At 40.2% G+C, this 72,089-nt stretch overlaps 2 protein-coding genes and 1 pseudogene across 3 annotated transcripts; 2 read left to right on the top strand and 1 right to left on the bottom strand.

The window, feature by feature from the left end:
* The first annotated feature begins 20,981 nt into the window (after nt 1-20,981).
* On the top strand, nt 20,982-23,048 carry LOC121809563 (lysM domain-containing GPI-anchored protein 2). Its single transcript, XM_042210268.1, has 4 exons — nt 20,982-21,788; nt 22,388-22,511; nt 22,572-22,750; nt 22,822-23,048. Exons 1-4 carry the CDS (start codon nt 21,131-21,133, stop codon nt 22,914-22,916), a joined length of 1,056 nt encoding a protein of 351 aa, XP_042066202.1. The 5' UTR covers nt 20,982-21,130; the 3' UTR covers nt 22,917-23,048.
* Nucleotides 23,049-31,781: 8,733 nt separating this feature from the next.
* Nucleotides 31,782-36,609, top strand: LOC121809658 (ubiquitin domain-containing protein DSK2b-like). 2 transcript variants are annotated; one of them, XR_006052287.1, is made up of 8 exons: nt 31,782-32,153; nt 32,758-33,516; nt 33,915-34,120; nt 34,198-34,311; nt 35,603-35,649; nt 35,922-35,950; nt 36,042-36,160; nt 36,242-36,384. XR_006052287.1 is itself a non-coding variant. In XM_042210407.1 (8 exons), the coding sequence occupies exons 1-8, from the start codon at nt 31,928-31,930 to the stop codon at nt 36,388-36,390; spliced, it is 1,620 nt and encodes a 539-aa protein (XP_042066341.1). In that variant the 5' UTR covers nt 31,783-31,927; the 3' UTR covers nt 36,391-36,609. The 2 variants fall into 2 exon arrangements, 1 of the variants encoding a protein (XP_042066341.1); XM_042210407.1 differs by having other exon boundaries at nt 31,783-32,153; nt 36,071-36,160; nt 36,242-36,609.
* A 1,798-nt stretch (nt 36,610-38,407) lies between these two features.
* LOC121809013 lies at nt 38,408-42,662 on the bottom strand (annotated as a pseudogene).
* Between the last annotated feature and the right edge of the window lie 29,427 nt (nt 42,663-72,089).

Below are 72,089 nucleotides of genomic sequence, written 5' to 3'. Positions count from 1 at the left end.
CTGGAGATCCCAAGAACTTGGTTCAATGGGAAAACTAAGCTATGAGAGTTCGTGTGAAACACTCATCTATATCTATTCCCTAGAGTGCAATAGAGTGTTGAAAAACTTGCCTAGTGGTGAGGTTAAGTCTATGACTTTTAATGATCCCTAAAGGATCTCGTTGAGATAAGGTTCTCAAGGAGACCAAGTATGGCAAGATACTTGACGAGGAATCACCTATGTAAGTGTGAAGTGGGGCCGCTTCAAACAATACACTTATGAATCCAAAGTGGTGTCCATGGCCTGAAATGGACACAAAACGTGAGAACGGATGAGGTTGAGGTGTTTAAGTGTTAACATCATTGTCTCGGTGCACGCCGTGGAGGAATAGTTCAAAGCATCGCGCTACTAGTCCGCCTGTGTATCCGATGGTGTTGACTATGGATGGTTCAAAGCCAAAAACTACCAATCCTTATGCTTACATACCTCTTGAGGGTTGAGCTTGTGTCTGCATACATATGCATTTGGCAATTTCCACTCATGTGGGGGATTGTTGGAATCGTGCTTGGTCAAATGATTTTTGACTAAGAATAAACGTTACAAGACATTTAATTTTGTGAAATTAAATACAATAACGTCGATCTACGTTCTGAGTAGATGACCGTAGTATATTCATTTTCTCAAATCCAATTCCCGGTGAGTGAGAAATAATATATTAAAGTTGGTCACAATAAAGCTAAAAATGAGCTATGTGAAGAGACTAAGGGATTAATTAACTAAGTGTTAATTATCCCACATCGGGTCCGATAAACTTCTTTGATGAAGTATTTAATCAGATGAATTATTATGTGTAATAATTATCATGGAATAAGACGGGTGAAAGAGCCCACACGCGCGCACACGCGCGCTCCGCCGAGAACCATGACCCGTGTCCCGTGTCCCGTGCCCCATGCACCGTGACCCGTGACCCGTGTCCCGTGCCCCATGCACCGGGTGCCTGGTGCCTTGGATCTTGGATCTTGGCAATTGGTCTTTGGGTGGTCTTTGGGCTGCTCTTTGGAGCTGGTCGTTGAGCGTGATTCGTTTCCCGCTTGTTCTTTTTAGACCACCCCAAACTCCACGATATCCCCGACGGGTCCTGGTTCACGTCATGGTCCAGTTGGACCCCGACGCACAACGGGAGACGAAAGTTCCCCGTTGGACCCCGACACACAACGGGAGTCAAAAAGGTCCACGCTGGACCCCGACTCACAACGGGAGTCAAAAGGTCCCCGCTGGACCCCGACTCACAACGGGAGTCAAAAGGTCCCCGATGGACCCCGACGGTCCATGGTGTATCCCGTCGTGTAGCATGTCCAGGTGCGTTGTGTCTCTTCAGCTCCCACTGGCTAGTGCACCACTCAGTAACCCCCGGCGGTTACAGTCAAGCCATCATGACACACATAATGGCTGTTGACTCCATCAATGCTCTCGTGGGTGGACTTGGCCTATAAATAGGCAGTCACTCCATGCATTTCATACAATGATATAGAACACAACACAAGCATGTCATAGCTCTCTCCCTCTCTCTGCATAGTCTTCCCGTCGAAGCTCTGCCCTCGCCATCATCTAGTTCGCCGGAGCTTGTTCCGTCTGCGGTGCTGCAACGAACAAGACGAAGCCGTTTTATCTTTGGGGACGACACGCCAAACCGAGAGCACTACCGGGGCGTATCTCGTCTTGCGGAAAGAGGACTCCTCGACTCGGCTTATATCTTTACGGTTTATTGTTTCGAATTCTTCATTGTAATTTCAATTCAATTTATTTTCCGTTTAATCTCTATTCTTCATTGGGTTGTATTGCCCGGTTAGTGTATCTTTGTATCACAGTTAATCATCTTCAAACCAACACTCTAAACCTAAATTTCTTGAGAATCATGTGGTTGGGGCTAACCCATTTGCTATTCAAGATAAGATTGGTAGTCGTTATCGACAATAGCTTCAAAATTATCTTCCATTTATGAATCATAATGTGGCTTGACATTCTCCTCTAGATTGATGTAGTGCATGAAAAAGGTCGGGACTAAGAGCATCTCTATCAAGAAAAGGTAGATGAAAGAGGCATATCATCTATTTATCTTTTCAAAAAGTGAAATATATTCTTCCAAAAAATAACACGTTCTAAAGGAAAAAAGATATACATAAAGGTAAATCATTTTTTCAAATAAAATAATAATACAAAATGCATAAAAAAATATAAAGTGCAATATCTTCTCAAATACCTTACCATTCGGGTTTTCATGAAAATAAGGCAGATATGGTAGTTATAAAATATTACCTCTTCTTTGATGGAGAGGTAGGGATACCTCTTCAAAATGAGAAAATGTATCATCTCAAATACTTCTTCCTTTGGACATGAGCTTAGACATTATTGTAAGAGGTGCCGAGTTCGAGCCATCTTGACATCAATTGTAATTTCCTCATTTCTATAGGAGTTTATTTGTAATTTCCTCCTTAATATAGGAGTTTCTTTTAAAAAAAATACTTCTTCCCTTGGAGAATGATTTTTCATGAAAAAAAGGTAAATATGGTAATTATATGACATTACCTCTTTATTTACCTTTCCCCTTGGAGATGCTCTAAGCCATGATTAAGGTCCACCTTATTTCCTTCTCATGTTTTTTCAAAACTTTAATTAACTCATCTTCTTTACACTTTTCCAATGCATTATTGATGATTACTGGAAGGGTCTCATTCTCTCCAAGATAGGCATAAATCAGATTAGTGAGGACAGTTTCAACTCCAACACAGGTGGATGAATCTCCGATGGTTGCAATTTCTCGTCTCATATCAGGTTTGGAAGTGCATCTGGAATGGGGAATTCTTCTGAATTGGTTAGTTTGCAATCCACAGTAGACAATTGACCTTGTGTGCTCCATCTGCTTTACCAAGTCATTATTCCAACTTCTATCTATTCATCACTTAGCCATTGAGTGGTAAATAACTCATTCGTGTCACTTGGCTCAAGCTTAGATGATTTAACATTAAGCGATTGAAAAAGTTTAGTGAAAATATCATATCTAGCACCTAGATAAGAAAGTCCATTTACATAGTTCACTCATTTTTATACCCTATTAGTTTTTTTATAATAGAAAATGAATGAAGTGGGTTAATGGAATGTCAGACATATTTACCAGTTATAGTCAAAGTAAAATGTGACTCTTTTTATGAGACACACCAAAATGACAAAATACAACTCATATTGTTGTAAGAAGTGAGTCCTATTTTGAAAATGATTATTTTAAAACGCAATTATTCTCAATTAATTTTGTAATATCGTTGACCATAAAATGAAAGTATACCGGAGAAGTTTCGCTCACATTTTCGGCAGCTCCACCTCCCCACTCCCATCCCTATCAAATTTCCCCCCTTTCCCACCTCTTCCGCCGTCGACTCCCATCTTCCATGGCATCTCCCCATTTCGAACCCTCCATCAAAATCAATCAATCGATCCCAAAAACCATGGCGAAGCTTACACAAACACGAATAGATGTTGATATGCACGTTTTGCATGTATCGCGTAGGAAACCATGGGGCATATAGGAGACATACTCTAACTCAAAAATCTTAAGTCTTAAACCTTAAACCTATATTTCATGAGAACCATGTGGATGGGGCTAACCCATTTTATATCGAAGATAAGATGGATAGTCGATATTGACAATAGCTTCAACATTATTTTCAAGACGACTTCCCTCATGTTTGGGTTCAACTTCCTTTTCTGAATCACAATGCACGTGCCATTCTCCTCTAGATTGATGTAGTGCATGAAAATGATTGGGACTAACCCATGGGTATCACTTAAGGTCACCCCATTGCCTTCTTAGATTTTTTCAAACCTTAGATCAACTTCTCTTCTTGACTCTCCTCCAATGCACTATTGATGATTATTGAAAGGTTCTCGTGGTCTCCAAGAGAGACATGATTGAGATTAGTGGGCTATGGTTTGAATTCGAACACAGGTGGATGAATCTCTGATGGTAGCAATTTCTCATCTCGTGTCAGGTTTGGAAGTGCATCTGGAACGGGAAATTCTTCAGGGTTTAAAATCCACTATCGACAGTGTACCTTGCGTTCTCCATCTTCTCGTACCAATTCATTCCTCGAGCTTGGCTCGATGTTCAATTGAAGAAGTGGGGTACCAACCCATCTCTTCATGAAACTCACGCAACTCGTGCCGATGCAATTCTATCATCTCGGAATTGATTCGTTGATGATGCTCTTAGTATGGAGCTGAGCTTCAAATCTTCATTATTGAAAACTTTGAGACTTAAAAATAAATTAACCTGCATTGTACACATTTTATTATAAAATTCATATTCTTTTATGAGTGAACTGCACCAAAGGGCCCTAACTTTTCGTTGTGTAACAGCAGAGGCCCCTAACTTTTAAAAAACCCATCAGAGGGATCTAACAAAATATGTAATCACAAATCGTATTTTTTCGGACCATAATACCCTCAGGGCTTGGAAGGGAAAAATCGCCCTTTTGTATGGCCGTCACTGCATCCCACCTGCTGCATCCCACCTGATGTGACAGAAAATAATGTCATTTTGTTTGAATATATACTTAAACACTAAATTCTTTAATTCCTTATTAGGTTTTCTTAGTTATACAGTAGTTTAGGTATAAAAGTTTGTTTTTCTAATTTTTTAAGTTATAATTCTTTTTAATATTTAAATTATACTTTATTATTAAAAATATAAAAGGTGTTCCATAAAAAAATATTAAAAGAAAAAAGTGTATGTTATGGTTTAACATAAATTTACTTCTTTTACTTAATATTTTTATTCTTTTTTTATGGTATACTTTTATTTATTTATTTAGTAAAAAACACCTTAAATTTAATTATCAAAATGAGAAAATTAAAATGACTAGCCAAAAAGTTATTTACTTGTAAATCAAATGCATGTTATCGAAACTCAATCATACTATACTCAATTTACAAAAATAATTAATGAATACGAAATATTAAGAAAATGAGTGTAACAAAAAATTATATTAATGTGAATGAATTCAATAAGAAATATAACTAAAAATACTAGTATAATTATGAAAAGAATTCAATAGAATTTGTTAAAAAAAAGTAAATAAATTAAAGAAATAGTTCATGCCAAGTTTCCTACCAATGATTAAAAAAATAAAGTTAAGTGGAGATTAAATGAATCGTTTATCAACTTATTGTGGGAGATGAAATGAATATATCAAATGTTTGCTGCATCCAAACAAAATACTATTAGATTAATAGAGAACGCGGGGTAGTGGGTATCGGTAGGGTTAGGGGTAGGGGTAGGGGGTGGTGGGATGAATTGAATTATTTGAATATTAAATGTTTGCTGCCGTTTCATTAGAAAACTTCTGCGTTTTACATAGTACTCCCTCCGTTCCTTGTTAACAGAGGCGTTTCTTTTCGGCACGGAGTTTAAGAATAATGTGTTAAGTGGTTGGTGAATAAAGTAAGAGAGATGTAGAGAGAATAAAGTAAGAGAGGGGGTTACTTTTTACCAAATATAGAAATGACTCAATTAACTTGGAACTTCCAAAAATGGTAAAATGACTCTATTAACATGGAACGGAGGGAGTATGTGATTTCAGTCATAGTTGGGTAATTTCATTCGTGATTTCAGGCATAGACAAGACAGCCCCTGCACATGCAGACTATGTGCAGGCATAGGGAGCAGGTGTAGTACGTAAAAGATCTAAACTGCCCTTCAGCCCATTTGGGCATTTTCGTCCGAAATATGGAAAAATATACATGTTTTGTGATTACATATTTTGTTAGATCCCTCTGGTGGGATTTTTAAAAGTTAGGGGCCTTTGCTGTTACACAGAGAAAAGTTAGGGCCCTTTGGTGCAGTTCACTCTTCTTTTAATATTTCTATACCTTCTTTTCATTAGCGAAGCGCACTCTACCGCTAGACTATTCTCATTTGTATTATATCTTTTTGATAGATTTTAGTTAAAATTAAAGTTATAATTAATGGGGAACGTTATTCTTCTATTCATCCCTTAGATCCTTTATTCTTCTTAATATGAGCTGTTAGATCTCATTCATCAACGGTCCAGATGATATACATTATTACACTATAATGGTGCATTATTAGTCGGTGTGCATTATTCAACTGAAAATCTGCATTATTACACTATAATGGTGCATTATTAGTCGGTGTGCATTATTCAACGGAAAATCTGCATTATTAAATGACACGTGACACTAATCTAACCGTCGGATGACAAAATCGTGGGGCTGAGATTAAGAAGGAAAAATGAGAAAATATGCAAAAAGGAAATGAATAAATCCCTATAATTATAATTTTAATTAACATTTAATTATAAAATACAAAAATGAAATTAGAATTGAATTGAATTTTTCTTCTTGGGTAGAACCGATCACAAATGAATCAATAATGCAGAAATTGAACGAACCGAAAACCACTGAATCGATTATCACAAAAAGAATTGATTCAGTTGTCGATTACCCAAGAAATAATTAACTGAATTATTAGCCCTTAAATATTTTCACGACACTTTTTTCCTCTTCTCTCCGTCCCAAATAGATGTCACAGTTTCCTTTTTAACTTATCCAACAAAAAAGGTCTTTTTTGCAAAAGTTTTCTCTCTCCAGTTAACATTCGAAACAATACTTCATCCATTTGTCGAGTTATATAAAATGTAATGGAAAATGATTTGAAAAGTTATTGGAATGTGAATCTCATTATCAAAAGTAATAAAGTATTAGCGGACGGACTGAAAAAAGAATGATTGAAAATGGCAAATCCAATTGACTGAGAAAAACTCCATTGAAGGAGAAAGAAGCAAAATGATGCATCAAACTACAAAACTAATTCACCCAAATTCCACGCATGGTTGAGGACCTGAGGTGGAGAAGCTTGTGATTGATCATCTTTCAAAAATTGATCTCAACTCCTCTTCGGCAGAAACTCCATCTTGAGCATTCGGCTATAATGCATACTTCTCAATGAATTCTATACTAACTCCCCCTTAATAGTAGTCTCTTTCCAGAAATTCACACTACCAGCATATAACCAACACATTATTTCTCTAAAGCTTCACAGATACATGACCTTCAATCCTTGAGTAGGCTCATCGCCTCTCTCCAAACAACCAGATCAATCTCTACACAAGAAACCAATTCCCAATATGCTACACCATGACTCTTGCAAAATTCACCTTGAACACAAACAAATGTCCTTCCAAAACACCAATCAAGAGGCATTAAACAGCCAAGGCTATGAGTATCACTCCTTACAAGCACATCAACCCTACCACCCTCACATCTCAATCTCATAGACAAACGGTGACTCGATACCGAAGGCGGCAACGGCACCGTGAAATGATGACATTGCCGCCTATGAAAGTTCAATCGACTGATATCTGCTGCACAAATGCAATGTCGCCGCGATGCCTAATTAAAATATCTCCTGAGACGAGTTATATACGACGAGGGGGCAAACAAAACTAAAACAAAAAAAATCATCGGATACAATCGGAAAACAGAACATTCAACCGATTAATCGGTGACTAAAACGAGAGAAACAAACTTGGATCATACAAATCTAATGAACAAAGGAACAAACTTGGATCATACAAATCCAGAAAAAAAATGATACAAACTTGGATCATACAAATCCAATGAGCAAAGGAATATGAGAGAGTAATCAAATTCGACATTTCAGATCAGCGAAATTAACACCGAAGAGAGATTAGAAAACCTGACAGACTTTGCGGAAGAACTACGGCAGGAAACAACAACATATCGGCCTGAAGAACTCTCCCGGAACAATCATCAGAAAATTCTCACGAATCAAAATCACAAACCCTAGCTCTATAAAAAAACCAAAAAATCCAAGAAAGGATAGAGGATATAAAGGTAATCAGAGGTGCGCAGCGGATTTGCGCTCTGATACCATGTTGAAAATGGCAAATCCAATTGACTGAGAAAAACTCCATTGAAGGAGGAAGAAGAAAAATGGAGAAATCGTAGATTAGAGAGTGAGAGAAAAGAGGTGAAATTTCTTTATTGACTACATTTTGCCAAAAGTTACAGCAAATTACAATTAAGAGCCTTATATATAAGCAAAGTAAAAGGCTAGCTAACTAATAAAATGCCTAACTAATTACATTTGATTTTTCTAATTTCACCAAGAATTAATACTCCATCCCTCCCAAGGTATTTGAGTCGTATTCATTTTTGGGTTGTCTCAAAATAGTTGTGAATGAGATAATACATTTTAAAAAGACTGAACTACAAAAATGGTCCCTGGACTATGGGTATATCTCGCCCATAATCCCTGGACGAATGGTTATCTCGAAATTGGTCATTTTGTCATTTCTTGATACGAAAATACCATTTTGAGGGTTTGGAAAATTTGGTCTTTTTACACTTTTAACATTTTAAATATGATATTATTTAAGTGATATACTAAATCTAATATTATTTCAAAATTATCATTCTTCTTCCCTTTTGTCATCCTCCACTTTGTTTCTTTATTTCAATATTAGATTTAATTTTATAAAATTGAATTTTAACTTTAGATTTTTAAATATCAATAAATTTTTATTAATTAATATTATTAATTTGGACACTATAAATATTAATTAAAACTATTAATTTTTGTTATTTAATACTCCCTCCATTCCATATTAATGGAGGCGTTTCTTTTCGGCATTGAGATTAAGAAAAACTGTGTTAGGTGACTTAAGTAAAGGGAGAATAAAGTGGAAAATGAAAAAGGTGGAGAGATGAAGAGAGAAAAATGTAAGAGAGTGTAAAGAAGGTGTGGAAAAATGTGTTAACTTTTACTAAAAAGAGAAATGACTCTATTACTATGGAACGTACCAAATGGCAAAATGTCTCTATTACTTTGGAACAGATGGAGTAGTATAATATTTAGTTGAATCAAAGAAGTACAGAAAAATAATATTAATCATGATGAAAAAATAATAGCTATTCTACATAACCTTCGTTCGGTTGTTATAATTGCTTGTGATTATATATTCTGAAGTTGACAAAAAAAATTGATAATACTAAGGGGCTTCTTGGTATGTGATGAGGCACGTTTCATGCATTTGTTCTATAGTAAAACTTTAAAAAATTATAACTAACGTCTAATTTTGAGCTAAGTGTGTATATAAGTCCGTCGTTTTCAGAAACTGAGAATCAACTAGGCAGACGAATGGATCAGGAGAAGGAGCTAAATTGTTGCACAAACGGATCAAGTTGAAATAAAATGACACGCAGCGGAGCACCCAATGAGAATAGTAATGGTCGCACAAGAAAAATCCACAAGGGCAAAGGGTAAAGATGAACTTTCAAAGAACAAATGCCATAAGTATCAAGACCTCACGCCTTCCTATAAACAGAGATAGAGAAGGAGGAAGGAGACAGCTTCCGTCGATGTCACTCATTAGTTTTTAGCTCACTTCATCTTCCTGTTTTCGCACACACACTTGGTCCTATTCTAGTTTAGTTTAGTTTAGTTGGCGTTTTGGTATTCGTTTCCGCACTTTTAATCTTTTGGTTCTGTTATTCCGTTTTGAGAAGAAGAGATGAAACAATTTCATGCTTTCCTTGTTAGTTTTTCGGTTCACTTATGGATGATATCGACTTTTGATGCTTTGATTTAGTAGATTTGAAGTTATGTTTTCATTTTCGGTTGATATGTTATGTTTCATGCATGATACTTCCGATCTATTTTGATTTCTGTTTTATGTCGCACATCTTAGCTTAGAATGTTTCGTGATGTTTCGATTTAGTCAGATATGATGTTTTACGCTTGAAAGTTTTTAGGGTATTTAGATCTAGCAGTTTCTGTTTCGCTCCTGCACGAGTATGGGTTAGTTTTGTGTTTACATAGCTGCAACTTAGATTTTAAGAGCAGATTTAATTTTAGGAGTTGCTTGATGTTCCTCTTCTGTAGTTTTTCTCGGATCTATTCTTTGCTCTGTTTTCCATGATGATTTTGTGAAGAAGATGAAGTCGTTAAAATGTTTTTGCTTTATCGTACACTTTGCAGGGACTGACAGTCTCCTGTTTATCCTTTTTGTCCATTTATGGAAAGTTCAGTTGAGTTGATCAAGTAGACTAGTTAAGCTTTTATGAGTTGATCAGTTTGGTAGATTTAATCTCTCCAGTCCAGTAGCTAACTTAACCCACCCCTAGAAGCGTGGCAGCAGTCATTCCTATTTCGTGTTCAGCATGCAAATCTCTAACGCCTCATCCTTGTGGGATCGATCCTTACTTCCCTATACTAGTTAATAGTATTAGTGGGTTAAGTTTTTGAAAACACGCTTCTGAACTCTTCTTTTCATCTGGCTCGAGTAGGAGTCGGTCGAGTTGATTAGGCCAAATCTTAGCTGGGTCCACTAACCTGTTCTCACAGGTAGAAGGGCGTACAATTGGCTAACCGGATCAGTTTGACAATCCAACTTGAGCGAGCCACAACGATAATAGGATGAAGAGAGAAGTCAGAGCGAAACCAGTCTTTTCAAATGGCGCCGTTGCCGATGATGATGACGTTTACCCTACATATGCTGTAAGACACTTTGGGTGTAAATATTTTTAATATTTTCAATTTCGTGTTTTGATTTTAGTTAAGAGACATCTCAGAGCAACATAGAGAAGAATCAACATCCTGATCTATGTCTATCAAGTGTTTTCCCTGCTGGTGTGAACCAAGGGGACGGTTGAAGCAAGGGAGAACATAGTTGGGCGGAGCGTCTCAAGTTTTTTCTTAAGAATCTTAGTTTTAATTTTGTAAATAAGCTTTTTGTTGTATTCTGTTTAACCCAGTTTGAAGGCACCTAGTCTAAGAGGCTAACAGAGGAAGAAGAAGGAGTGGAGCCAACCACTGTCCAAGACGAATCACTTCCCACTTCACTAATCGACTCAGGTGCTAACTGTGAGGAAAGTGAGGACATCACCTTCGTGGGTCCACTTGAATCGATAGCAACTCAAGACAATGAGGAGACCACCATGGTCTACAATCAAGCAGAACATCTGAAGATAGGCTCACTTTATGCCCACTCAGTGGACGAACGAACATTTGTCATATCTACCACTCGGGGGTAGGAAGCAGTGTATGTGAACCCAGACATGCTTGCCATCTTACCTAACTTTTTGGGCACTGATGCGGAGAGCCAGATTAAATTCCTCCGTGAGTTTGATAAGAATTGCAGAGTGCAGAGAAGACCAGAGGGGTCAAGTGAGAAGGATTTCAAGCTAAGGGTTGTTCCACTCTCTCTGAAGAGCGAAGCAGATGCCTGGTTTAGAGGATTGGAACCCAACAGCATACAGACATGGTCAGTTTTCAAAGTAGAGTTCCCGAATCAATTCTTCCCAGCAGCAAAAGTAAATGCACTCCGAAGGGAAATCGGGGAGGCTATCCAAGAGTAAGGAGAAAGCTTGAGAAAGTACTGACATAGATACAGAGGTCTTTAGATGCATGTACGAATCATAATGTGGAGGTCTACTCAAAGTTATATGATGGAATGGATGCAAGGAGTAAGGACTTGGTAAACTCGTCCAGTGGAGAGAGTTTCTACAGACTCAAGCTGAGTAAGGCCAAGATTGTCCTGGAAAAGCTTTTAAATGCAAGAAGAGAGTACGGTGATAGAGCGATGACCCTATTGCAAGAAAAGGTGAAGGTACCACAGAGGACAAGGACAATCTACTAAAGGAAATCCTCCAGTCGATGGTCAAGTCAAGACAACATCCAATCATTCCAATCCAAACCCACTTCCACACTGATCAAGTGAGTCGTCACCAGAATATAAGGGAGATCTGGAGTTCAATGAGTAGTTGGAACCCTAGAGGTCAAGCAGGGGTGTGCCAACAGGAATACCCACACTATGGAGAACGGAGCTGGTCGGAAGAGCACCTATCTTCCCAATACCATATAGAAATCTATCCGATTTCCACTCAAACTCCCACTTGGAAAATAGGATATCCACACTACCAACCTCACCCTGAATTTCCAAGCCATGAGTACAGCCCACTAACATACTAACCTGATGATTCCATTAATTACCCTTCATTCACAAGTCATCCTTATCAGACCTACCCACCCGATACGGATGCTCAACATCCGACATGGTCAACTGAGGATTGGCAAGCTCAAGAGCCTCACTATTACCAAGACCAAACTTGTCTTGATCATTATCTATATCAACCTCAACCCCAGCAGAGTTCTGAACCCCTCTTGAACGAGAATCGTTATGCAAACTCTACAGCATGGAAGATCGAGGAATTGACTGTATCCCAACAGAACGTACAGCACTGTTTGAAACCAGATGAAGAGCTGGTGTTGGAAATGCAACGCACTTGTGATGACCAGCAATCCAACATGGATGAAATGATCAGGCAGGTAGCTGTACTAACTGAGATGATCAAAAGGATACAAGAGAATAGAGCAAAGTCTGAGGTTAATGAGAATAGGGAAGAAGCACAGGATGTAAGCGAAACCGAGGAAAAGGAAACATCTAGTGCTAAGAACAATTCAGAATCATCACTGGGAAAGCGAGAAGAAGTAGAAACTGTCGAGGTAGAATCATCTGAAAAAGGGGCTCTAGCCGAAGATGAGTCAATTAACACACCTCCTGATGATGATGCACTACAGGAAAGTCTAGAGGAGGCAAATGATGAACCTCAAGAGAAAGAAGATGGGGTCATCAAGCGTAGTGTGGAAGTCGATGATGCCCTATTCTATCTCCAATCAAGAAAAGCGCATATGCCCGACGAAAAGGTGGGGGAATTCACGATTGCGGTGGAAGGAGAAAATGTGCCGGCAGAAAAACCACCTCCAGTAATCGACAAGTCTGAAGGTGTTGCTATGAAGAGGAAGAAGCGGAATGGCAGGAAGAAAGATGGAGAAGAAAAGCTGCAAGATCTATCTACTAGGTGCAGCTACAATCATGGCCGGAACCGCTCGAGGCGAAGAAACCTCCTGACCTGGATTGCGTCCTAATGAGAATAAGAAGATTCAAGGGACGTGCAAGAATCATACGAAAAAGCGGGATGCCATAGTGATGATCCCTCGGAAAATCGATGGATAGCAGGGAGAAAAGTTAATTCAGGAGCTCCAATCAAAGATTATTCCCATAATGATTTCCCGAGTTTTGAGCTGATCAAATTGGGAAGTAACTCAAAACCACTTGATCAAGTTGCTTGCAAGAGTGATGACGGGAACCAGAGGATGGATGACTATGAGGAGAAAAAGCACAGAGATGCGAAGATGGCTAACTGGGCAGAAAGTACCACTTCTCGAATCTTGGTGGAAATCGAAACAAGTCAAGCTTAGAAAAGCAAATGCAAGCTCGTAACTCAAGCGATCTACCACATCCTTAGAGCTACAAAGTGTCAGGGAGTATCCTGTCTTATAACTTTTCCTTTGTCAGTCCTTCTTAAAAGTCAAAAAAAAAAAAAAAAAATATATATATATATATATATATATATATATATATATATATTTGAAAAAGAATTTTCGGAAACCTATCTGGGAGGAGTTTTAAATTTAAATGATAAATCTTAAATTCACGGGAGAGAATCTCCGACTAGTAATCCACAAAAAATCTCTTGTTTTGTTTCCTTGCAGCTTTCTAATTAATATTTAACTGAATAAGTGAGAGGGAGAATATCAAGTGTAAATTGTTTTTAATTTGAAAAGGTGAAAAGGGGGGGGGGGAATTGGATGTGTAAATTGTTTTTAACCGAGAATAGTAAAAAGCGGAATTATTTAAGATTTGAAAATTGGCGCATGAAGGAGAACATGTGTTGATGTCATGGCGACTGTTTCCACTTTCCCCTATACTCCTATATCCGCGTTTATCTCTCCCTTTTCCCCACTTCCAGTTAACCTCTTCAATCCATCAAGTAAAGAATTTCCAAACATATTTCTCTCAGATTTCAAGCAAAACCTCACTCATTCACCAACTGTGGTGAAACCTTCTGCCTCCCACCTTCACCATAAACTTGTTTCCGGCACACGGGTTTGCCTGATTCCGGAAACCTCTCGCCAGGAACCTCCAACACCCTCCTCCTCGTCTTCGTCGACTACCGACTCCACTCAATCTCCAGACACCTCTTCAAGCGATTTGCGAGCATGAAATCCCAGGGGGAAAATGCAAAGAGTCGAACCTACGGTGGAAATGCCCTATTCGTCCTCCTACCAAGCAGTCGGCATCAAAAGCAAAGAATTTTCCCCATCTACACCTACCAGCCCGACATCATCGTCCTCACTCGGGTTCAGCGACGGTCAGACGTTTGAGGAAATCGCTTCCGAGGTGATTCAGGAGATGCGCGAAGCTGAAGAGAGGGAGAAAGAAAAATCAGAAGAAGGACAAGGAGCTGGGCAGCCGTTACAGATTTTCCAAAGCGGCTACCAGGGGTCCCCAAGAAAACCCCTTTAGGGAGGTTCGTGACCTGACAGGGACAGATGAAGAGGGGGAAGCTGCGTCTGATGAATGGAAGAGTCAAATGGAGAACACGGTGAACTTACTGATAGTGGAGAATGCAGAGCAAAATACTATGTTTAAGGCTCAAGGGGAGCAATTGACCAAGGTGGTCAACCTGGTGGACAGCGTGATCTCATGGATGGACAGGGAGACTCAATCATCTAACCAACCTTCAGCAGAATGTCCTTGGCGCCAACCTCACGGGAACCTCAGGGAAGAGGAAATTAGCCGCCACCTCCAGCCAACCACCAGCTACCCTACCGACTTCTTCCACAGCCAAAAGGAACAAGCGGGAGGAGCAGCCTGGCTCCTCAAGGAGCTAAGAAGAAAAACTGAGCTAGCAAAAACCAAGTAAACTTTACATTCGGTTTTAGTCTTATGTTTTTCTCTACAGCATTCTATTGTCTTTCTTATATATATGTGTGTTTCTCTGTTTTATGTGATCTTCTCTCACTTAGCCCATAGCTTGATTTAAGTGTGAGGAGTTTGTTTGTAAATATGTTGTTCTTCTCTTTTTTCTGTTTACCTTCTCCCACTTAGCCCGTTGCATAGTCTAAGTGTGAGAAGTTTGTCTGAAGCTTGATAAACATGATTTGTATTGATTATATGTTTTTGTTGCCTTCTCCCACTTAGCCCACTTTCCGGGCTACTAAGTATGAGAAGTTTGGTTTTCCTTGTTCAAACACTGCCTACCCTGTTTTCCACTTCATTTAGTTCGCTTGAGGGAAAGCTGAGATGAAGTGGGAGGGGGAAGTCAGTGTAGTCAGTGTAGTGTACTTTATGTGTTTTTTTAGATAAGAACTGGTTTAAAAATAAAGATAAGATTCCCTTCGTAAAAGTAATTGAAGAAAGGATGCATGTTGATTTGGGAGTTTCCCTTTTTTTAATAAACCAAAATCTGTTTGGAAGATGTAAGGAAGATGGAAATGGTTTTAATCTAAACCTTCTGTGAAGCCTTCTACAATGTGAGTCATAAGCCAGAGTAGAGCACTTTCTACTGAAATGAAAAAATTTGAGAGACTGTCATTGATGCTTAGAGGGAAATGACACAAGCTAGTGAGGACTAAAGGCAATATGAATAACCAGTTGAGTTGAATTCTTTCGAAGCATATGGACCTGCCTCATTGTAAAGGCACCCCCTAGTCACACCTTTTGAGCCTGAATTGCAGTGACCCTTCCCTTTGTAAATCCTTAGCTTTCATGTCATATGAACAAGGGGATAGGCCGGGGTAATTCTCCATCAGGGGTAAGAGATAGGCTGTGAAACAGGGGAGTAAAAAAATATATAGAAAGAAAAGGGCAGGAAACTTTGTAAACTGACCCAGAAAAATAAGAAAATAGAAAAGAACGATAGAAAGAAAAACGAAATTAGAAAATGGGCAGGAGGAATGTATAACCTAACCCCCAAAAAAATAGAAAATAGAAGGGCAGGAAATTATGTAACATGACCCTAAGAAACAGCTAGATAAGGCCAAAATATCCAAGGGTAAAAGTTTCAGATTGTATGAAAGGAGGTTGTCTCAGTTTTGTCCCTAAGTTCACATGTCCTTCATATTTCTACACACATTATGAACTTAGTACCCATAGAACTCTCCCATTTATACACTACAAACCCTGTCCCGTTACAACCTAAATAAAGACCTTAAGGAGTTAGCTTCTGACAATAGAACTCTAGCACCAATGGTATGGCAAAATGAATGAGTAAATAGTCCTAACAATTTTTGTGAGGATTGAGTGACTGAGTGAATCCAAATAGTTGGAAGATAGAAGCTATCTTAACAAACGGACAAACATGATTAGGTAGAAGAGGGGAGGGAAAGGAATCTGAGACTGTAGATGATTGGATTGATCTTAAGCTTGTGTGGACAATTGCCAAACAACATAAACCAGTTCTGTCTTTTTTGTCTTGTTACTTGTTTACGTGTTTAGTTTACTTTTATGTTTTTCTTTCTAAACCATGTACATAGTACGTTTTTTCTATATTCTTTTGAATAAGAACCATGCTTTGAAACTAGCCTCTTTTTCTTTTCTTTTCTTTTCTTTTCTTTCATACTTGAGGACAAGTATGGGTTAAGTGTAAGCAGTTTGATGAGACTCGTTTCATGTATGTGTTCTATAGTAAAACTTCATCAAATTCGGTTAACTAACGTCTAATTTTGAGCCAGCTGTGTGTATAAGTCCACCGTTTTCAGAAACTGAGTTGATCAACTGGGCGGACCAATGGATCAGGAGAAGGAGCCAAATTGCTGCACAAACGGATCAAGTTAAAATAAATGACACGCAGCGGAGCACCCAATAAGAAGGGTAATGGTCGCACAAGAAAAATCCTCAAGGGCAAAGGGTAAAGATGACCTTTCAAAGAACAAATGCCATAAGTATCAAGACCTCACGCCTTCCTATAAACAGAGATAGAGAAGGAGGAAGGAGGCAGCGTCCGTTGGTGTCACTCATTAGTTTTCAGCTCTCTTCTAGAGCTGGAATTGGGAGCTCCAAAGACTTCATCTTCCTATTTTCGCACACACAATTGGTCTTATTCTAGTTTAGTTTAGTTGGCGTTTTGGTGTTGGTTTCCACACTTTTAATCTTTTAGTTCTGTTATTCCGTTTTGAGAAGAAGCGATGAAACAATTTCATGCTTTCCTTGTTAGTTTTTCAGTTCACTTTTGGATGATATCGACTTTTGATGCTTTGATTTAGTAGATTTGAAGTTATGTTTTCATTTTCGACTGATATGTTCTGTTTCATGCATGATACTTCCGATCTATTTTGATTTCTGTTTTATGTCGCACATATTAGCTCATAATGTTTTGTGATGTTTCGATTTAGTCAGATCTGATGTTTTACGCTTGAAAGTTCTTAGGGTCTTTAGATCTAGCAGTTTTTGTTTCGCTCATGCATGGGTATGGGTTAGTTTTGTGTTTACGTAGCAGCAGCTTAGATTTTAGGAGTGGATTTAATTTTAGGCGTTGTTTGATGTTCCTCTTCTGTAGTTTTTCTTAGATCTGTTCTTTGCTATGTTTTCCATGATGATTTTTTGAAGAAGATGAAGTCGTTAAATTGTTTTTGCTTTATCGTACACTTTGCAGGGGACTAACAGTCTCCCGTTTATCCTGTATGTCCATTTATGGAAAGTTCAGTTGAGTTGATCAAGTAGACTAGTTAAGCTTTTATGAGTTGATCAGTTTGGTAGCTTTAATCTCTCCAGTCCAGTAGCTAACTTAACCCACCCCTAGAAGCGTAGCAGCAGCCATTCCCATTTCGTCTCCAGCATGCAAATCTCTAACGCCTCATCTCTGTGGGATCGATCCTTACTTCCCTATACTAGTTAATAGTATTAGCGGGTTAAGGTTTTGAAAACACGCTTCTGAACTCTTCTTTTCGTCTGGCTCGAGTAGGAGTCGGTCGAGTTGATCAGGCCAAATCTTTGCTGGGTCCACTAACCTGTTCTCACAGGTAGAAGGGCATACAATTGGCTAACCGGATCAGTTTGAAAATCCAACTTGAGCAAGCCACAATGATAATAGGATGAAGAGAGAAGTCAGAGCGAGAGTAGTCTTTTCGGTATGGTGGAATGGAATGGGGAGAGAATGGAATGGAGATGGGAATGGAATGAGGATGGGAATGGAATGGGGATTTTCTTTGTGCTTGGTGAATGTAAGGTTTATAAATGGAATGGAATTATTATTCCTTGATTGGTTTCATTCCTATACTTGGGGTAACTACAAATAATTTAAGAATATAATGGAATTAAATAAAATATGAATAATTAATATGTTGATTCTATAAAAAAATAATTATTCTAAAATACTTTTGTTAAATATTTTGGATCGTATTAATTTGTACTATGTAAATGAGTATGCATATGTGATGTATGTATTGTTGAGTGTGTGTATATATGTGCTGGTGCGTGTGTGTGTGTTCATATGTGCATGTCTTACTGTGTGTATGTGTATGTTTCTGTGTGTTTCTGTGTGTGTTACTGTGTGCGTCTGTGTTTGTGTGTTGTAGTGCGTGTGTGTGTTACTGTGTGTTGCAGTGTGCATGTGTGTTTGTGTGTTGCAGTGTATTTGTGTGTGTTGCTGTTGCTGTGGGTGTGGGTGGGGATGGGGGGTTGGGTGTGAAATGGAATGGAATGGTCATTTTTTAGCTAAATGGAACGAATGCATATTCCTATGTGGAATGAAATGTTGATTCCAAATAGAGTTGTCAACTGGGTCAGGCTGGCCCAGCCCAACTCGGCCCAGCCCCGGCTTGTCAGATAAATAGAACGGGTTTGGGCTGGGCTTGTTGAGTGTAACGGGCTCCATTTGGGCCTATTTGTAAACCCAAGACCGGCCCGTAATCAGGCACGCTAGAAGCCCAGCCCAGGCTCGGACCAAGCCCAGCCCAGCGTCAACCCACTTAGTTAAACATGTTTAGGTTTAGGATTTAATTAGAACTATTATTATTAGAGCATCATAGTGGCGCGAAGCTCCCCGCGGAATTCCCAAAAACACCTCCTGCCACGTCATACGGACTTCCCACTGCACTGCCACGCCATACGGACTTCCCACTGCACTGTCACGCCATACGGACTTCCCACTACACAGTGGCGGAATTCCCCGCGAAATTCCCGACAGACTTCCCACAATAAAAAAAATCACAAATTAAACAATTCCCGAAATTAAAATTTCGACACAAATAGGGGGAAAAATTCCATTAAAAAAAGAAAAGTACATTTCACCAAATTAAAAAAAAAATACATTCCATGAAATGAAGTTCAACGGGATGTATTTATAGAAATTAAAAAAAAAACATTTAATTCAATAAACGGAAATTCCGTGCGAACGTCCGCGGAACTGCAAATTCCTCGACGGAATTCCGTATCCGTGCATGCCACTCATAATGGCGGACGTCCGCAACGCAATTCCCGCACGCAGGTGGGAATTCCGCGGTGACGTCCACCACTGCTGATGCCCTTAAATGGCAATACACTATTAATGAATAAATTAGTTTCCGAGTTTTAAAAGTCGCATGTCAGCCGCTCCATTCTCAATTTTCATTCCAATCGGTCTTTTTCTCTCTTTCTGCTTTAATATCATACCTCTCTGCACCCAGTAACAATCTAGGAACAATTATATCTCCATCAATCTTCTTCCCAAAAATCTCATATAATCGGTTATGGAGGAGAGAGGAGTTAACTTTCACTATTTCCAATTCTCTAATTCCAAGTTTCCAACAGGGTATAATCTTAATTGTTTTATCTAATTCTCCTATAAATACTTGTAATTATATTTTGCATTTCATCTTCGTCCCTACTCCAATCCTCTTACTCTTATTCTCTGCCTCCTCACTCATTGTTGTCGAGAATCCAATTTCTTCCAGCCAACTGTTCATTTCGTGGATTTGTCGAGAATCATCGATCGAAGTTTCATTTGTCTGATTTGGTGTTGCTGAACTAGCCTAGCCAATTTACATTTAAGAATTTTTTGTTTTTTAATTATTATTATTAAATTGTCAAAGCCCGGCCCAGCTCGACCCACTGACCAAGTGGGTCTGGGCTGGGTTGGGTTGAGATATATGAAAATAAGCCCGGCCCGACACAGCTCGTTTCACACCCTGCGCTTGGGCTGAGCTGGGCCTCAACACCCTCGGGCCTCGTCGGACTTGGGTGGGGCTGGTCTAGCCCGACCCAGTTGACAACTCTAATTCCAAAGGGAATGGTGATTCCTAAGGAATAAAAATACCAAGCAAAGGAAGGGAATGGAGGTAGGAATCCATTCCATTCCACCATACCAAATAGCCCCTAAAATTTTTATATAGGAGTATCTTGTTTAAATTTTCTAGTTAATTTTGACTGTTTTCAAATAAATAAAAAAAAATTATATTAGTCTTATATTACATGCATATTTATTTTTGAATAATCGTGTTATATGATCTATTTATGATTATAACTATCAAATATTGATTAAAACTAAGTTGTCGTTCGGCCTACCTTATTGATTAAATATTAAACATATCAAATATTGATTAAAACTATTAATTTTAGTTATTTAATTATTTTAATAATTAATAAAAAAATTATTGTTATTATTTAAATTTATTATTGTTATTTAAAAATTTAAATTTAAAATTTAAATTTATAAAATTAAATCTAATATTGAAATAAAGAAACAAAGTGAAGAATGACAAAAGGGAGAAGAATGATAATTTTAAAATAATATTAGATTTAGTATATCATTGAAATAATATCAGATTTAAATGTCAAAAGTGTAAAAAAACTAAATTACTCAAACCCTCAAAAGGGTATTTTCGTATAAAAAATAACAAATGATCAATTTCGAGATAAATCCTTAGTGCAGAGATGTCTGACTATATTTTTAAAGTCATGGGTAATGGGCGAGATAAACCCATAGTCAGGACTAATTTTGTAGTTAACTCTTTTAAAAATCAAATTTAATATCGTTGACCATAGAATATAAATTATTCCGGAGAAGTTTCCCTGACAATTTCGGCGGCTCCACCTCCCCACTCCCATCTCTATCATTCCCCACTGTAAATTTCCTCCCTTTCCCACCTCTTCTGCCGTCAACTCCCGTCTTCCACGGCATCTCCCCATCTTAAAGCCCCCCTCTCAAAATCAATCAATCAATCCCACAAACCATGGCGAAGCCAACTCCCCTCTCAATCCCCCTCCTCTTCCTCATCACAATCACCATCGCCATCCCCTCCACCTCCGCAAAAACCTTCCGCTGCACCACCGCCGGCGCCACCTGCCAATCCATAGTCGACTACCTCCCCCCCAACCGCACCACCCTCCGCGCCATCCAATCCCTCTTCTCCGTCCCCCACCTCTACTCCATCCTCGGCGCCAACAACCTCCCCCTCAACACCACTGCCTCCACCCCCGTCCCACCCCAGCAGAGGCTCCGAATCCCCTTCCCCTGCCTCTGCAGCAACGGCACCGGCGCCTCCCGCGGCCGCCCCGTCTACACCGTGGTCCCCGACGACGGCCTCTGGCACATCGCCGCCCAGGTCTTCTCCAACATCGTCACCGTAGCCGAGATTCAGGCGGCCAACGGGATACCGAATCCCGATAAGATCGAGGTGGGCCAGAATCTGACCATCCCGCTGCCGTGCAGCTGCGACGAGGTGGGCGGGGCGGCGGTGGTCCACTACGGCCATGAGGTGGCGGCCGAGAGCTCAATTGAAGGGATTGCTCAGCAATATAATGTGTCTCAGGAGACGCTGATGCAGCTCAATAACTTAACCGGGCCTCAGGATCTTAAGGCGCAAGATATTATTGATGTTCCTTTGAGAGGTAACTAATCCAATTCAGGCTTTCCTTTTTTTCCCCAAATTCTGCACTTTTTTTTAATGAATTGAAAAATCTTTATGGGGTTTGATTTGATCTATTACAAGTCTAACCTTTCCGAGCACAGGATGTATCATGATTACTGGGAATGAGAAAAGATTTCATTTTTATTCACTTGTTGACTTGGTGTCATGTTTTTCGAGAAGGGATTGCTGGGAAAGTGGGAATGGGATATTTTAATAAGTTTAGTAGTCGGGCCGGGCCGGTGCCCGAGCTATGATATATATCATGAGCGGTACGGAAATAAATTGAGTAATATGTTCCTTTATCCAAGAAAAAGTAAATACAAATGATTTAATTTTTATTTACTTGTTTATCTGTCTTTGGCCAATGATGTTTACCAGTTTTTCTCTTTTGTTTGTTCTTTCTTCTTCTCATTTTCGTGTATCCAGACACGCCCTTAGAAAAGACCAATGTTTCTGAAATTGATGATCATCTGCTCGAATTATTCTGGGATTTTGGTGGCATGATAGAAAGTGAATTTAAGAATTAGGACATGTGATGAGGATATTACTGATTTGATCTGTCTCCTCCCTATCCCACAGCTTGTTCTTCAATGGTAAGCAATAACTCGTTGGACTACCCTCTGCTCGTCCCGAGCAATGCCTACGTCGTCACTGCCAATGCTTGTGTGAAGTGCAAGTGTGACAACAACACTGCAAACTCGATGTAAGTGGAGAAGATTTGTATGCATAACTGATTGTTCCTAATTGGGGATAATTTGCTCAGGCTACAATGTGAACCTGCTGGGATGATAAATGCATCATGCCCCGTAATCCGATGTGATGCCTCACCAAATTTGTTTCTTGGAAACACAACGTCGTCCGGTTGCAATGCCACCACCTGCTCCTACGCCGGTTACAACACAACAATACAAACTATGCTGGATTCGGTCTCAACTTGCCCCGGTAGGTCTTCCGTTTTTTTTAGCAATTTCTATTATTGTTTTGCTAATAAGCAACGTCGTCTTTTGCTGCAGCTCCTCCCGGCCCCGGATCGTCTGCAACTACTTTGAATGGCTGGAGACTTGTGATTTTCATCAATGCTGTCATGCTTTGTTTGCTTTTTGTCTAAGTTGTTGCAAATTGCTAGGTTGCATATTGCTAAATTTATCCAAATTTTATTTGGGAAATTTGAATATGTAATTTTGTAATGTGAGGTTACTTCAATAATCATTTTGATATATGAATACCAATCTTTTATGCCTCTCTTTTCGTCATAAATGTGGAAGAAAAGATGATTCAGTCTTAAAATCAGCCAGCTTGGGTCAAGCCTAATATGGGCCGGTTCGGGCCCGCCACTAGTTAAAAGACATGGATTTAGACTAAACCTCCATTTAGACTTTTTTTTAATAAAACCTCCCTCTTTTTGTAGTAGAGACATTTCTTTTCGTCACGAGATTTAAGAAAAGTTGTGTAAAGTCAGTTAAGTAATGAATAATAAAGTAGAAAAGGAAAAAGTTAGAAAAATAACGAGAGAGTAAAGTAAGAAAGAAAATTTTTTTTTATTGTTTTTTGTTAAAAAAGGAAACGATTCGGCTACAGTGGTACGGAGGGGGAGTACATAGTCTAAGCCCAAAAAAATTAGAAATCCAGCCCAGACTGGCAAAGCACTAACTTTATATTGTGATTGTTTATATTCTAGTTTTTATTATACTTATCCCAATTATTTGTAACTATTATTATTTTTAAAATTCCCCCTAACAATTGGATTATCTAAAGAATAATTGCATAAATTTTAATATACACGTCTTTTTAAAAATAGAAAATTTTTGAAATATCACAAATTCGAATGCATAATTAGTAAAATAAGAGAGATAGAAAGAAAAAGTCATTATTGTTAGTGGAGAATACATCTCACTTTGTTAGAGAGAAAAAATTTCAAAAATAATAAGTTTTTAATTTTAAAGGACAAACTAAAATGAAAATAGTTTCTATTTTTAAATGATAGATGTCGTAATAATATTTTATATAATTCTAAAATCATTCAACCGTTTCAGTCGTGAATATGTGTCGAGCCAGGCCTCAACTGACTTGGCTGAGATATGCTTGTGCAAAATGGATACAAATATGACGAAGAGATTGTTGGATATTTGATCTAAGAACCCCCAACGTATGAGTTTGGCAGCGATCTCCGTGAGTTTGGAAACCCAACAATCAGTAGGAAAACTTGTGATTTTTTTATTTTTTAGGGATAAATGCTTAAGTGGGCTTACATGTCATAAATTCCTTGGAGTAAAACTATTACTTCTTCCGTTCTGAAAATTTATCACTTATTTCCATTTTTGTCCGGCTCTAAAAATTTATTACCTTTCACTTTTATCCATTTTCGTCCGGCTCTAAAAATTTATTACCTTTCACTTTTATCATTTTTTTGTAGTGAACCCAACTTCCACTAACTCATTCTCACTCACGTTATATTATAAAACTAATATATAAAAGTAGGACCCACATGTCACTAACTTTTTTAACCCACTTTTTATTACTTCCTCCGTCCCAAGGAAGATGACCCCGTGGCACGGGATTTTATTCACTGTAATTTTGTGTGTTAAGTGGAGCGAGTAAAGTAAGAGAGATGGAATAAAGTAGAGATAAATGTGTTTCCATTTTTAGTAATAGGTCATCTTGGTTGGGACAAACTAAAAGGGAAAGTGAGTCATCTTCAGTGGGACGGAGGGAGTACATTTCTTAAAACCCGTGCAGGGTTAAATGGTGGCGAATTTTAAGGGACGGAGGGAGTACTTACTACGCTCCTGTGAGAGTTTAGTTTGATAAGAAAGATGTTATGCATTATGTGTTCAACTAATTTAAGAGTTGCCGGTTTTGAGAATTTAAGTTTAGTTTGATAAGAAAGATGTTAGGCATTATGTGTTCAACTAATTTAAGAATTGCCGGTTTTGAGAAACTAGTCATGTTGGAAGATATGTGTGTATTATTCATTCAACTTGTTCATTGACATCTACAATGTACACGCCTATTAGAGAAGGATTTGTACATGGTAAGTTTTACCCTAATTACACAATAGGAAGATTATACTAATTCCCTAAATTATGTGATTTCAATCAATCTTCCTTAATATCCACCAATCTTCTTCCCATTTACTTAGATTTTTTCTAACACTCTTCCTCAAGTGAAGTAATGAGATCACTCACTCTTAACTTGCCCAATACCTCATGGAAGTTCCTAGCATCAACGGTTTTTGTAAGGATATGCGCCAACTGGTCTTCAGATCTCACAAAGGGGAGTTCTACAGTCTTGGATTCTATGTTGTCTTTGATGAAATGTCGATTCACCTCGACATGTTTGGTACGGTCATGCTGGACTGGATTCTCAAATATACTGATTGTCGTCTTATTATCACAGAACAGCTTACACGATTTCTGTGAGTTCAAATCCAGCTTTGTCATCAACTTCTTCAACCATAGAATATCGATCAGACCACTCTTGATTCCTCGGAATTCTGCTTCAGCATTTGATAGCTCTACCACCTTTTGTTTTTTGCTCCGCCATGTGAACAAGTTTCTCCCTACAAAGGTGAAATAACCAACAGTTGATTTTCTGTTATTTGGATTTCCCGCCCAGTCAGCATTTGTAAACCCGTGGATCTCCAAATGTCCATGATTTTTTAACAGAATTCCATGGCATGATGTCCCCTTTAGGTACCATACGATCCTTAGTGCTGCTTCCCAGTGAGCTGCTTGAGGTGCGTGCATGAACTGATTGACTACTCCAACTGCATAAGCTAAGTCGGGTCTCGTATGGGAAAGGTATATCAGTTTCCCAACAAAATGCTGATATCAAGTGCGGTGAGTAGCTTCAGGTCCTTATACTATCTGCAGGCCATGATTCTGAACCATATGAGTGTCAGCTGGCTTGCATTCCAGTAGTCCTGTTTCAGCTAACAGGTCATAATTCTTGGGACTGATAAAGATCTCTTTTTTTGACCTCAGCACTTCGATACCCAAAAAGTAGTTCAGCAGTCCTAAGTCCTTCATTTCAAATTCTGTAAATAAACTCTTTTTCAGTTGATCCATCTCCTTTTCGTCATCACTAGTGAGGATCATATCATCCACATAAATGATTAATTTTCATTCTCTCTTATTTAGAAACAATGTATGGTCAGAATTGCTCTGCTTGTACCCACACTTCTTCATTACTTTTGTAAACCTTCCTAACCAAGCTCTAGGCGACTGTTTTAGCCCATACAGTGTTTGCTTAAGGTTGCCCTCCTTCCCTCCTTCGAATTCCCCGGCAAATCCAAGAGGCACTTCCATGTAGATGGGCTTCTTTAGTTCCCCATGCAAGAACGCATTAGTCACGTCAAACTGATGGAGTGGCCACTCCTTGGTCGCTGCTATCGAGAACAACACTCGAATAGTACTCATCTTGGCTACAGGTGAGAATGTCTCCGCATAGTCCACTCCATAGGTCTGAGTGTATCCTTTGGCTACTAGTCTCGCCTTGTATCTTTCAATCGACCCATCTGGTCTCCGTTTGATGGTGAAGACCCATCTACACCCCACAGTCCGAACTCCATCAGGTTTTAGACAAACCTCCCATGTATTGTTCTTTAGTAGGGCTCACTTTCAAGGAAATTACAATTCATCATTGTTATAATTTTCCTAGACCCCGGGTGATAGCATTGATAGCCTTTCTGATTTATTTCATACCCCAAGAACACACATTTTAATGCACATGTAGAAAATTTTCCCCTTTCATGTTTTGGCACATGCACATAAACAGAACAACCAAAGATTTTAAGCGGAAGGGTGAGAGGTGTAGGGGTATCAGTTAAGGATGAACGAGTTTGTAAAGGATTTTCATACCCAAGATTATTGTAGGCAAACGATTAATCAGATAAACAGCAGTGGCGACAGCTTCGGGCCAGAGAAACTTAGGAACAGTGGAGTCAAAGAAAAGTGCTCTCGTGACTTCTAGTATTATCCTATTTTTTCGCTCAGCTACCCCATTTTGTTCAGGAGTGTAGGGACAAGTGGTTTGATGAACTAACCCTTTACCCTTAAAAAACTCTGTCATTTCCTTGTTAACAAATTCCTTGCCATTATCAGACCTAAGGATTTGAACAGTGGTTTGAAATTGTGTCTTAACCATTGTAAAAAAGTGAGTAAAATGTTCAAAAACTTCAGATTTATTTTTTTTAAAATATACCCAAGTCAATCTAGTGCAATCATCTACAATGATAACAAAATACTTAAAACCATGATCACCAATAATAGGAGCATGATCCCAAACATCAGCATGCACTAGAAAAAAAATAGTTTTAACACGAGTATCACTTGATCTAAAGGATTGTTTCTGGCTTTTAGCCAAAAACAAGATTCACAAGTATTATATTTAAAATGAGAGAACTTTGGAAAAAGTAATTTTAAATAACCCGAGGATGGACGCCCCAGTGTGCGGTACCAAAAGCAAGCTTCCTGATTAGCAGATCCGTGAGCAATCATCGCGGTGCCACCTTGTTGAGCAATCTCATCCACATAATAGAGGCCTTGACGCTCCGTGCCACGACCAATATCATCCTCGTCTTGATATCCTGTAATACACAGAAGTTTGGATGCATCGGTAACGTACAGTTTAATTCTCTTAACACATGGCTAATAGACATGAGCTTATGAGACAGTTTGGGGACATAAAGGCAATTTGTGAGCTTTAAGGTTGGAGAAATCTCAATGGTTCCACTCCCACTTACAACAGTCAATTCCCAATCAGCCATTTGTATGTGGCTTTTCTTTGCTCCATCAAATTCAGAAAAATTATTTTTATCATAAGACATAGTGTCGCCCCACAATAAAAAAATCCACCCTTTCTCTTTAGAATCAGTTGCATCAAGGGGCGCAAAACGATTGGGACTCAAAAAGGACTTTTCAGAAATTTTAGGGGCCCTATTTCGAATTTCCTTATTATGGGGACCTAATTGCATACAATTGGAACTCAGGGGACTAGGCTGAACACTATTCATGCAATGGGGTATATTTCTAGCGTCACAAATACTTGAGGGAGTAAATTGCAATTTAAATTTTCAACCACAATATGTTACCTCCACTTGAAGCGCCGCCTCCCTTCCGTTCTGCAAACGCGACTTCCGCGATTCCGGTTGCCACCTCCACCCTGCGACTGACCGCCGTCCCCTATTCTCCCACGGGTGACGGTGACCTCCCGGTTGCCCGCCCCTTGCGGGAACAGCCCTCCTCCATCCTCCACAATTGCAAGACGGGCTTTGGTCTCGTCCCACCACTCCAGAAATCCGACAAGGAGGAAACAGGTTTCTCTTGTATGCTTGTTCTTTCCGCAGTGTGAGCACCACATTTTTTATTTGTCGGGTTTGAATCCGCGGCGGTTGTTGGGTGGCTGTGTGGTGGTTCTTGGTGGCGGCGGTTGGTGGTTTGGGCGTTGCTGTGGTTTGTTCCTGGCTGCGAAGCCGAGCCTGATTCTGCCCGATGATGAGTCACCGGTAGTCGCACCGGTCGGGGAATCCAAGCTTGCTGCCGGCGGCATGATCTTGAGCTGATGTAGCCTCTCGCTTCACTCGTCCATACGCGACTTCGGTTGAGGGCAGTGGGTGTTCTTTTAGGATATCTCGCCGGATTCCTTCATATCGTTCACTCAATCCTGTGAGAAATTTGAACAGTCGCCTTGTCCCCATGAATGTTCGGAATTGTCCGACTCCTTTGTCGCAACAGTCGATTGGGAGATTTTTGCATCGATCTATTTCTATCCAGATTCCGTAAAGGCGTCGCCAGTAAGTTTCGATCCCTTGATCTCCTTACACTATCTTACTCGCTTTTTTCTCCAGATCGCATAACAGGTACAGATCGGAAGTGCTTGCGAAGGTAACGAACAGACTCTCCCATAGAGCCTTTGTAGTTAGGTGGTGCGCGAAGTCCACAACGATATCAGTCTCGATATTGTCGACTATCCATGAGAACACGATCATGTCGGTTTCTTCCCATTCGGTATAGCCCTTCGTTCCTGGTTCCGGTGGCACTGGTATGCCTGTGATGTGTCAATTGGCTCGCCTTCCTCCAATGGCTATTCCCATTGAGCTTGACTGCCAAGGTGACATGTTTACTCATTCTCAACCTTGAATCGTCTAGATTTGGTTTCTCCTCTTCACCGTCTGACCTGTTGTGTAGACTTTGATTTCTGCCCTGTTTGATGATTTCTACCTTGTTTTTTTGGTCGAAGGTTTGAGGAAGGTATCGAACAATGATGAATCAAATTATGAGTTAACCGATTGAAATCGAAAACCAAGCTTTTGATATCATGTTGAAAGATATGTGTGTATTATTCATTCAACTTGTTCACTGACATCTACAACGTAAACGCCTATTAATAGGCTAGAGAAGGATTTGTACATGGTAAGATTTTCCCTAATTACACAATAAGAAGAATGTACTAATTCCCTGATCTCAATCAATCTTCCTTAATCTCCACCAATATTCTTCCCCTTTACTTGATTCTTTCCAACAAGTTGTATATTTATCTAATTACACAATAAGAAGAATGTACTAATTCCCTGATCTCAATCATTCTTCCTTAATCTCCACCAATATTCTTCCCCTTTACTTGATTCTTTCCAACAAGTTGTATATTTATCGCGCTTGCACAAGAATGTTAGTCAAACGAGTAGAGACTATTTGTTACTATGTGTTAAATTAATTTTAGTTCTACAATTGTTTTAAGTATGTCGAATACTTTTAGCAGTTGTTCGGTTGCTCCGACAGAGTCTCGATTCGTATCTTTTCACGGACAATCTGTTGTTTGGTTGGGATTATTGTCATGCTCTGCCGGCCCGTCGGCCCACGTCTTCTTTGTCTCGGCCCATCTCGGTGCATCATTATTTATCTGGCTTCTCCTACCTTTGCTAATTGTTGTCATGGATGTGGATGGGGTCGACAATTTGTTTTTGGGGTTGGAAAATTTTGGTTTTTGCATTTGGGGTTGGAGAATTTTTGGGATGTGGTTTTTTTATATGAACTTTTTTAAAAATGTCTAGTGATTATCGACACATGTCAACCATGCACTATACAATAGTTATGCAATCCCAATATTTTGGTCACACGTACATAATTAAGATTAATCAATTTTAATTTTTTAAAATTTTTAAAATTTTTCGAGATATAAATATAATTAACCTTATCAATCAATAATTTTATATTGAAAAAACATAAAATCTAATATAAAATGAGTTAATGTAATTAATCTTGTTTACCAATTATCAAACTAAAGTTATCTAAGATTAATCTAGTAAACCAAACAACAATCCATCATTCAATATTAATTCAATCCTAGATAAGACTCATTCTAACCTATCTCATACTATATATATGATTATTTAGTGTCGCCAACCGAACATGCACTTAGAGCATAAATAATACATCGTCCTCAGTAAAATATGTAATTGAATATTAAATTGATACAGTCACGGTTCATCCGAATGATGTAATTTATTCTTTGCATTTAGTTTGTAGCTCATTTGTCACACCACAATCCAAATTTATTATTTTAGCTTAGTTAAACCATCATTATGCCTCTCTGTGTTCGACCCCAAAATACTTACTCTCCATCGTTTCCATAGCAGTGGAGATATTTCTTTTCGACATGAAAATTAAGAAAAAAATGTGTAATGTATTAAATATAAAGATAATAAAATATGAGAGAAGAAAATGTAGAAAAAAGAAAGTAAGAGAGAGAGAAAAGTAATTGAGAAGAAATGTGTTGACTTTTATTAAAAAAGGGAAATGACTCTACTATTATGGAACATACCAAAATAGTAAAATGACTCTACTACTATGGAATAAGGAAGCATAATTGTCGCGATAATCTTGCAATAATTGTAGTTTTAGGAACAATAATTAAACTTGTTTGTATTAATTAAATATCATATCACCGTGGTCTAAATATTTTCCTTATTTAATCTATGTGGATTAGGGGGACTATCAAACTTATCGTTGAGCAGGGCAGCATTGATATTACTCCATTCTTCTCGATTGTCTAATTCTATGAAGATTTTGTTTTAAATTTTCTTGCAAGACTATTGGGAGTAATATTTGTTATGATTCAAATATTAATAAATTAATCTCTAATTCATAAGAAGATGTAAAGATTTTTTCATTGTTTTTCAATCAAAGATATTTGTAAATTTGGATATATAATTAATAATTTTATATACTTTTTTTGCAAAAATCAAAGGAGTACTTGAAAAACTAGTCTCCAATTGGCCTTTTTCTACTTCCTCTGTCCAGTAATGCACGTTCTATTTTTTATTGGCTCTGAGTTATAAGAAGTTGTATGCTTTTATAAGAAAAATTGTATAAAAAAAATACTCATCGCATGTATTAATAAGAGTCACATTTAGCTAATTTGGTACCTCTCATTCCCATACCATGATAAAAGTGACATTTTACTTTTACTATAAATGGTAAGCAGATCACACATTCCAATAATCCATTTCATTCACATTTATTATAAAATCAACATAAAAGTGGATCATATATTTCACTAATTCTTTATATTTCTTAAAATCTGTGCTCACTCCAAACGTGATTTCTATTATAGGACGAAGAGAATAATAAAATTAATTTTATAATAAAATATAACCGAAAGAAAATAGTGCAATATAATCTCCACTACCCAAAAATTACAAAAATGAAATGTAACGTTAATTTTTTTTTGTTTAATACAATTATTATTGCACTTTTTCCGCCCGTAGTCGTGTCGAAATTTTAATTTCGTAATTGCCTGTTCGCTATTGTGTAGTAGGATATTCTAGTGATGTGGTTGTGCTGTGGAATGTCCTAGTGACGTGACAGAAGTTGTTTTTGGATGTCCCAGTGCTTGTTTGTTGGGACGTCCGCTTGTGGATGCTCTCGTGATTATAAGAGAAAAAGAAAAATGGAGACTTTTAACCGAAATTATTTTATTTTATTCTCCAAATCCAATTTACTTCACATTCGGTTTTAGTTAATTGTCTCCATTTCAACAGATGAAACCACTCTAGGTCGATTTAGTGTTTAGGGTTTCGCATTCATTCATCGACGACGAAATTCACGTAAACCGCACACAATGGCTGCCGATTCGGACTCTACTGCGGGGGTTGCGGCGATTCAGGACGTGAACGTAAACATCCGATGCTCAAACGGCTCTAAATTTTCGGTGAAAACCACCCTCGAATTGACGGTCGCAGAATTCAAAGGTGTTTTGGCGCACAATTGCGATGTTCCTGCTGAACAGCAGCGTTTGATCTACAAGGGGCGGATCTTGAAAGATGACCAAACCCTAGCCAGTTATGGTATACTAATCCACTTTGAATTCTGTTGGCTTCAGTGTTCTTATTTCGCTCGTTCTGATATATTTTTTGTTAGATTAAACAAGTGTTTGGATGATTCAGCTGTTTTTACGTTCAATCGAGGGAATTTATAAATTGGAATGCTGGCATCGTCTGATGGAAAAAAGGAAATTTGGTAGAGTAATTAAGGAAATTACAACCACAGTTTATTGAGAGAATTATGTGGTTAAAGGAAAATTCATATATTAGGTAACATAATCATGAAAACTAATCTGGTATTTCGGACTTAGTTGACGGTATGTTAATTTGCACGTGGAAGTTGTATGTCGTGAAGCTATGTTAATAGTGAATTGCGGATAACTGTTTATCTTTTTTATTTTGTGGTGAAGCCTGATCAGAGGCATTTAAATATGGGATACTGTAAGCTGAACTTAAACATAAACAACTGGAACATTGTATTCACATGAGGAGTTCTATCATACCTAAACTGTTTATTAATTATAGCATATGGAAATGCTCTGTCGCTTAAATACATATTTGCACCCGATCGTGTAGTCTTTTATTTTTCACTGCCTTCTAAGTACGGGTTTGTTTCACTCTCGAATAGGTTTGCAGGCAGATCACACTATTCACATGGTTCGTGGTTCTGCACCAGCTGCTGCGTCTTCTCCTGCTGCCGTTCCTACTGATGCTGGGAACACCAACACTACTTCTGCAACTCAAGGTGGTGGTGTGAATCCCGGGGGCACTGGGGTGGGTACGGGTGCATCCTTGTTTCCAAGGCTTGGCTTAGGCGGACTAGGTGGTACTGGGGGGGCATCTGGATTATTTGGAGCTGGACTTCCAGAATTTGAACAGGTGCAGCAACAACTAACTCAAAATCCTAACATGATGAGGGATATAATGAACATGCCTGCCATTCAGAGTATGATGAACAACCCTGAGATTATGCGCAGCTTAATTATGAGTAACCCTCGAATGCGCGAGATAATTGATCGGAACCCTGAACTTGCTCACATATTGAATGATCCTAGTGTCCTTCGACAAACATTGGAAGCAGCAAGGAACCCTGACCTAATGCGTGAAATGATGCGAAACACTGACAGAGCGATGAGCAACATTGAATCGTCTCCTGAGGGATTCAATATGCTCAGGCGCATGTACGAAAATGTGCAAGAACCCTTCCTGAATGCAACAACCATAGGTGGTAATGCTGCATCTGATGCTGGATCTAATCCATTTGCATCTCTCCTCGGGAACCAAGGAGGCTTGCAAAATAGAGATGGAGCTAATTCAACAAGTGCAACTGAAACGGGAACAACTGTTCCAAATGTCAATCCACTTCCCAATCCATGGAGCAATACTGGTAAGATAGGACTTATTTTTATTTTTTATAGGCCTTGGTTGATTATTTGCATGTAATGTTGTAAGATATATGTAAAAACTTCATTTTATTTGCAAAAGGATTGAATCTTCAACTCTTCAAGATGACACTATATAAGAATCGGAGGGAGTAATTTATATATGCACTTTAACTGAATCTTTTACTTTTTGAATTCTCTGGTTCTTAGTTTTCTTATTACTCTATTTTATACAACTCCCAGAAAAAGCCACATTTGCAATTGCTTGATTAATTTAACTAATCAGAATTTAGTACCAAGTCTTTTTTACTATGAATCCTGTTATTCTTGTACTAGTTAGTATCTGCATATATTAGTATGTATTACTGGTGGTGTGTACTGAGTTTCTGAACTGTTGGTTTAGGAGGTTCTCAAACAACCAATGCTACCAGACCTAATCTAACTGGAGATACGAGGCCACCTCCAATTACTGGACTGGGAGGACTTGGTCTTCCTGATTTAGAGGGTACCGGCATGAATGATCCTGCTGCATTTGGTCAGCTGTTGCAAAATCCGGCTGTGTCTCAGATGATGCAGAACTTGCTTTCCAACCCTCAACACATGGAACAAGTACTACAACAGTTGCAGCACATTGATTGCAATCTTATTCTGGGTATATTTTTACTGGAATTACAATTTTATTGCAGCTCATGGGTCTGAACCCTCAACTGCGAAGCATGTTTGATACGAACCCTCAATTAAGAGAAATGATGCAAAACCCAGAACTTATTCGACAGTTGACCTCATCTGATATGATGCAGGTATATCCACATTATTTTTGCACTCAATCTCTCTGAATTATGGCATTTTCTTGGTTGGGTTTATTGTTTTAATATGGGAAATAGGTATTTGCGTACTTGACTACATCATGGAACAGGAACAATCTTAGGAGTATCTGCTCTTATGGATTTTTTGTTTCTGGTATAGTTGATGACCGGATAGTTAAATCTGGCTTAAAAGTGTGTGTGCATTATGATGTAATGGTAAACTTAATATGCAGAAAGGTGGTTTGACGATATAAATTCTTGCATAAGCCATAAAGACTCATGCGTGTGTGCATATGCATGCAATTTTTGGCACCTGATATTATTAAAATCAACTATGTTTAATTTTTTATTTTTATTTTTATTTTTGCACTAATGCATATCATTTAAACATATATCTGATAAGACAATTGGTGTTATTATGTAAAATATATGCTTAAATTATTTGGCACATACTGGTTGCATAGTGAGCCTATTACAGTTGCCATACTGGTTTGGACTTTAAATTCTTGTATTAAGACATGTATGCGGGCATATGCACACAAATTTTGGTATCTGAATTCAAACTATAATTATTAAAGTGAAATATGCTTAATTTTTAATTGTCTGTCACTAATATATTACTCCATCCGTTTCCTAAAAATAAGAATTCTTTTCTTTTTAGTTCGTTTCTTAATAATAGAAACTCTCCATTTTAGGAAATGGACCCCAAAATCCACTTACACTAATTCCACTACTTTTTCTCTTCCTCTCTTTTAATTAACCCATTTTTTTTCTCTTCTTCTCTCCCACTTTACCAATTTTACATTAAAACCCATGCCGTTTCCAAAGTTACTATTTTTAGGAAACCGAGGGATTATGTAAAAATATTTGCTCAAATGATACTAGTTGTTGCATGGTGAGTCAATTACACTTGTCATGTGGTTGATTCATACTCTTAGATGACCCAATTACATGAATTATTAACTACTCTTGCCGTGTATATATTAATAAAAAACTAATTATTTGGTAGTGTTGTCACAATTTCCTAAGCAATAAACCTGGTTGTTTCATCTGTAAATTTTACTCAATTTAAGCTGAGGCTAACCTCTATTTCTCCTTGTTATTTATTGTTTATGGTTGCTAAAGTGCTAGTTCATTGTTCAATTCCAAATTTGCAATCTTTATTCTTTGCTTTTTGAAGATTGCAACTTTGGATTTGTTGTATAAGTTTTGATTATAATATGCTTAGTAGTATTTCCTTCTTTTAACTGTGATGATAATCTATGCTCTTTTTCCTTATTTTCAGCAAATGATGGCTTTGCAGCAACAACTTAATCGGCTGCGGTCAACCCCGTGAGTCAGAAAAAACTTATTTCCATTTGATGCAAGACATCCACACTTAAGGAACACTAATAAAAGATGATGCATAGATTAGTTTATTTGAGTCGCATTTCATGTCTTGTCCTTGTAAATTGTTAGTAGTTCTTGTTCCTGATAGTGAAAAACGTCAACTTAATCTACTGATTAAAGTTGTCACTGCCAACTGTTAAACATGCCATCCCTAATATTTTTCATTCTAAGCTTTATAAGGGCATTGTTGTAACCTTTTGAATCCCCTTTTGCAGGGATGGAGACCAGGCTAATCAAAATAGAGGTACAAAGCAACCTTGTGTCTCTTTATTTACGCAGGAACACAAAACAATAAGTGTGATCACATCTATATCTCTCCTTGTGGTGCAATTAAGTATTCCAAAACGCCACAACCTTGATGCAGGAACACAAAACAATATGGGTTTGGACATGCTGATGAATATGTTTGGTGGACTCGGAGCTGGTGGCTTTGCAGTTCCTAATGCCCCTGATGGTTGAGCTCTCTGAACCTTGATCTGATACACCATATATTACCCTGTCCCGTGATAATGTGGAAATGTTTTTTGTTCCTCAGGGCCCCCAGAAGAAGTGTATGCAACTCAACTATCACAGCTACAAGAGATGGGTTTCTTCAACACAGAAGAGAACATCCGAGCACTCCGCGCCACTTCAGGAAACGTGCATGCAGCTGTCGAACGACTTCTAGGAAGCCTCGGGCAATAGTCGGACAGATTGTGTACAATTTTTTGGACGCAAAGGAAAGTGAAGAAACTAGTAGAGTTTGGTTACAGGCATATTTAGATGAGCAATGGAGTGTAAGAATAAATACAACTCACTTTTGTGTTGGGGCCATGGGAATGGGACGATTTCTACCATCATAGTAGTATATATTGATTTGTGCCTGTGTACATACATATTTAAAAAGAATTATATTCGTCCTGACATCATGTGTTAGTGTTACTTTCTTTCCCTTTCCTCTTCCCCAGCATTGTCTAATAGTACTTCTTTTCTTGTTTCTTATATTTAAAACAATGCATGCAGTGCATGTTTGTACAAGTATTGTGTGGCTTTGGAGCACGAGGGGTCCAAACGATGTCATTTTGGTTTTTACAAATGATTTGGAAGTGATTGAGAGGTATTGCGAATCTATGAAGTAGTTGGAACTTGTTCTTCCAAAGGTTGAAACCTCAACTCCAATTGCTCCCCACATCTCGGCCCCATAGTATTTTGAGGAGTGTTCAATTAGGGTACGCATTGGACTGCTAAAGGAGATGGTCGTATGTTACTGTCTTGAGAGAAGCTCACCTCTCAAGGCCTCACATTCATATTTGTGTCTGAGAGATGTTGCAACTACACGGCAATAGTAAGATTTAATCCTTGCCAATTCTTCCAACTCTGCTCCTCCGGAACCAACTGCACTTCCCCTGCGGCCAAATTAGAACTTGTGTTTGTAGTAATGTCAAGTAGGTATTGTAATTTAACTATAGACCATTGAATATTTTTATTATGATTTGTATGATACCATTCTATTATTTGCTTCATTCCTACTCGAAGACAAAGCTGTTATGATTTGTATTATACTCCTACTACCATTTTATTTTATCAAAAGCAGCTCTAAGTGCAATTGGTAACTTCTTCTCCATCCACCCGAGATGATACCTAGCGATAGCACACTTCTATTTTTAATGTCTTGCAATTTGATCGATCGGTTGCTCAAGAAACCAAACCGACTTAGGATTCAATTTTAGTTCTGAATTTTGGAAAAAGTGGGCATCAGTTAACCGGCTAGTCGGTTCGGTCAAGCCCAGTAGAGATGCAAATGTCTCAGGACAATTTTGATGGAAATGAAATTGATAACAATGCATGGCCTTTTTTCATGGGTATATCAAGATGAAACATTGAGATAATTCAGCTTAGGTGCTACATGCAAGATATGATTTGTGATTTATTGACCAAGGATGCAGCTAGGAATTTATATCGAGAGGAAAAAAAATACATGAACAGAATTTCGAAGTTTTAAGAGGGTCGTTTAGTGAAATTCTTCTTTATGGTTTTACAGTTACTTTATCTTCCTTCATGTTCAGTTTGTTCAGTGTAGTTCTTTTTTATTATTTTCTTATATTAGTTGTATTACACCAGACAAATTTGTATTTCTATGACTTTGATGTTTGAAGTTGGCTTTTCATCATTAAACCTAGGATATGAGTGTCAAATAGTAGATCACACTGAAGAAAAGAGATACTCCCTCTTTCACCATTAATTGTATACTTTTGCCATTTCGTATATCTCCATTAATTGTCCACTTTCACTTTTTACCATAAATAGTAAATAGACCCACAATCTACTAACTCATGCATTCACATTTTATTATAAAACTAATACATAAAAATGAGACTAACATTCCACTAACTTTTTCAATCAACTTTTCTTTAGATTTCTTAAAACCCGTGCTGGAATTAAAATGGACAATTATTGAGTAATGGACGGAGTACACCACGTCGCCAATAAATTTGGTAAAATCAAATAACCATGAAATTATAAAAATGATAGATTCTTTTTCGTGGTCGGCCTCAAAAAAGTAACACAGTAACTAAATAACTACAGAACTAATAACAAAGCTGTTATACATGACGAGAAAATATCTGTTATAAGAGAAAACCTTAGTAAAGATAATATAAAAGAAAAATATTAACAAAAATGTAGTGCTAGTTTAGTTTTTATACACGAGGAGAACAAATTCCTAACATGGTAGTCCTATCTTGCAACCTAAGACACCTGAAAATTTAGTCAAGTCTGCTACTTTACTTCCATCAACAGCCATGATCTTGTCGTATCTTCATCCAATCCTTATCACCTGACTCGATAAAATATGCCCCTCTAAGGAACAAGTCTCCTTTTGATATCGGGAGTTTTCGCTGCTCTATGTGTAACCTTCAATATTTGCATGATTAACAAGATAAGTCCATTTTCCAACTTGTGCCATAAAATAGATGAGTATTCTGCTTCATTTGTTGGTACTACTTATGCACTCTTTCCTTTTTAGTTCGCCTCACAAGAATATGACACTTTCTAATTTTGGAAACTCTTTTCTCTCTAATGAAATGAGATCCATTCTCCACTAACAATGCTGTTAGAAATCCATGAGTTTCATCCTAAAATCAATTGGTAATAGGAGGAGTGACTCATGGGATTTATATACTAGTTTCAGTTTTCTCTTGACGCTGATGTCGGATAGTTATATGTTATCTTTTAGTTTCAATTGCCAACACCTTCACCTTGGAGGGGTATGGATTTTTTCTGATTGTTTGGAAGACTGGCCCAATTTTTTTCCGACCAGTTGGACCATTGGCCCAGATTTTAAGCCTAGATATACTGCCGAGTTACTCAGTTTTTTCGGTTTCAGCCCAGATATGTTGTTGGGTCAGTTAAATTTGGCTCATAATCGGTGACCCGCTCTGATACAAGAAATCCATGAGTTCCATCTTAAACCAATTGGTGATAGGAGTGACCCATGTGATTTATACACTCATTTTATTTTTCTTTTGACTCCGATGTGAGATAGTTATATGTTACTTTCCTCTTTTCTATCTCTATATTTTACCAATTGTGCATTAAAACTCGTGTTCAATAAAAAGTGCATACTCTCGTGGGACGGAAGGAGTATTTTTCTTTTTTGATAAGCTTACCTGCTTAGCGGAAGCGTGATTAGGAATGTATCTGTTGCCCTGGCTAATAATAACAGGATTACTACTTCCACCAATAGCATACATTTCCCAATGAGTGTAATCATTGTTAACAACATGGAAGTATCCAAACCTACACCTCGGCATCCTTTGCACCATTCTTTTCCCAAAATGATTGAAAGCTAACGTAATTTGCATTTTGTCGTCAAGTTTAGAGCTGTCTGATGCACCAAACAACAATGTCTGCGCCCAATTAAATATGTCATGACCAAAACGATAACCAAACATCTAACACATAGAGATAAGAGAGATGTTTGTTACCTCATCATGATCGGTGAAGTGCGCGTTGGAGATTGTGATGCCGGTTGAGCCTTCTATGGCGTCGATGAGGCCATCCGAGGCATTGGTCATGGAGACATGATCGATCCAGACATTTTGGGCCCCAAAGAGGGATATTCCGTCGCCATCGCTCCTCGTGCGGAAGCCGTAGTGGTCGATGGAGTCCAGAATCATCCGACCTTCCTTTGGAACAATGTGATGGACCCTGATGTTGTGTATGATGACCTTGCTAACAAACTGGATGGTTATTCCGGCTCCATAGGCTATGTCGACTCTCGTCCCACGCCCATCGATCGTCTTGTCACCCTGCATGATCAGTTCTTGTTGCAGGGTGATTATCATGTTACGACCAAATATGATCCATAAGGGCTCCTTTTGGATCACTGCGTGTCGTAGTGTCTCGGGTTTGGGATTTAAAAGCTCGTCGTCTGATGAATCCGTCACAACATATATTTTCCCATTTTTGCCACCGGTCGTTTTGTACCCGAACCCTAACACGCAATCAGCCAATCTGAACCTTTTTCTAGCCCAATCCGGTTGGCATCTCCAACACCGGTCGATTGGATTTGTCGCCATACATGGACCGGTGTACCCGTTCTTCTTTTTCTTCTTTTATCTCTTCTAAGCTCCTGGATTTTGAAAAGATTTTTAATAAATATTACTACCTCACAAAATGTAGTGATATTTGTTGACGTCAAGTTTTAATGAAAAATTGATAAAGTCAGAGAGATGATATAAAAAATAAATAAAGTAAGAGAGGAGGGATAAAAAGTTTCCATTTTAGAAAAGATAGTACTATTTTTTGTGGACAACCTAAAATGGCAAAATTAGACTATTTTTCATGGAATAAGTGAGTAGATAAATCCACTGTAATCTACTGCCCAAATACATAGTATATTACGAATTGTACGATACCAAAAACCGGTGTATGACTTGTTCGTGTTTACGTTGAGATGGGTGACAACGTGTTCGGGGATGGGCTCGTAGGTTTCAAGAGTACGGTTCTTAGACCATCCACAAGGCGTCTCGCGTCTCGTCTCGCGTCTCGTCTCGCAGCCTCCATCCCGGCGAGCCACGAGATGGGCTGTCTCGCCACGCGCCTAGGCAACGTGGCGTAGCCCGGCGTCGTGTGTGACGCCCACTCGTCGGCCCGCGAGTGGGCATCGTCACGTGCTAACGCAATAAATATTTTTTTAAAAAAATTCAAATTTAAATAAATTTTTTTTGTAACGGTATTATTACCGTTTTTTTGTTTTATAATTTTTTTGTTTTTTAATTAATTTTTTTACTCTATAAATACTCCTAAACTCATCCTCATTTCACACACAACTATACATCTATTCTTCCTATCATCTAAATTTTCTCTCAAATTTTCGCTGAAATTTTCATAACCCAACACAAGATGTCCGGCGACGGCGAGGGCAACTATGGCGGCTCCGGCTCCGGCGGGTGGGATCTCAACTCGTTCGGCGATTGGGAGAACATGATCAACACATTGGGCGGTGGAGGTTCGTCAACCCCGGGGACCCAGGGTTCGGCGACGCCGGGGGGTACCAACCACCCAATTTTGACCTTGATGCATATGTTCGTCCCTCCATCCCGCGGTTTTCGCAGGGATTATCCCAGATCCGGGAGGATTTTCCAGTTGATCCCACGCCGGGAGTAGACAGAGGAGGTAGAGGTGGGCGAGGCGGTGGAGGTGGCCGAGGTAGTGTACCAGATGGGCGAGGACGAGGAGGAAGAAGAGGAAGAGGAAGAGGATCTTGGCCGGCATCCATACAGCAACCTCGAAACGATGGCGGTGTACAACGCCTGGATCACGGTCTCGTACGATCCCATCGTCGGAAATCAACAAACCCAGAAGTGTTTCTGGGAAAAGGTTGTCGAGGTCTACCACCAGATAAAGCCGAAACGCTCCCGCAAGCTACAGTTAAAATGATCCGCTCACTTTGACCGAGTCGATCGGCAGGTCAAAAAATTCTGCGGCATCTACTCGACTGAAGAGGCGCTCTACCAAAGCGGCGCCACGGCCACCGACATTTTGACATCCGCTTTGCGCGCCTACTACCAGGACGAGGGACATCAATTCAGATTTGTTGATGTTTGGCAGGCCATCAAGGACGAGGAACGGTGGGCCGGCGGTTTCCGCTCCAGCTCGGGTTCAACCTCGAAGCGCACGAAGCATACGGCGAGTGGCCAATACTCGTCTAGTGGTGGTGCGTCTGGTGGTGACACCGCTGAGGGCATCAGCCAACATGATGTTGAATCCCAGGAGTTTGCGGGTACGGTCGGCGATGCAGGAGGATCCGCGCGTGGGCGCCGTCGGCCGCAAGGGACGAAGGCGGCGAAAGCGGCTAGAGCAAGGAAGGGCCGAGGCGAATCAAGCCAGCCGGCCTCAGGATCGGACCCGCGGGGAGGCTCGGACACACTTATGGTGGCGTACATGACCGCCACAATGGCGGACACTTCCCGCTTCTCGCACTCCCAATTCGCGGCCTGGTGGAACGGAATTGTGCATATGGCAACACAACTTGGCCTTCCGACTCCCCCTCAACCTCGACCGCCTCCGGAGGATGATTAGCCCTTTCGATTAGTTTTTTTATTTTATTTTGTGTGTTTTTTTATTTTGTGTTTTTTTTATTTTGTGTGTTTTTTTATTTGTTGTGTTTTTATAAAGTGTGTTTGTTCAAATTGAATTGGGTTTAAAAAAAATTATAAATTAAATTGAATGAATAGTAATTAAGGGACGGTATAGAGACGGTTAAGAGACGGAGCGTTGCAGGTTCCGTCTCTTAGTTAGTTAAGAGACGGTATAGAGACAGCGTTGTGGATGACCTTAGCCTCTTGCGCTCTTTCGAGCCGTACCTCGTCCCATTCTCCTGTATGAGCGTGGACAAGTGACCAAATGTTGTTAGAAATGATGAATAATATGATCAATGATAAGTTTAGCTTTATTGTTTCTATTTCTCTCATGCTTTTGTCTATATACCTATCTCTATCTATCAATATAACTTTTCCTTTTTCCTTTTTGTTTCCTACTAATGCAATGAAAACAATTAGGTCGTAACCTACAAATCTTCAAGGTTCCACCCGATTCTAGTAAAACCAAGAGAAAACACTAAAACGGATATTGTGACGCCCCACTTTTCGAACCCTAATTTTCGAACCCTAAGACGATTTTATTTATTATCTTTTATTGTCACGAATTAATTGATGAATTGTTATGTGATTAAACTGGTGACCTAATTTGATCGAGTCAAATCCTTTGATTTTATGACGTGGCTTTAATTAATTGATGTGGAATAAAATATATATTGCGGTAAAATATATTCCAAGGGGTATGAGATTTAATTAGGATCATAAATAATTACCTTGCCCTTTTATTGAGGAAATTTCGAGCACTACAAATTGTTGGAGAGGAACTCTATTTCTTGGATTTAATTATTTGTTTTGGGATAATTATCCAAATTAAATCCTAAAGCCTAATTAGCTTATTTCTTCTTGATAGAAATCGACTCCTACTATTTTTCTAAGGGGGATTTCGAAATCTCCCAATTTTTGGGAGGAGAGAATTATTCATTATTTATTTCTTTCCATTATTTAATTGGAATATCCTAGCAAATCTTTCCTTACCTTAATTTATTAAAGATTTGGAAATTATTCATTGTGGGAGGAATATTTCACACGCCTACTACCATATTATGTGGGAGGATTTTTATTTATTTTTCTGCTCCATATTATTTTATTCTGCTCCGTGAAAATATCAAATTAAATCAAAGGCTAATTAAATGGCCATGATTTTCAAAAATCCTCCTTATCTCTCCCCAAATTCACGCCATTTCCTCCCCTTCAAATCTCCTCAATCTTTATTTGATTTATTCTCCCAAATCTTCAAATTAAAGGTGGGATATTTTATTTTCAACTCTATAAATAGGGACTAACTAAATCCCTAACCCTAGCCACCCACACCACACGCCTACCTCTCCTCTCCCACACGCCATTCCCCTCTTCTCCATCTCCTCCCACACTTGTTCTTCTACCCTACTCAAGATCCTTTCGATATGCCAAGAGATTGTTGAAGAATCAAGACTTTTATTCGTTTCTACCGATTGTTCCGTCCAAGAAAGGTAAAATCAAACCTCTATTCTTCATTCCTCTCCATGTAAACATTCTTTTGACTCCCTCATGCATGTAGAGAGTGTAGGGAATTCAAATCTAAGGGTTTAATCGGTGGGAATTTGTTTTTGTATGCTTGTATGCGTCTTGAATATAATTGTATGATGATTTAATGAATCCTTGGTGAATGATGTGTGATTACATGAAAACATGAGTGTGAGGACTCTTTTAAGCATGTTTGTGTGTTCAAAGCATGAAAAGATTGTGTTTGAATAAATAGGGATAAACCCTAATTCAAATTTTTAAAAGCATGAAAAACTGTGAGTTCGGACAGTAGGTTCCGACACGTATTTGACCAACCAAATGAACTCCGTTTTAATCGATCATTTTTCCTGAGTAAACTTCATGATGTCTTCTGTGTTGTGTGCGAATTTCAACCCTTTTGGATAAAAGATGAAGTTTTGGTGAATTTTTAAAGTTAACTGCGCACTTCTGCCAGAAACATATTTTCTCGACTAGTAGGTTACGTTTTCGTTTTGACCGACCTAAAAGGGGTATTTCGATATGAAATTTAAACTGGAAGTTATTTGATGAGTATACTGCATTTTGGTAAAGTTTTAGCCCCAACGGAAGTCGGGTGAAGTTTTAATGATTTTTATAAAATAGTTGCGCAGTGCTGCCAGATTTCTATCTTTACAAAAACAACTATATTATTATGTTATGAATGACATGCATGGTTTATATATGTGATGATGTGATGTGATATGCAAAGATGTATGCTATGATTTCCATATGTTGATGGGGAAAACGGAAAGTTAGGGACATGCATAATATTAAGTCCATGTTGGTGAATGATTGGGAATACCTATCTAAAGGTGAAAATTCGTGCGGGAAGCGTGATATCAAAGGGAAAGCAATACTTGAAATCTAAACGGTCGAGGTGGGCTTTCTTTTACTAAAACTCTTTTAGGTTTCGAAATATGATTGTGGAGCTATAAGGGTGGTTTAAAGTGTTATGTCATGCCATGGTTGTTTTGATGTTGAGATTGTTGCCTGATGCCTAGTTTGTGAGTTCGCTCCATTAGGCTATAGGGCTATGTTGAGATTGTGCCTGATGCCTAGTTTGTGAGTTCGCTCCATTAGGCTATAGGGCTATGATAAACGAATTCGGGTCTGAGTAGGGCCGTAAACCCTATCAGGCTGTGTACACAGAGGGGATCGTGAGCCGTCCTTGCTAGTCGGCCAGTCTCGTGGGCGAATAGTGTGGCCACACTTTCGTCGCACTATGGTAAGAGGATGTGAACGATTGATTGATGAGAAAGTGGGGAGATTGCTTTGCCTGGCCAGGCTATGAAATGTTTTTGTGTTCTCGATGATATTTCTTTTCTAAAATGTTAAAACTCGAGTTCACTGGTATGGATGACATAACTGTTATAAAATATTTTCGGCATGAGCCCATTGAGTACAACAAGTACTCAGTCCTGCATGTGTTTTCCCTATTTGCAGGTTGAGCGGCGGCGAGAGGTTGGTGGTGTTGAGCAAGTACCTTGAAGAACTTAAGTGTTTATCTTTAAACTATGGGTGTCGTTGTGTCTTCACACATGACGTCACTCTTTCTCTTGGTCGTTTTCCGCTGCGATAATTCTTTTACTTATTTGTTGTTGGGCCCAAACTTGAATTTGTCCGGTTATTGGTTTCTTGTGATAAATGTCAAACTCTTAATAGTTTCCTTTGAGTATTGATTGCGCCCAACCCATTATTTAAACCCGAGTCCTCTTCTTGTTTTATACTTAATTGTTCATTTAATACTTTGGTCAAACCTCCTTGATGAAACCCTAGCCTATTTTCTTGTTATATTTAAGTCGCGATCGCCGTATTTATTATACCCTAGAAGGGCGGTCGTGACAGTTTGGTATCAGAGCCTCAGTTCTTTCCGTTCTGGACCGAAGAGTCTTGTTGAGTCAGAATCTATTCATGTGTAAATTGGCTAAATGATAATCATCGAAAGCTCAACACCACAACTCGTCCCTACCCAACCACGAAGAATGAGGTAACAAGTATTTTGATGAATTTTGATATGAAGTGTGAAATGTTGGAAAATTGCGATGCGAATATTGCTCTAGTGGGAATAAATACATTGCAATGGGAATCGAAGATAATATGATGTCTTGGAAAATGTTGCTTGGAAGTGTGGAATGATGAAAGTACATGGATATGAAATTGCTTAATACGACTATGCTAAAAAAAATGATGAATACTGTTGTGCACACCCGATAAGAAAAATCGCAAATTTGTGATTTGACTTCCATGAGTTTGGATAGATGAAATTCTAAATGGTTGAAATTACATGAATTGTGCAACGTGAAGTATGATTGTGAACTTATATTGGTTGATGTTGAGATTTATTATTACGTCCACGAGACTGCAAAATTTACTTGAAGAAAATACATGTTGCTTCCATGAACGACAAAAAAAAAAAAATTTAGGCGGTTGAAATTTCATGACTATGAAACTGTGAAATGCAAAGCATGATACGCGTGTAATTGCGAGTTGCGATTTTAATACAGATGAGCATGGACTGCATGATTTATGAAATACGATTCCATGGATGATTGAATGACTGAGTGTTGCTATTCACATATATTAATGTACGATGTTTGTTATGCTATGGAACACCTAATGATTTATACGAATAAATGTGTTGATTGTGCAATATATGGATGACGTTTATGTGGTGAAAATTCATGACCGATGAAGTACGAGGTATTGTATAGAACCCCTATGAAAGTGAGATGTGGAACTTTTGAACTTTGTTGCGAACGTAGGAGCCATATGAAGCTTGAGTTAGGTAATAATCAAATACGTTGAACTACGAGACTTCAAGCTATGCTTGAAATTATAGAATGCCTAACAAGTAGGCCAGACTGAACGTGCTAGAACTTAGTTGTAAGTTGACAACTGCAATATCACTTTTTCTGAGTGATAAAACCAACAAAAATATATATTCCGAACTTAGGTGTATCCACACAATGGCGAGATCAAACCTATGATCTAATAAAACTATGCAGTCTTGCATACCATGCCAAAGTGGCGATGTGACACAAATACGATGACGTCGACGACACTCTAAGACCATGTATATAGGGCAATGTATTTCGAAAACTATGTGGCATGCAAGAAGACTTTGAAGATGCGACCATCAAAAATAGTTATTCATTTCGACGATACAATGAATCTCAACTTGGAATCCACAATTTCATAGAACGATGTTACCATGTTCCGGCTCGCGAAAAATGTGCGAGGGAGTGCGACCCTCGTAGCTAGAATGAACGATTTTTAAATCAACAGTACTTACTTGGATTCTAAGTTCTTTTCGGGACGTTTTGAATAAACGTGAGCCCTTGTCTATTTAAACACCTTGGTTGACCCCCAATTTGCAAGTAATGTCCATTATTTTTCTTTCTTTCCCTATATCGAGTCATGACTCACTTGTCTCGAAAGCTTGTGTTTACCTTTGTAACGTTGGATAGCTTGATTGAATAGTCTCCTTTGATTTATCGTTCATAAGGACAATATTTTGACTTTGTGAACTTCCGTCATCGAACTTCATTCCTAAGGTTGTTTGCAGTTATGACCTCCAGTATGATCACACCTCCAGACATGTTTTCTTCAAATGATGGAATATTCTTCTTGGAACTATTGGTTCACCTCCTTATTTTGTAACCATGTATGCGGCAAGTTCTTCCTTGCAGAAGTGAAATTCTTTTTAGCTCGGTTTCACTACATATATTATTTCATACTCAATAATTTTTCTTTCTGCAACACCAAGTTAAGGCTACCATGTCCTCTTCTTCCTTAACGGATAGATCGTGTTAAATTTCTGAAAAGTTCCATTCACTTTGAGTTGTCTTTAACAAACCCGCAACCCATTGACTTGATTTCATTTTTTTTCAATAACATGATGTCGTTGAACCATCATTAGTGCGACTTCATGACATTTGTCTATGTTTCAAAATCCTGCCGCTACTAATTGAACGATATCATTCATTGCTGTCCGGAATTTTTGCAAGTTGTGATCTAGCCGTCGGCTATAGAATTTGAGAATTTCTGCAGTTTCATCCTGTTTCCATGACCTATCTCATATTATTCCGAGCTCATCAAAAGTAAACTCTCAAATCTATATGGATTTTAATTGATACCTCTAAACCATTTAATTCTCAGAATGGACGGGTTGAGTCCAATGGAACACAGTCATTGCATTGTTGTTCTTGTTTCCTTGATTAATTTTGGAGCCTTTCTGACTAAAGACATCCTTAGCAATGTTGCAACAATTTGAAATATGTTCATATCCAAGTAAGACTGTTGGGTCAAATTTTGAGTTCTTGATACTAGACGGTAGGGAAATGCAGAAGTCGACTCGGATATACACAAGGAATAAGTTTCTATAGTCAGACATGCTCAAAAATGGCACGCCAACCACAAGCGTCGACATAACCGACGAGATACACATATGAGTGAACGATCGATCGAACGATAAGCGAATAATGAATATGAGAATATGTATTTACAGTCACCATCGTGCGAGGAAGTTGTAGAGGGAGTACAAGCCCCTTCATAAAGTTTATTGCACAAAATAAATATCGTCAACAAGAGAGAAAATATGAAAAGTGACGAGAAAAAGCCACGCGACGACGATACGATCAAGAAAAAAAATATGTGAATACGTTGAGCTTTCCTGTTAATAAATCTGAACATAAGATGATAGTGTCTTCACCAGTGGGTGGGACAATAGAAATCTCTCGAACATGCCCGAACGTAGAAATCGTTATGGGAGGCCTGAAGATAGTCGCTCATGATCTGCAAGTTATGGCGATTGGAGACTTTGACGTAATTTTAGGAATGGATTTGTTGACCTCGAATTTTGCGACGATTCATTGTAAGGAGAGACAGATATCTCCACAAGCCCCGGGCAAGTAACCCACCTTATGCTATGGAATCTCGATGAACCGGCGAACCTCTGTCATTTCCGCGCTTCGAGCTAGCACGATGGTGAGGAAAGGACGTCCTGCTTATCTCGTCTATCTACAAGGAGAGGAGAAAGGAGAAAGGAAAATGGAAGACGCAGCCGTCGTACGGGAATTTCCGGATGTTTTTCCTGAAGCTTTGCCTGGACCACCGCCAGATCGACAATTGGAGTTTGCAATCGATCTAGCACCAGGGTCGGCACCTGTGTCTAAGGCACCATACAGAATGGCGCCTAAAGAGTTGGAGGAACTCAAGATACAGCTCCAAGAGCTTATGGACCTGGGTTTCACCGTGGGGCACACCGGTGCTTTTTGTGAAAAAGAAGGATGGATCGATGAGGATGTGCATTGAGTATAGGGAGCTGAACAAGACGACCCTCAAGAATAAATATCCACTGCCAAGGAAAGATGACCTATTCGATCAACTTCGAGGAGCCGGCGTATTCTCTAAGATGGACTTGAGGTCCGGGTACCATCAGTTGAGAGTCCGAAGAGAGGATATACCAAAGACGACCTTTCGAACGAGATAAGGTCACTATGAATTTGTCGTGATGCCGTTTGGATTGACGAATGCACCTGCAGTATTCATGGACTTGATGAATCGAGTGTTCATCCGTACTTGGATAAGTTTGTCTTGGTGTTCATTGATGACGTGCTTGTTTACTCGAAGAATGAGAAGGAGCACGAGGAACATCTACGAATCGCTTTGGAAACTTTGAGGAGGGAGAAGTTATACGCCAAATTCAGTAAGTGCGAGTTTTGGCTAAAGGAAGTAAATTTCCTTGGTCACATCGTGTCGGCAGAAGGAATCCGAGTGGATCCCGCTAAGGTTGAGGCTGTGTAACAGTGGAAAGCACCTTCAACACCAAACGAGATTCAGAGTTTCCTAGGTTTGGCGGGTTACTATCGAAGTTTTATAGAAGGGTTCTCCAAGATAGTGAGACCCATGACACAACAACTCAAGAAGGGGGTGAAAGTTAATTGGACTCCCGAGTGCGAGGCTAGTTTTTAACTCCTGAAGAAAAGGCTAACTAGTGCACCGATCTTAGTTGTACCAGAACCTGGAATAAACTACGTGCTTTACACGGACGCCTCGAAGGTGGGACTTGGATGTGTGTTGATGCAAAACAACAAGGTGATTGCTTACGCATTCCGGCAATTAAGGCCACATGAGTTGAACTATCCAACCCACGACTTAGAGTTAGCAGCAGTGGTACACGCCTTAAAGATTTGGAGACATCATCTCTACGGAGTTCGATGTGAGATCTTTACGGACCACAAAAGCCTGAAATATTTCTTCGATCAAAAGGATTTAATCATGCGACAACGAAGATGGCTCAAATTGGTGAAGGATTACGATTGTGGCATCAACTACCACCCTGGCAAGGCAAATGTAGTGGCAGATGCCTTGAGCCTGAAGGGTCATTCCCAACTAGCCCCTTTCTCACCAAAGAAGAAAGCTTGGTCCGCGAGTTTAGTAAGACGCGTTTGGAAGTGGTGAGAGCACCAGAAACAATGGAAGCGCGAATCGCCACTTTAGTTGTTGAGCCTGATCTAAGGACAAGAATTGTCCAAGCACAACGAATGGATGCGAAACTAGAGAAAGTTCGTGTAGAAGGGCGAATCAGCGAATCTGGAAACTTTAGTGAAGAAGGTGACAACGCTCTTACCTTAAAAGGAAGGCTATGCATACCAGACGACGAAGAGCTCAAAAACGATGTGATGAGCGAAGCTCATGAGATTCCTTACACCGCCCACCCAGGGAGTACTAAAATGTACCAAGACTTGAAGAAGTCATTTGGTGGAATGGTATGAAGAGGGATATAGCGGCATTTGTGGAGCGCTGCTTAGCCTGCCAGCAGGTGAAGGCTCTACATCAACGACCGTACGGAAAGTTGCAACCACTAGAAATCCCCGAGTGGAAATGGGAGCACATCGCCATGGACTTTGTGACAGCCTTGCCACAGACGCAAAGAGGGAATACTGCCAAATGGGTAGTTATAGACCGACTCACCAAGAGGGCACACTTTATACCGATCCCCATAACCTATGGATCAAACAAGCTAGCTCAAGAGTATATAAAGGAAATAGTGCGACTGCATGGAGTCCCAGTGACGATCACTTCTGACCGTGACCCGAAGTTTACTTTAAGATTTGGATCAGCCTACAACGTGAGTTAGGCACTCGACTGAGCTTCAGCACCGCGTTTCACCCGCAGATGGACGGACAATCCGAAAGAACGATCCAAACCCTCGAGGATATGTTGAGAGCCGTAGTGTTAGGCCGGGGAGGAAGTTGGTAGTCCGCACTCCCCTTAATCGAATTCGCCTACAACAACAATTTCCAGGCAACGATAAACATGGCGCCGTATGAAGCCCTGTATGGGAGAAAGTGTAGATCCCCGCTCTATTGGGATGAAGTTGGCGAAAGAAGAGTACTTGGACCCGATGCAGTGGAAAAGATGATTGGAATCGTCCGACAAATTCGCGAGAGGATAAAAGAAGCTTAAGATAGACAAAAGCCATACGCGGATGAACGACGAACTGACTTACAATTTCAAGCTGGAGACAAGGTTTTTTATCAAAGTAACCCCGTCGAAAGGGATAACGCATTTTGGTGTCAAGGGAAAGTTGAAGCCGTGATTTATTGGGCGTTACAAAATCATCGAACGAGTGGGTCCTGTTGCATACCGTTTGGCGCTACCCCCAAGCCTTGGGAACGTGGACAACGTCTTTCATGTGTCGCAATTACGGAAATATGTGTTTGACCCGAAGCACATGATTTCACTACAAAGAAGTCGCGTTGAACCCAGACTTGCGCTACGAAGAGAGAGCCCAAATGATTTTAGACCGAAAGGTTGAGAACGTGAGAAGTAAATCAGTTGCTTAAGTGAAAGTACATTGGAGAAACCACGGGAATGAAGAAGCCACGTGGGAGCCCGAGGACAAGAGGATGGAGTTATACCCATAACTCTTCCCATGAGAATACCAAAATTTCGGGACGAAATTTCTTTTAAGGGTGGTAGGATGTGACGCCCCACTTTTCGAACCCTAATTTTCGAACCCTAAGACGATTTCATTTATTATCTTTTATTGTCATGAATTAATTGATGAATTGTTATGTGATTAAACTGGTGACCTAATTTGACCGAGTCAAATCCTTTGATTTTATGACGTGGCTTAAATTTATTGATGTGGAATGAAATATATATTGCGGTAAAATATATTCCAAGGGGAGTGAGATTTAATTAGGATCATAAATAATTACCTTGCCCTTTTATTGAGGAAATTTCAAGCACTACAAATTATTGGAGAGGAACTCTATTTCTTGGATTTAATTATTTATTTTGGGATAATTATCCAAATTAAATCCTAAAGCCTAATTACCTTATTTCTTCTTGATAGAAATCCACTCCTACTATTTTTCTAAGGGGGATTTCGAAATCTCCCAATTTTTGGGAGGAGAGAATTATTCATTATTTATTTTGATCCCTTATTTATTTCTTTCCATTATTTAATTGGAATATCCTAGCAAATCTTTCCTTACCTTAATTTATTAAAGATTTGGAAATTATTCATTGTGGGAGGAATATTTCACACGCCTACTACCATATTATGTGGGAGGATTTTTATTTATTTTTCTGCTCCGTATTATTTTATTCTGCTCCGTGAAAATATCAAATTAAATCAAAGGCTAATTAAATGGCCATGATTTTCGAAAATCCTCCTTATCTCTCCCCAAATTCACGCCATTTCCTCCCCTTCAAATCTCCTCAATCTTTATTTGATTTATTCTCCCAAATCTTCAAATTAAAGGTGGGATATTTTATTTTCAACTCTATAAATAGGGACTAACTAAATCCCTAACCCTAGCCATCCACACCACACGCCTACCTCTCCTCTCCCACACGCCATTCCCCTCTTCTCCATCTCCTCCCACACTTGTTCTTCTACCCTACTCAAGATCCTTTCGATATGCCAAGAGTTTGTTGAAGAATCAAGACTTTTATTCGTTTCTACCGATTGTTCCGTCTAAGAAAGGTAAAATCAAACCTCTATTTTTCATTCCTTTCCATCTAAACATTCTTTTGACTCCCTCATGCATGTAGTGAAGAGAGCAAAGATGTAAATCAACGCAAGGTTTAACGTGGTTCGATCCACAAACGGATCTACGTCTACGGAGGAAGATGGTGATGATTTATTGAACATACAAAATGGAGAAACAATTACAATACACACACACTCGCTAATCAATCGGAGAAAAATGCTACTCGATCTAGCTAGCTAAAGAATTACAAGGTGTATTCACTCCTCTAACAAATCTCTGATTGAATTCAGCTGGGATCGATTAGAAAAAGAATCGGTTTTGAGTTTTTAACCAACCCTTGAACTGTTCCAACGGCTAGTTACCGTTTCAGTCATAACTTGGGCCTTCGAATTATTGGGCCGCGAATTAAGCTTCTGGGCTCGGTTGGTGATCCAGACACCCTTTAACCCAACAAATCTCCACCTTGGCTGAATCCACCAACAATCACCTCCGCCTTCACTCAAGTTTACTCATCTCCTAGATGTCAAATTCACTAAGCTTAAGCAATGCTCAAACTTAGCACTTGGTAGTGGCTTGGTCATCATGTCAGCCGCATTTTCAGAGGTGTGGACCTTCTTGATTGTCACCATACCTCTGCTCACCTCATCTCTCACAAAATGAAGTTTAATATCAATGTGTTTACTCTTCTCATGGAAAGTCTGATGCTTGGCTAGGCTGATGGCGCTGTTGCTGTCACACAAGATAGTCAATGCCTTCTGCACCACACCAAAGTCTTCCAATATTCCCTTAAGCCACTTAGCTTCTTTGACTGCTTCTGTTAAGGAAATATACTCTGCCTCCGTTGTAGAAAGGGCCACCACAGATTGAAGGTTGGACTTCCAACTAATTGCTGTCCCAAAGAGCTTGAAGATATAGGCAGATTGAGACTTCCTACTATCAATATTCGCAGCATAATCTGCATCACAGTAGCCCATAAGTCCATCCTCACCATCTGCTGTGCAAAACAGCAACCCCAAGTCTTGTGTGCCCACCAAATACTTCATTATCCACTTTAGAGCCTGCCAATGGGTGCCTCCTGGATCTGCCATGTACCTGCTGGTGAGACTTATGGCATGTGACAGATCAGGCCGAGTACACAACATCATGTACATAATACTTCCTACTACACTTGCATAAGGCACCTTAGACATCAGTCTTCTCTCTTGATCAGTTGCTGGTTTTTGACTGACAGAGAGCTTGAAATGTGGACTTGTTGGAGTTGATACCTTTCTAGAGTCAATCATTTGGAACTTGATCAACATCTTCTTGATATAACTATGTTGCATCAGCCATAGTTTCTTGGCAGCTCTGTCCCTTATGATATCCATGCCAAGAATCCTTTTTGCATTGCCTAAGTCCTTCATTTCAAAAGCTTCTTCCAAGTCTTCTTTCACTTGCTTAATATCTGATTTATTTGGACCAGCTACAAGCATATCATCCACGTAGAGCAACAAATAAGCAATTGCCTTGCCTTCTTTGTATCTTATGTAAACACAACTATCAAAAGCTGACTTCTTAAAACCAAGCTTCTCCATCTGCCTATCAAATGTCAGGTACCACTGACGGCTGCTCTTTTTGAGTCCATAGAGACTCCTCTTCAAACAACAAACTTTGTCCTCATCACCATGCTTTACAAAACCTTGTGGCTGTTCCATGTAGATGGTTTTTTCTAACTCACCATGTAAAAAGGCTGTTTTTACATCTAACTGCTGCAGATCCCAAACGAGCCTTATACCTGATGCTATCATTTTCAGAGGCCTCCACCTTCTTCTTGTAAATCCATTTGCAAGAAATTGGCCTTTGTTGGATCTGTGACCTGAGTACTAGGATCCAGGTCTTGTTTCTGATCAAGGAGTCTATCTCATCTTCCATAGCTTTAATCCACTTCTCCTTATCCTTACTACCAATAGCTTCTCTGTAGTTGCTTGGTTCTGAAATCCCCAACTCCTCAGCAACACATAGTGCATAATAAATAAAGTCTGCATCTCTATATCTAGCAGGTGGTCTAATGTCTCTTCTGGTCCTGTCTCTGGCTAGAATATATTGCTGACTTTGTGGTTCTGGATCAGGAATTTCTGGCTGCTCTATCTCTTCATCAGAAGACACCAACTGCCCTCTGAAGTCAGTATCATCTGAATTTTCAAATCTTGGCTCTTGCTGATCAAAAGTGATTCTAGTAGATTCTGTAGTTGTTTCTGTCTGCTGAGTAGGCTTGAATGGCATAGATGATTCATCAAAGATGACATCTCGGCTAACTATAAACTTTTGATTACCCTCTTTTATACACCAAAGCCTGTATGCTTTTGAACCATCTTGATAGCCAAGGAAAATGCATTTGAGTGCTCTAGGTTCAAGTTTTCCTTGCTTTATGTGAGCATAAGCTCTACAACCAAAAATCCTGAGCCTTTCATAACCTCCTTGACTTCCAAACCATCTGCTATCTGGAGTGTCAAAGCCAACAGCTGAGCAAGGACATTTGTTGATCAACTTTGCTGTGGTGGAGACAGCTTCTGCCCAGAATTTCTTGGGCATCCCAGACTCAAAAAGCATGCATCTCACTCTCTCGAGGAGAGTCCTATTCATTCGCTCTACGGTTCCATTTTGTTGTGGATTCCCCGGAGCTGTACTATGCCTCTTCACCCCTTTATGTCTACAGAAAGTATCAAATTCACATGACAGGAATTCTAGTCCATTGTCTGTTCTCAGGCATTTCAAACCATGACCTTTCTCTACCTCAACAGCCTTATACCATGTACTAAATTTATCAAAAGTGTCTGATTTCTCTCTTAAAATCCAGACCCAAACCTTCCTACTGTAATCATCAACAATACTCAGAAAATACCTGCCACCACCTATGGAGTTAACCGGGCTAGGACCCCATAAATCAGAGTGACAGTAGTCTAGAGGCTTAGTGGAGGTGTGTTTTCCTGAGCTATAAGGCAACTTCTTTCCTTTTCCTAGAAAGCAAGACTCACACATTTTCACAGTCTCCTCATCATCACAGCTAAAAACACCCTTCCTGACCAATTCTTTCAGACCTTTTTCACCCACATGGCCTAACCTTTTGTGCCATAATGCCAGATTTTGTCTTTCAGCAATGTAGGAATTCCCCACAATAACATCAGCCTCCAGATAATACAATCTATTTCTCCTAGCGGCAGTCATAGCAACAACATCACCAATCATCACTCTCATACTTCCACCAGAAAACACACAACAGAAACCCTTCATTTCCAGCACACCAACAGACACAAGATTCCTTTTAATGCTAGGTATATATCTTACTTCAGTTAGCAATTTTATGGAACCATCATGCACTCTAAAACGGATGTCACCAATGCCTTGAACAACACACACCTGGTTGTTGCCCAGCAGAACTGATCCCTGTGCTTTAGTCAGATTTTCAAACCAATCTTTGTGGCTGCATATGTGGAATGAGCACCCTGAGTCAATTATCCAAGAGTCAGCAATAGGCCTCTCAGTCACATTCATGATCTGAGCCGGCTCCAAATCTGCTGCACAGTCAGCAGTATGTTGATCAGAGTTATTGCCTTCAGATTGTTTCCTCTTCAATGCCCAGCAATTCTTCTTGATATGCCCGGGCTTCTTGCAATAGTTGCAAGATCTGGACTCCTTCTGGTCCCATTCTTTATGACCCTTTCCTTTCCATTTCTCAGAATTTTGCTTCTTCCACTTATCAGGTTTCTTAATATTAGCCTTCATGTTCAAGCTTTCCCCAGCCTGATCACGCGGTCTTGCTGAAGAATTCTGGAAATCCTTTAGCTTCATGGCCGAAGACACCTCTTCATAGGTGTTCTTGGAGTCTCTTCCAAGGAGTATAGCATCTTTGAACTGCTCGAAGCTCTTTGGCAGTGAGTTGAGAAGCATAAGTGCCTTGTCCTCATCCTTGATCTGCTCATCAATATCCTCCAGATCGTCCAAGCATTTACCAAATTCTTCAAGCTGCTCCAAAATGCCCTTTGTCTCTGATATCTTGAAGGTGAATAGTTTCTGCTTTAGGTGAAGGCGATTTGCGAGAGACTTTGTCATATATATCGATTCAAGTTTCTTCCATATCCCCGCGGCGGTTTCTTCCTTCGAAACCTCCCTCAGAACTCGATCACCAAGGCTCAAGATCAAGGTACTATAAGCTTTCTGCTGGAGTTCTTGAGCCTTCGGTTCGGCCTTTTGATCCGAACGTTCGGCGACAGGATTCTTCTCTTGAGTGACGGTCTCCCAAAGCCCTTGTTGCATTAACACAGCCTTCATCTTCAACCTCCATAGGCCGAAATCATTCTGGCCCGTAAACTTCTCCAATTCAAATTTTGCGGAAGCCATTGCGTCGATCAAGAAGCCTTCCCACAGACGGCGCCAATTTGAAGAGAGCAAAGATGTAAATCAACGCAAGGTTTAACGTGGTTCGATCCACAAACGGATCTACGTCCACGGAGGAAGATGGTGATGATTTATTGAACATACAAAATGGAGAAACAATTACAATACACACACACTCGCTAATCAATCGGAGAAAAATGCTACTCGATCTAGCTAGCTAAAGAATTACAAGGTGTATTCACTCCTCTAACAAATCTTTGATTGAATTCAGCTGGGATCGATTAGGAAAAGAATCGGTTATGAGTTTTTAACCAACCCTTGAACTGTTCCAACGGCTAGTTACCGTTTCAGTCAGAACTTGGGCCTTCGAATTATTGGGCCGCGAATTAAGCTTCTGGGCCCGGTTGGTGATCCAGACACCCTTTAACCCAACATGTAGAGAGTGTAGGGAATTCAAATCTAAGGGTTTAATCGGTGGGAATTTGTTTTTGTATGCCTGTATGCGTCTTGAATATAATTGTATGATGATTTAATGAATCCTTGGTGAATGATGTGTGATTACATGAAAACATGAGTGTGAGGACTCTTTTAAGCATGTTTGTGTGTTCAAAGCATGAAAAGATTGTGTTTGAATAAATAGGGATAAACCCTAATTCAAATTTTTAAAAGCATGAAAAACTGTGAGTTCGGACAGTAGGTTCCGATACGTAATTGACCAACCAAATGAACTCCGTTTTAATCGATCCTTTTTCCTGAGTAAACTTCATGATGTCTTCTGTGTTGTGTGCGAATTTCAACCCTTTTGGATAAAAGATGAAGTTTTGGTGAATTTTTAAAGTTAACTGCGCACTTCTGCCAGAAACATGTTTTCTCGACCAGTAGGTTATGTTTTTGTATGCCTGTATGCGTCTTGAATATAATTGTATGATGATTTAATGAATCCTTGGTGAATGATGTGTGATTACATGAAAACATGAGTGTGAGGACTCTTTTAAGCATGTTTGTGTGTTCAAAGCATGAAAAGATTGTGTTTGAATAAATAGGGATAAACCCTAATTCAAATTTTTAAAGGCATGAAAAACTGTGAGTTCGGACAGTAGGTTCCGACACGTAATTGACCAACCAAATGAACTCCGTTTTAATCGATCCTTTTTCCTGAGTAAACTTCATGATGTCTTCTGTGTTGTGTGCGAATTTGAACCCTTTTGGATAAAAGATGAAGTTTTGGTGAATTTTTAAAGTTAACTGCGCACTTCTGCCAGAAACATGTTTTCTCGACCAGTAGGTTACGTTTTCGTTTTGACCGACCTAAAAGGGGTATTTCGATATGAAATTTAAACTGGAAGTTATTTGATTAGTATAATGCATTTTCGTAAAGTTTTATCCCCAACGGAAGTCGGGTGAAGTTTTAATGATTTTTATAAAATAGTTGCGCAGTGCTGCCAGATTTCTACCTTTACAAAAACAACTATATTATTATGTTATGAATGACATGCATGGTTTATATATTTGATGATGTGATGTGATATGCAAAGATGTATGCTATGATTTCCATATGTTGATGGGGAAAACGGAAAGTCAGGGACATGCATAATATTAAGTCCATGTTGGTGAATGATTGGGAATACCTATCTAAAGGTGAAAATTCGTGCGCGAAGCGTGATATCAAAGGGAAAGCAATACTTCAAATCTAAACGGTCAAGGTGGGCTTTCTTTTACTAAAATTCTTTTATGTTTCGAAATATGATTGTGGTGCATTAAGGGTGGTTTAAAGTGTTATGTCATGCCATGGTTGTTTTGATGTTGAGATTGTTGCCTGATGCCTAGTTTGTGAGTTCGCTCCATTAGGCTATAGGGCTATGTTGAGATTGTGCCTGATGCCTAGTTTGTGAGTTCGCTCCATTAGGCTATAGGGCTATGATAAACGAATTCGGGTCTGAGTAGGGCCGCAAACCCTATCAGGCTGTGTACACAGAGGGGATCGTGAGCCGTCCTTGCTAGTCGGCGGTCTCGTGGGCGAATAGTGTGGCCACACTTTCGTCGCACTATGGTAAGAGGATGTGAACGATTGATTGATGAGAAAGTGGGGAGATTGCTTTGCCTGGCCAGGCTATGAAATGTTTTTGTGTTCTCGATGATATTTCGTTTCTAAAATGTCAAAACTCGAGTTCACTGGTATGGATGACATAACTGTTATAAAATATTTTCGGCATGAGCCCATTGAGTACAACAAGTACTCAGCCCTGCATGTGTTTTCCCTATGTGCAGGTTGAGCGGCGGCGAGAGGTTGGTGGTGTTGAGCAAGTAACTTGAAGAACTTAAGTGTTTATCTTTAAACTATGGGTGTCGTTGTGTCTTCACACATGACGTCACTCTTTCTCTTGGTCGTTTTCCGCTGCGATAATTCTTTTACTTATTTGTTGTTGGGCCCAAACTTGAATTTGTCCGGTTATTGGTTTCTTGTGATAAATGTCAAACTCTTAATAGTTTCCTTTGAGTATTGATTGCGCCCAACCCATTATTTAAACCCGAGTCCTCTTCTTGTTTTATACGTAATTGTTCATTTAATACTTTGGTCAAACCTCCTTGATGAAACCCTAGCCTATTTTTCTTGTTATATTTAAGTCGCGATCGCCGCATTTATTGTACCCTAGAAGGGCGGTCGTGACAGATATCGTAGGATGAATAAGTTTGGACCAATTTTCTCTGTGATGTAAATATACTTTGATATTTTGGTATGGATTCTTAAGATAGACAAAATAGGCAAAGCGAAGAAAATGGTGTTTGAGTGGCTATGGGAGGGAATGTGCTTGCAAGAATTTCATGGTAGCCTTTATTCGCATTTTAATTTTTGTACCCTTTATTCGATTCGTTTTATTTTTCCTTTCATTTAGAATCGTTTTAGTTAGATGCCAATTTATTTTGAATAATTATATATATAAAAATTATGGGACGTAATCAAATGCAAATTCTAAATACTCTTTAAACTCCATATTATGATTTGGACTGTTAGAAAATGTCAACAGATGACAAAATAACATCAACGGAAAATGTCATAGATCCATGCTTAAATACTACTTCCTTCGTCCAAGTTAAGATGACCCATTTTTTCACGTGTTTTGATAAAATGATACTCCCTCCATTCTATGATAGTGGAAGCATTTCTTTTCCGGCACGGGGATTAAGAAAAATTGTGTTAAGTGAGTTAAGTAAATGAAGAATAAAGTAGGAAGTGAAAAATGTAGACAGATAAAGAGAGAAAAAAGTAAGTTGGAAGAAATGTGTTGACTTATACTCCATCCGTTTTTTAAAAATAGAAACATTTGAAACGACACCGATTTTAATGGACAATTTGTTAAAGTAAGAGAGATGGAGAGAAAAATTGGTAAAGTAAGAGAGAGGGAGTGAAAATTGGTAAAGTAAGAGAGAGGGAGAGAAAAAAGTGGTAAAGTAAGAGAGAGAGAAAAATTAATTTTAGTGGAGTATGGGGTCCACTTTATTAGTGGTATAAGTGGTAAATAAATTGATGTATAGGGGTGTAAAGATTTCCTAAAATAGAAAGTTTGAAAGTTGCTATTTTTAAAGAACGGACTAAAATGGAAAGAGTTGATATTTTTAAAATACAGAGGGAGTACTTAAAAGAGAAATGACTCCACGACTATGAAACATACAAAAATAGTAAAATGACTCTACTACTATGGAACATAAGTAATAAATATTTAATGTGGAGAGAAAGTAAAGTAAGAAAGAGAATAATATAAATGGAAGTTTCTCCTATATTATTCTCTCACTTATTTTAATTTCTCTTTACTTTAACTATTTATTATAATTTTTTTAAAAGAAAGAAATGGTCATCTAAATCGGAATTGAAACAAAGGGAGTATCTATAATGGGCGACGCATGTTTAAATGTAAAATTAGGGAAAACAAAAACAAGAACCGGTAGAGAGGTGGGAAAAAATGATGGGTCATTGTTAAAGAAGCTGATAAGTTGGATCAGATCAAGAGCACGAAGGGTCTGTGATGATGTGGCGAATTTTTGATGGGAATAAATGCAAGTAATAAATGATCACAACACGGAAAATTACGTGGTTCGATTTACTGAGGTAAATCTATGTCCACGGGAAGAAGAGAGGGCAAATTTGTATTGCTTGGTCTCGCTTACAGATTACAATACTGATTTGCTATAAGATTCAGGATCTAGAGAGCTTAACCCTCGTCTATCTGATCTATGTTCTATTTATACATTCGAACTAAGATCGTGGTTTGCAGCCCTGGTAGTGGGGTTGATAACTGCTTAATACCACTAAATAGATCGTGGGTGTAGTGGAGGTCGTGGAGATCCTGCATGGGTCCACTATCTCCTTGTTCGGTCGAATACTGAGACCGAACTGCTGAGACCGAACTGCTGAACTTTGCCGATCAGCTTTTGCCGATCTGAGAGTTGAGCTCGATTGGTCGGCTTTTACCGAGCTATGGGCTGTGACCGAACTCTTTGGTTGTGCCGATCTGAGAGTTGAGCTCGATTGGTCGGCTTTTACCGAGCTATAGGCTGTGACCGAACTCTTTGGTTGTGCCGAACTGATACTCTTTCTTGGGTTTTGGGCTGATGGGCCGTCACTGCTATTGGGCTCGCAATTATTGTTTAGTTGTTTAGTTCGTATCCCATCACCACCCCCCCCGAAAAGCGAAGTGAATCACTTCGGCATTTCGGATCACTTCGGCATTTCGGATAAGTGTAAGGGGGAGGCTGACGTCAGGGGACGTGCTCCGCACGTGTCTGCATTAAATGTGACAGCAAATCCGGCCAGAGAATCCAGAAAAAGTGGGATTTGAAACGGTGCGACGAATTTGAAATGCCTTTGCGAATCCGATAAATATTTCCTTTCTTCATCATTGGAAACACTTTTGCGATTATTTCTTCTGTATTCTCTCCCTTTTTCGAAAAATTTTCTTCCGCTTCTTCAAGACTTTCTTCAGACTTTCGACCATCAGAGAGTAAGAATCATGTCTTCTTCTTCTGAATCTGTTTCTGAATCAGGTAGCGGTAGGAAGGGGGGTAAGGGGTCCTCTGGCCGGAAGAAGTCCGGGGAGAAGACGGTAGAATATTTTCCGAGCATTTTGAGTAAGGATACTGTGATATCCTTACACGGAAAATATTTTCTACCTGGGGGTTTAGTGGTAATTCCCTACGACCTTCAAAGGGCTGATTCGCCGCCGGAGGGTTACGCCACCGTTTACGAAGCCTGCTTGGAATGCGGGCTTCGTTTCCCTCTTCCCCCTGCCTTTGTAGAGCTTCTTGATTTTTTTCAACTCCCTTTAGGTCAAGTGACTCCGAATTCTTGGAGGCACTTATCGGCCTTTGCTGCCGAACTGCGTAGATTAGGAAAGGATCTGTCTCTGAGGGCAATCCTTAATTTCTTTCAGTTTAAGAGGAAGGGATCCTGGTTTTACTTGATCCCTTTACAGCCCTTTAGAGCCTTTTGTAAAACCAAATGGCCGAAATGGCAAAATCGTTTCTTTTTTTACAATAGGACAGCGGCTCCGGGCTTTCCCTGGAGAGGGCCGAAGTCCGTAATTCCTCATCCTCGGTTAGAACCGTTGAACGAGCTCGAGGGCGAGCTCAATAAGATTCCTATGATTAGGAAACAGTACTCGGAGTCTGAGCTCGTCAAGGGTGACTTCGTGTTCGATATCTCGTCTTCGGACGAAGAGACTGAGGGTGAGGATTTCTTTTTTATGCTTTACTGCTTTAACGACGAAGACTAACCTTGTTTTCTTGCTTTTTGGCAGTGAACATGCTAAACAAGCTCGGTCGCAAATCCTCCGAATCTAATGAGCCGGAGAGACAGAAAGCCACCGGCTCGGCGTCTGATGCCGAGAAGAATCCGAAAAGGCAGAAGACCTCTTCTTCGGATCCAAAAAAGCCGGAGTCGACTTCGGCAAAGGGGAAGGGGAAGATTCAGAAACCCCCAAGAGCGCCGGAGAAAGACATTGTCTTGGCGGCCCCTTCGGAACATGTCTGTGAGCCTTTTGCATGGCCAACGGACTTTGTAGAGGTGAATTCTCTTCTTGATTTTCTGGCCTTGCTTTTTTCCTATATTTTTTGTGGCCCCTCTGTTGACTTTTTCCTTTTTCCATTTTCAGAGGAACAATATGCTCTCCAAGCTCGTCGCCGTTGAACTCTCCAAAGCGTCCAACGATTATGCTGAGATGCAGAGGAAGTTGAATGCTGCTCGTCACCAGGCCGAACAGGCTCGGGCAGACTTTGAGAAGGCAAGGGCCGCTAGGATCTCGGCTCAGGATGAAGCTCAGCGTGCCAAAAACCAGCTCATCATCCAGAGAGAGCAATCTAAACAGAGGGAGGCTGCTGCCGTGGTTGCTCAGGGAGAGGCTCTCCGTGTTTTCGCGGAGAAACTCTTTTTGAGCAATCAATTTTCAGCCTTTATCGGTGATCTGCTGAAATTGATGACCGATAACGCTGAGCAGGGACCCGAAGTCGTCCTGCCGCTGTATGGCCGAGAGATTTCAGCTCGTCTCCAGAGTCTGCCGCTCCTTGAGGAGCTTGCTTCTTCCTCGGTCCTGCTCTCTGCTGAAAGAGTTCGTAACTGCCGCGCTGACCGGGACGAGAACATGGAGGCCATCTTTGCCTCCTTGGGACCTGTTTCACCCGCTTCAATCTTTAACGAAGAGGGTGGGCAGGAAAACGAGGCCGGCAAGGAGACCGAGCAGGAGGTGCTGCAGATCGGCGATGGGGGCACCGAGCAGGCTGGAGGGAGTAGGGAGGCCGAGGCTGAAGCCGAAGTAGACAAGGAGAAGGAGGCTGAAACCCACAGAGGAGCCGGAGACAAAACTGGCGGAGTATGATTTCGTCTCCCTTCTCTTAGTTTAGTTTCTTTCTCTCCTTGTAAAATGGCCTTGAAGCCCTCCTTGTGTAAAAATTTTTTTCTTGTGAATGAAAAAATTCTTCTTTCTACACTCGTGTCTTCTTTATAGCTTTTCGTAATCTCTTTTACTCCTGTTGTGGTTTACTGCCTGCTCGGTAAACTGAAATGCCGAACGGACATAGCTGCTTTGTATTCTTAACTCTAAGGAGCTGGAGGTACTTCACTGGAAGCGGCTATACTCTTCGGCTTTAAACGAAGCTGAGAAAAAAGCCATAGATGACCAGGTGAAGTATGACGAACTCTTGGCTCGGTTAGTGGAGCTGGAGTCCAACAATAAGGACTTAAAGTCCATAAAGAAAGATCTGGATGCCGAGCTGAACACTGTCATCGCTGAGAGGACTGCATATGAGGATTTCATCTGCGGGCGCGGGGGAATGACCATATCTGAAGTTCAGAATCAAGTTGATGAACTGTGGGAGGAGCTTCATGTACTCCGGAAGAACAATGCGCTGGAGAGCTCGGCTTGCCAACAAGTTGTGAAGTCATTGCGGCGCTTGGCTTCTCGGTACGACATCATTCTTTCCCGGCGTCCCTCAATCGAGAGATTCCTTAGGCGTTTCCCGCCAACAGATGCTCACACTCCAACTCAAACCTCTAATCCACTTGCTCAAGATTCTACTCCAAACCAACAACGGACTCAGGATGAACCGGAAACGTCAAGACGAGAACGTACTCCAAGTCAGCAACGGACTCCGGAGCAACCGGAAACGTCAAGACGAGAACGCCCTGAAGCTCGTAGAGGAGTTGTGATTATGAGTGAGCAAGATCAGCGGATGCTTCGTGAAGAGACTCTTCGCCGCCGAGGTGCTAGAACTTCCCGGACTCAGGGAAGGGGCGGTAGGTCGATCAGAGCATCTCGTCGACCTACTTATTCTTCAACTGTTCGGAACACCCGAACTCAGCATCATGAGGATTTTTTGGATAGGTGGCTCAACTTTAGCAACCGTGGACAGTAGAATAGTCCTTTGTAATGGTGTAACGCCTTCTCGTAGGGCAGCGAAATTGTATGCCGAACAAGACTTAATAAATGAAATTTTTTCATTTCGCTTCTATCACTGCGTATTTACAGTTCAGCGATTTTTTATTTCATTTATTGTACTCGTCCGCGGTCTTATGAAGAAAACTCTTCTTTGACCGGACTCGTCTTCGGTCTTATGAAGTAAATTCTTCTTTGACCGGACTCGTCCTTGGTCTTATGAAGTAAACTCTTCTTTGACCGGACTCGTCCTTGGTCTTATGAAGTAAACTCTTCTTTGACCGGACTCGTCCTCGGTCTTATGAAGAAAACTCTTCTTTGACCGGACTCGTCCTCAGTCTTATGAAGAAAACTCTTCTTTGACCGGACTTAGTTTGTGTCCTTATTTGGCGAGTTTTATCGCTTGGATTGGACTTTCCCTTTGTGTCCTAATTTGGCAAGTTTTATCGCTTGGATTGGACTTTCCTTTTGTGTCCTAATTTGGCGAGTTTTATCGCTTGGATTGGACTTTCCCTTTGTGTCCTAATTTGGCGAGTTTTATCGCTTGGATTGGACTTTCCCTGGTTGACCGAAGTGGTTTTCGGCTTATTGCAGTCCGTTTCAGACGAACTGCTTGTTTCTTAAGCTGAATTGTGGTCTTGTATCTTCCTTAGAAGCTTGGACTCACAATTGTCTTTAATACATGATCTAAAAAGGGGATCAGCCTTTAAAGATCAATATACCTCAGTAATATTTATAAGAGACAAAACGCACATAGAGACTAAACGCACATAAAGACAAATAAAAAAGACGAAAAAGATTTTAAACTTTTATAAAACGACCAGCATAAAGGACAAATAGAAACATGAAAGTACATATCCCTAGGACCGAACTAGATACAAGACTGACCGGACCTTGTCTCTTACAAATGGAACTTCTTGAGGTTGGAAATATGCCATGTTCGGGGTACTTGTTCTCCTGACATGTGAGTCAATTTATAAGACCCTTTTCCCAGGACTTCTGACACCCGATACGGACCTTCCCATGTGGGTTCAAGTTTGCCCAGCTTTTCTGCTCGGCTTACTTCATTGTTTCTCAATACGAGATCTCCCACTTGAAACTGCAGCTTTTTCACCCTTTGGTTATAATACCGGGTTACTTGCTCCTTGTACTTGGCTGCTTTTATGCAGGCCAGTTCTCTTATTTCTTCGGCAAGATCTAGTTCGGCTCTCAGTCCGTCATCATTCAGTTCTGTTGAGAAATTGAGTGTTCGGGGGCTGGGTATGCCGATCTCAACCGGAATTACGGCTTCAGTGCCGTACACTAGACTGTACGGAGTTTCACCGTTGGAGGTTTTTGGTGTAGTTCGGTAGGACCATAGGACTTGAGGAAGATTTTCTACCCATTGTCCTTTGGCTTGTTCTAACCGAGCTTTTAATCCTTTCACCAAAATACGGTTTGTTACTTCCGTTTGTCCGTTTGCTTGTGGGTGAGAGACCGAAGTGAACCGCTGTTGAATATTCAACTCTTGGCACCAATTCTTGAATGTCTTGTCGGTGAACTGAGTCCCATTATCCGAAATGAGGATATGGGGTATGCCAAATCGGCAAACTATGTTCTTCCAAACAAAATCCAATGCCTTCGAGCTCGTTATCGTAGCTAATGGTTCAGCCTCCACCCACTTTGTGAAGTAGTCCACGGCAACGATCAAGAATTTCATTTGCCGAGGAGCTTGTGGTAGTGGTCCTACTATGTCTATGCCCCATTGCATAAAAGGCCAAGGGCTTTGCATAGCACATAGATCGGTCTGCGGCATCCTTGGGACATTTGCATGGATTTGGCACTTCGTACATTTCTTAACGAGCTGTACTGCTTCTTGTACCATAGTTGGCCAATAATATCCCCATCTCAGAACTTTTTTAGCTAAAGCTCTAGCTCCGATGTGGCTGCCGCACGATCCTTCATGAACTTCTCTAAGGATGTAGTCCGTCTCTTCTGGTCCTACACATCGCAATAACGGTTGAAGGTAGGACTTTCTATATAGGACTCCTTCATGAAGTTCATACCGAAGTGCTCGGCATGTGATTTTCCGAGCTTCTCTCTTATCCTCGGGCAGTTGTCCTTGATCTAGATACTTTGATATTGGCGTCATCCAGTTCGGCGAGCTGGTTACTGAAAGTACCTCAGCATCATCAATGCTTCTGTGCGGTAATTCCTCCACTTTTGAGCTCGGATATGAGGCCAACTTGCTTAAAGTATCTGCTCGGCCATTTTCCGCTCTGGGAATGCGGATTATCCGAAAATAAGAGAAACTTCGGCTAATGCTTTGCGCTTTGTCCAAGTATTTTTTCATCCTTTCATCTCGGGCTTCACTTGTACCCAACATGTGATTCACTATGACTTGTGAATCACAATGGATTTTGAGAGATTTGATAAATAGACTTTGCGCTAACCGAAGTCCGGCAAGAAGGGCTTCGTATTCGGCTTCGTTATTAGTGGTTGGGAATAAGAACCGAAGTGAATAAGTTACCTCGTGTCCGTCGGGAGCGATAAGTAGAATACCAGCTCCACTTCCCGTCTTATTCGAAGCTCCATCTACGAATCCAATCCAACAGTCCGGCGGCTCTACTTCGGGTTCCTGGGGCTGTGTTGGTTCATCATTCGTAGGGCTTTTCTGTTCGGCAATAATAGGGATTGCTTGACCGAACTTTGCCTCTACCAGAAAATCTGCCAAGGCTTGTCCCTTGATGGCTTTCCGAGGTAGATATTCTATTGAATGTTCTCCCAACTCTATGGCCCACTTGGCAATTCTGCCTGATGCTTCAGGCTTAGTCAAAACTTGCCGAAGTGGAAGATCGGTTAAGACGCATACCTTGTGAGCATAGAAATATGGCCGCAGTCTCCTTGCTGCATTTACTAATGCCAGAGCAATTTTTTCCAGAGGTTGATACCTTGTTTCGGGACCTCTTAATGCTCGGCTTGTAAAGTAGATAGGACGCTGCTTTAGGCCTTCTTCTCGTACAAGTACCGCGCTAATGGTTTGATCTGATGCCGCTAAATATAAGAATATCACTTCGGCATCTGTTGGAGCAGAGAGAATAGGGAGTTCGGCTAAATAACTTTTGAGTTCGTCAAAAGCCTTTTTCTGTTCGGCTCCCCACTCAAACTTTGGTGCCTTCTTCAAAACATTGAAGAACGGCAGTTGCTTTTCGGCTGCTTGGGAAAGGAATCTATTCAGTGCGGCTAGACATCCAGTTAGCCTTTGCACATCATGTATGGACTTCGGCATTGCCATGTTCTGAACAACTTGAACCTTTAGGGGATTTGCCTTGAGTCCGTCCTTTGAAACCCAACAACCCAGAAACTTTCCCGAATCTACCAAAAAGGTACATTTTTGGGGATTGAGTTTGAGGTTGGCTTTTTTGAGCACGTCGAGGGTTGATTTGAGATTGTCTTCGTAATCCGAAGTGCTTCTACTTTTAACAACTATGTCGTCAACATAGACTTCAACCTCTTTTCCGATCAGGTGCCGAAATAGCTTGTCTACCATCCTTTGATATGTGGCTCCGGCATTCTTTAAACCGAATGGCATCTTTTTATAAGCAAAAATGCCGAAGTCAGTAATGAAAGCCGTTTTTGAAGCATCATTCTCATCCATTAAAACTTGGTGGTATCCTTTATACAAATCAAGAAAACAGAAAATTTCGAAGCCTATCAAAGCTTCTACTTTTTTATCTATGTTCGGAAGGGGGTAGCAATCTTTAGGACAGTGCTTATTTAGATCGTTAAATCTATGCACATCCGCCATCCTCCTTCTTTTTTCTTGATCATCACAGGATTGGCCACCCAAGAAGGATATTTTACTTCGAATAATACATCCGCTTTCAGTAATTGGCGGACTTCGTCATGGATGACTTGATTTCTTTCTGCCGCAAAGAGTCTTTGCTTCTGTTTTATAGGCCGGACTGAAGGATCAATATTTAACCGATGTGTAATTACCTCGGAAGACACTCCGGTCATGTCCAACGGAGACCACGCAAAGACATCTTTGTACTCTTTGAGGAGCTGGATGGTCTTTTCCCGGAGCAGAGGTGTTCCCGCGAAACCGATCTTGACCGTTCTGGATGGATCATCTTCGTATAACTGAACTGTCATCGAGTTCGGTTCCGGTGTGACTTCGGTCATTTCGCCTGCCCCTGACTCCGGCTGCTGTGATTGCTATGCTTGATGGTGCCGATCTGATTGCTCGGCACTTTTAAGCGCAATCTGCAAACATTCTTTTGCTCTCTTTTGATCACCCCGGATGACTGCAATCCCTCCTTTAGTGGGGATCTTGATTGTGAGGTGATAAGTAGAGCAAATGGCCCGAACTGTGTTGAGCCAGTCTCTTCCCAGGATGATGTTATACGGGGACCGAGCTTTTACCACAAAAAACTCGATCATCGTACTGGAGCTAGTAGGCGCTCTTCCCACCGTAATCGGAAGGCTGATAGTACCTTCAGGGCGGGTGTCTTCCTGGGCGAAACTTTTCAGAGGAAGTGGGGCCGGACTGAGCCGAGCTGGATCCACTTCCAGTTTATCAAAACATTCTTTAAAAAGAATGCTAACCGACGCTCCTGTATCCACAAACACTCTGTGGATCAGTTTGTTTGCCACTCCGGCTTGAATGACAATCGCGTCTTGATGAGGAGAAATGGCCGGGACGGGATCTGCATCTGAAAACGTGATTACTTCCTCCTTCTTCAGCCTTTTATGCATAGGCTCCTCTCGATTGACGCCTCTGCGTTCTGCTTTTAGAGACGACTTAGTCTTCCCGGCTGGGAGAGCGTCAATAGTCTGGATTACTCCGTCATATTGCGGCTCGTCATCGTCTTCGGGATCCTGTTGCCTTTTAGGATCCTGAGGAGCGCAGTTCGCACCTCTCTGTTTCTTATTCTTCTTCGGCAGCTTGCTTTGGTATTTTTTTAACGTCCCTGCTTTCACAAGAACATCAATACCTGCTGCCAAATTTCGGCACTCCTCGGTATCGTGACCGTGGTCTTGATGGTAGGAGCAGTACGTATCCTGACTTCGGCGCGTGGCTGATTTCGTCATCCGCTTTGGTTTTTCGAACATATCAGAATGCAGTTCGAAAATTTCCGCTCTCGACTTGTTCAATGGTACGAACTGAGCGGGCGGTTTCTCAAGATCGAGACGTGGTCCCAATCTGCCTTGTACCGGTGCCCTTTGAATTCTTTCAAAAGGAGTTCGGCGAGGAAGCCCCTGATCGCTATGATCGGGCTTCCTTTTGTCTCCTCTGGATGAGCTGTCTAAAGACCGTTTTCGACGGTCTGCCTCATCGGCACGAGAAAACTGGTCCGCAATGTCCCACATCTCTTGAGCTGTTTGCGGACTGCACTCAACGAGCTTTCTGTAGAGAGCTCCGGGCAGAATTCCATTTTGGAATGCCGAAATGACAAGTAGATCATTGAGATCATCTACTTGTAGGCATTCCTTGTGGAATCTCGTCATGAAGTCGCTAATTTTTTCATCGCGACCTTGACGTATAGAAAGCAGCTGAGCCGAAGTGATTCGGGCTTCCGCTTTCTGGAAGAATCTCCTGTGAAAAGCATCCATTAGATCTCTGTAAGATCTAATGCTCCCTTGAGGGAGGCTGTCAAACCACCTTCTTGCGTTCCCGATAAGCAGCTCGGGAAACAGCTTACACATGTGAACCTCATTGAGACCTTGGTTCGCCATATTATACTGATAGCGTCCCAGGAAATCATGAGGATCCACTAACCCGTCATAAGTCATTGACGGAGTTCGGTAATTCTGTGGCAATGGAGTTCGAGTGATATCATCCGAAAATGGAGTCTTCAGCGCTCCATACATGGCGAATCCGACATCTCTTCGGTATGGTGGAGATGGAGTTCTCCTGTGATTTCGGTACCGAGGAGGAGAAGGAACATATCGGTGGTGGGGATTCTTTCTCCTGGAAGGTGCGACACTACTGCGGTAGTGGCTTTCATGTCTGGAGGGGGAGGGAGAATCCGCTGTTTTCTTCTCCGGCTTCTGGCTCTTTTGCAGGAATGTTAGGAACTCATCCTGCTTCTCAGCCAAGAACGACTTGACAGCCTCATTCAAAGCGAGCTGCTGGGGAGGCTCGGTGCGATGACTTTTTGAGTGGTTTGTTCCTTCACCGTGAGAACTGGAGGCAGATTTCTCCCGAGGCTGTTTTCCAGACCTATGGGCTGGACTAGCTTCCTCACCTTCATCACGGACGGAAGTATGGGTATTATGTGATCTGGTACGCATTTTTTTTTTTTGGTAGAAAAGGATCAAAAACTCGCTTTTATCACAGTTTTGGTTCTCTGTTTCCCACAGACGGCGCCAGTGATGATGTGGCGAATTTGTGATGGGAATAAATGCAAGTAATAAATGATCACAACACGGAAAATTACGTGGTTCGATTTACTGAGGTAAATCTACGTCCACGGGAAGAAGAGAGGGCAAATTTGTATTGCTTGGTCTCGCTTACAGATTACAATACTGATTTGCTATAAGATTCAGGATCTAGAGAGCTTAACCCTCGTCTATCTGATCTATGTTCTATTTATACATTCGAACTAAGATCGTGGTTTGCAGCCCTGGTAGTGGGGTTGATAACTGCTTAATACCACTAAATAGATCGTGGGTGTAGTGGAGGTCGTGGAGATCCTGCATGGGTCCACTATCTCCTTGTTCGGTCGAATACTGAGACCGAACTGCTGAGACCGAACTGCTGAACTTTGCCGATCAGCTTTTGCCGATCTGAGAGTTGAGCTCGATTGGTCGGCTTTTACCGAGCTATGGGCTGTGACCGAACTCTTTGGTTGTGCCGATCTGAGAGTTGAGCTCGATTGGTCGGCTTTTACCGAGCTATAGGCTGTGACCGAACTCTTTGGTTGTGCCGAACT

The sequence above is a fragment of the Salvia splendens genome, chromosome 6 (assembly GCF_004379255.2).
Source record: "Salvia splendens isolate huo1 chromosome 6, SspV2, whole genome shotgun sequence".
NCBI lineage: Eukaryota > Viridiplantae > Streptophyta > Magnoliopsida > Lamiales > Lamiaceae > Salvia > Salvia splendens.
Note: the sequence above shows the minus strand (reverse complement) of the source record. Positions and strands in the feature narration are given on the sequence as shown.

Coding starts and splice junctions, on each gene's coding strand:
- LOC121809563 (XM_042210268.1), top strand. CDS start 21,131: ATGGCGAAGCCAACTCCCCTCTCAATCCCCCTCCTCTTCCTCATCACA. Junction 21,789..22,387: donor TATTGATGTTCCTTTGAGAG/GTAACTAATCCA, acceptor CCTATCCCACAG/CTTGTTCTTCAATGGTAAGC. Junction 22,751..22,821: donor TTCGGTCTCAACTTGCCCCG/GTAGGTCTTCCG, acceptor CTTTTGCTGCAG/CTCCTCCCGGCCCCGGATCG.
- LOC121809658 (XM_042210407.1), top strand. CDS start 31,928: ATGGCTGCCGATTCGGACTCTACTGCGGGGGTTGCGGCGATTCAGGAC. Junction 35,650..35,921: donor AATCGGCTGCGGTCAACCCC/GTGAGTCAGAAA, acceptor CCCCTTTTGCAG/GGATGGAGACCAGGCTAATC. Junction 36,161..36,241: donor AGTTCCTAATGCCCCTGATG/GTTGAGCTCTCT, acceptor TTTGTTCCTCAG/GGCCCCCAGAAGAAGTGTAT.